This window comes from Cupressus sempervirens, chromosome 11 (assembly GCF_028749045.1).
Source record: "Cupressus sempervirens isolate cs-2001-9-10 chromosome 11, ASM2874904v1, whole genome shotgun sequence".
NCBI lineage: Eukaryota > Viridiplantae > Streptophyta > Pinopsida > Cupressales > Cupressaceae > Cupressus > Cupressus sempervirens.
Genome location: NC_143128.1, coordinates 473741630 through 473813718, shown reverse-complemented (window position 1 = coordinate 473813718; position 72089 = coordinate 473741630).

The following is a 72089-nucleotide window of genomic DNA, read 5'->3' as shown; positions in this document are numbered from 1 at the left end:
ATTGCCTACACTTGTAATCAACCTCAAATTCAATATTATATTCACCAACAATAATAATAATAAGAATTCTACTAGGTTTGTAACTATTTAAACAATCCACCTTGTGCAAGTATTCTATGATTACAAAATAGAACCACGATCTACCACCTTACAACCAAGAGATCTAGGGCTTGATGAGTCATTAACTTAAGATATAATCCTAGTGAATTCCCCAAGGAGATGAACAATCCTCAAGCTAAGAGTCACATGATAGAAAAAAAAAAAACTAGAGATACAATTGAAAATAATTCCTTTATTAAAAGAAGATCCTATTGGAGTTTTAAAATGGACTAAAACTACTAAGCAACAAAGTGCTTAATACCAAGATGATAATACTCACACAATCTAAAGGTCAGCCAATTCTTGTTAACAATTGCATGCATAAAATATTTGTATCCAACTTCTACAAAAACAAAGGTGGTTTTCTACTCTTTTGGCTCTGCAAAACCAGGGTGGGTATACCTAGGGATGATTCAAAACTGGAACAACTGTATGAGGATTATTCTTAGTTTCATTCTGATTCTCATTTCAAAATCCTCAAACATATACAAAATTCTTACTAACTTGATAAACACATCCCATAAAACAGATATGGCCAAGAATTCTTCTATAGATCTCCAGATGTTCTTAACAATAGTGGCTAATTGAAGCTAAAACATTCCATGCAGACAAGTGCTGGCCAGCTTTGAAGATCTACAGGAAATAAAAGTAAAATTTGATTTGATGCTGCATTTTGATAATCATTTATGATATATTTATCCTTCAGCTGAATCAATTTGATCAATGCCTAATCCATTGGGGTTCAGAGTCTATAGCAAATTCTCAGATCTAGTTTGTTGCCTTACAACAAATTCTATCAGCAATTCTTATCAGAATTCATCATTCAAAACCCTTTCCACTACTGAGGAAACCTTACCACATTTACCAAAGCTTTTATTTAATCCATTGAATTAACAACAATGATAAACAGATATACAACCTAACTGGATTGCATTCAATTGCACAAGCTTTTAATTATACAATATCAAGATAACTCAGTAATAAAAAGGAGACAAGATTCAGAAAAGAATGATATGGGGACAGTTCACAATTTGTATTTATTATCTTTGAAAATTGTATACCATTTACAATAGACTCAGAATGACCTTCAGAAAGAAATAAAGCTCACTCTATATTCATGTATCCTCAAATAATTGACAGAGAAAATACATCATGAATTTGCTTTCAAAAATTTGGACCAAAGACAGACTAAGCATATTACTTAGAAAAATAGAATTCAAACCATTCTTTAGCCTTGGAATCTCACTTAAATAGTGTGAGATGCAACAAGCTTCAAGCTAAAAGAAAGTGACAGCTATCTTTTAAAAGATACTGACATACATCTATCATAAAAGACAAAAGCAAATAACAAAAAGGCTATTACATCAAACATTCCTTGGTGGGTCCCTTTCTGTTATGCTTCTCAATTTTTGAGACAAGAAAATATGATCTGATTCTTCATTTATTCTTCATCCTTGGAGTAAGTGGCCATAAGGTTAAAAAGTGATGTATCATCTTCAACTACCTGCAAACTTACTTTGATCTGGGGATTTTCCATGTCTTTATTACTAACTATGAGGGTAACTTTTACCTTTGCATCTTCCTCCTCATCATCTTCTGACATTTGTACTAAGAACTGATTTTTCTATTCATTATAAGCAGCATCATCTGGCCAATCAAAATTTAGAGCCTCTCTTTGTATAATCACTAAAGAATTTGTCAATTCCTCTAAATCATCAAGCTCTTTTCTGATGGCATTATAAAATAACTATATCTTTACCAACTCTTCGTTTGTCCTTGCCCAAAACCAGTGACCAATTTAACTCATGATGTTCTTGATCCTTTCATAAAATATTTCATCTAACTCTTTTTTCCACTTTTCTTTTTCCTTTATTGTGTCAACAGATTCTAAAGCACAAGGAAATAAAATGAATTTTTCAGCAATATACTTGGAAAAACAACATGCTAATATTTTTTGCAAAGAATCCATTTTATCATCAAAATCTACTAGCTTATTTAATAAATCAAAAAAATTCTCTACTTGATGACAGGGCATTTGGATGGTAGATATACACACGAATGTGATATCATTGTTTCTCTCCCTCCACTTTTGTGCCAGAGGAGTTAATTTAACCTCATCTTTGTTCAACTCATCCATGAGAGTTGTAATTCTTGTCAATTGATCAAAGAAGGTTGACCATTATATTTTATCCCTTAAATCCTTCATATTGATTCTTTAATTCTACCTGCAACTCATGTAATTTGGTTTTTTCTTCTTCAAAATCCTCTACAATATAGAATTGGGGCCTTTTAGGGGTGTCTGGTATTTCAACAATAGGGGTTGCTCCAACAAATGACTGTGAAGGGTAGGCAATTCTAGGTGCACTAGATTCTCCCACTTTTCTCTTCCCAAGTATCTTCTCCATTTGAGACACTTTTTTTTCCAGTGATTGTATCTGTATACCCCTTTCCTCATATGCTTTTAAAACTTCTTCAAATCTAGCATTGAGTTGGGTAAATCTATCTTCTTCCTTGCCAGATACAATACCACCAAATTTTAGCACTTCTGAGGCCATTCCCATTATTTTCTTGCTACTTACTTCACTAGCCCTATATATTGTCAATGTACCAGTATGTTCTGTAGTACATATTTCTTGCATCCTAGTTTTACCCTTTTCTCAATTGACCAAATTGCAAGGGCTTGGTGATCATCACTAAATTTGACTCCTCTATGAGCCTGTAATATCTCTTCTTCAGTTTGTAACTGAACATCCTTTTGTTTTCTTACTGAATCAAAAACCATAGCATTCACTATATCCCATTCAGGTAAGATAAGGACTCCTGATTGTTTAACTAATTGCCTCCCGACCTCAAGTGTAAACTAGGCAAAATCATTCAAAAATTTAGATTTTACCTCTTCTTTAATAACAAAGTCTGGTTTATTTGGATGCTCTGCTTTTATTTTTTTACAAGTATTTTCAAAATTGCCTGTATTCAGCCTCCACAAAAATTGTGCAAATGCTCTAGATTTCACAAAATTTTCATCATTTACAAACCTCTCAAAGGCTTGGGAAACTATAGGATCAATTTCCTTACCTTTATAGTCAGCAACAGTAAGCTCCAAGGAAGGTGCAGGGGGTTCTTGTGGTTCCCCAATCTCCAGATCTATGGAAGTAACAATTCTATCCCCTTCTCCTCCAATTTGTCTTAATTGTTCCCCTAAAGATGCTTCATCATCTATCCTGATTGGGGATTGGCTCGGGGAGTATTGTTCTGGTAGAGAAGAAGAAGATCCTTGTTCTAACTTTTTCCTTTTTGGAGCACTGGTTGTAGATGGACTTCCTGGTCTTTTTCCTTGATGAAGAGGACCTTGTTGCACACTCTGAATCATTACATAACCTGACCTTTTGTGCGAGGTATATTGGCCAGGAGCTACTATGTTTTTACTATTAATTCTTTTCTGCACTTTTGTAGCCTTTTCTGGGTATGCCTTAACATATGTAGCCCTTTTTTCATTCATAGCCTGTGTAATCTCAGCAAAATTATTCATCAAGGCCTGCATCTTGGCTCCCTAGTATTTCTTTTCTTTCAATGGGTCATAGTGGGGATCAAAAGCATTAATGAATTCAAGAGTTTTGCTAAACACCATCCACTTTTCTTTTCTCAATTCTTGTTCTTGTAAGGTGAAAATGTTTCTAATCCCATCTTCATGATAATAGACTTGTTGGATCATGCAAGAAGCTTTTATTCTCTCCTTGAAGATATCATAGAAACCTTCAGGATCAATAAATTTGGCATGAGATTCTGCCATGTTATATTTGTCTAAAAACAAGTTTTGATGTTTCCAACCTTTTATTACAAAAACAAAATCATGGGCCACAGTGACTATTGGAAAAAATGTGCCCTTCCTAGTCAACTCCCTCTCATCTATGGTACCTATCTACCATAATAGCTCAGCAACTCCTATCTTCAAAGGCACATGAAATGATAGCACATGAGGTTTTCCCAAAAAACCACACACTCTTATTATTGTTGAAACATTGTAGGGAATTATATCCCCCTAGTTATGACTGACAAGTAGCCCTTTAGCATGGTCCTTGGGTCTGACCAATTCTAAAAATGCTTGTGGGATTCTAGGGCTATCTCCTCTTAAAAGCAGTCTAAGCTTTGATGAAAAATACCTATCAAATATCACATAACTGGCACCTGTGGCTTCTAAGGTCATATCTACACTTCAAAACTATACTAGATTCTTCTCCCCCTCCCTGGTTGTTTCCAATTCCATACCTGTGGAGAAAAAAGTAAATCCCTTGTACAAGCACATATGCATAAGCAATGAATACCAATAGAATGGTTTATTTACTTTTCCTTTTGCTATCCCAACCAAACCATTATGAATTTCTCTTGCAAGAAATGTTGTAAAATCCAGGATAGAGCTCATTCCAAATTGGAAAGTTTGTGCCATGATGAGGACAATTGAGCCTGGAATTTTTTCTACCTCATCTATTCCAAAAATCTTAGAAAGGGAAACATATAATGCCTTAGCCCTAATGTTAAAATGTCTTTTTAATAATGGCTCTGGGGTGCTGATAGTAATAATAGATGAATTACCAACCTTGGCAACATGCTCTTGTAGTGGCCCTCTTTTCAAGTAGGTTTTTTGTGCATCATACCTTGCTTGTAGGTTATCCATGTTGATGGTTTCATGCACAACATGGTTAGGGTTAAGATTGAAAACTTCTCTAATTAGTTCAAGGCAGACCCTAAAGAGGTTTACTCCAGCATGATTCTTTATCGACCCTATAATTGGGTCATACTTCTTGGCCAAATCCATTAATAAATCACCGTCGAAGAAAATTGTAGGGATTGTCAACTTTCCAATATCAAACTCCCAGACATTGCTCAGAGGAGTATCCAGTTTTTGCTCTGAAAACCACTTTTTGAATAATTCCAAACCTCCCATGGATACCTGAGCATCTCGTACCCAATTGGCCTTGTCATAAAAACCCTCTGCTATAGCTACTCTAGGGTTTTTAGGAATTAACTCCCTCCCCTTAGTTATCTCATGTACTGACAAAGGAAATTGTTCCAGAAAATCATCATGCACACCCCTTTTTGAATATTCAGTTTGCCTAGAAAAATCCTTTCATGGAGGCATCTTTAAGAGTTCAGAAACTTTATAACAACAAATTCTTATTTCTACTATTATAGATCACTTACCTGCTAGATTTTCCCTCCTTTCTCTATAGTTTCTTCTATGAATTATGTTGAAAATCTTGAAAATTTTTGTGCCCTGGCTCTAGAAACCCTCTCGTATTGCAAAAATCTGTAACTATGCTTCAATAATGGCAAATTCGCGTGCTATATCAAAGTATTTAGGTCGCACGAAGGAAACTCTGTATCATATTTATTTTTTCAATTGCTATTTTCATGTTGTATCTTGAATTTGAATTCTACCCATTGATCTCCCATGCATCAGACGACTTTATTTCAAAAGAAAAAAGCCTTTTAAAACTTTAGGATCCCTAGACATGCGTTAGAACCTTGCTTGCCCACATTATTTAAAACCCTCGCATCTTGATAATGTGGGAATACGGGCACTGTCAATTTTACCCTGATCAATGGTGAACAAAGATTTCTTTATTTGGCGGCCCACTAAATCAATTTGACCAATGAAAACTTACCCTTTTGTCCATGTGCTTCTGACAGGAATTAAATTTTTCATGCCCTTGATATTGCCACTTCCAACTTGACATACCTGTCACCCACCACCAATGAGCGTGTTCCATTCCGTTTAGTCTTTTCCAGCATGGCATAACTCGACATACTTCTTAAAGCTTTGTCTAGGTCCCCCCATGCTCGCTTGCCCACATTATTTAAAGACTGCGCACTTTGATAATGCGAGAATGCAGAATTCATTGATCTTGCTTTAATCAACGGTGATCAAAAATTCTTGATGACTGTACACTCATTCAATCTGAATAGACCAATGAAATGATTTCTCTTCATTCCATGTCATCTAACAACTGCCATGGAGGACATAACGTAATTACCTTTCTGCAAAAGGTGGGCCCATGATGTCACCATTGCCACATGTCATGAGCTCGCTTCCTCACATTATTTAAAGATTGCGCACTTTGAAAATGTGGGAATGTGGGAACCATAGATCTAAACAAGATCCACGGTTGGTGAATATTGCTCATAAGGTGAAGTTTCATTGATTTAGATAACCAATGGCAACGTAGGAAAATAAAATGTGTCCTAACAAATTTGACAAATCTGCAAAAGTGTCCTGACAAATGTTGACATACCAGACCTTTTGTGGCACACTAAATCTCAGAAACCATTAAGGGCTACATGTCACAAATCCATTTCCCCACATTACTTAAAGACCTTGCAATTTGAAAATGCGAGAATGCGAGAATTCGTTGATCTTGAGAAAATCAACAGTGTTGAAAAACATTTCAGCTTGGTGTCCTTTTTGAAATAAAATATCCAATTAGAGCACATAAAAGGTTTATCAATAAGGATGAAAGGTATTCTGATGCAAACAAATCTTTAAGATTAAATGTCGTGCCAAAATATTTTGAAACAATACCCTTTGAAAATTTTTTAAACTAGGGCAACACAAAACAAAGGTATAAGGGTTTTTCACGTACTTAGGGCCTTTTTATGGATAATTTGAGAGCCAAACCCTAAGAAATTAAAAGGAAGATACAACCTACAGAATAGGGCATAATTAGGGTAATCTAACAATTTTCAGGATTCACAAAATAAAACCCTAGTCTACAAGAAACAAAGACTTAACTGATTTTTCATCCAAATATCAAAAATTTTCTATACTGTGAAAAATCACACCAACAGATCCAATTACATCAAATGGACATTAAACATGTTGGGGTATAAGGCTTTCCTAGTTATGACTAATACAAAGAATCTAATACAGACCAATTCTATTAACATGCCTCTTCCTAATGATGTTATGCTCCCTTTCTTTCCTCTCTCTTCTCAAGATACATCATAAATCACATAAATATCCATCAAGGCACACAATTTGGCTCAAAGATCATAATTTTATAAATTAGGAAGTATATTACAAAAAATAGGTTTGATTTAGATTAAATAATAAAACACATAATTAGTCATAAGAGAACTATAAACCTCAGATATAGGTCCAAACATAATCCAAGAACATACATGAAAAGCCACGAATCCTTGCAATCAAAGATGATGATCACATATGTAAATTACCATACATCACTTGATGAGCCAATAAAGAAAATACCTTATGAAAAAATGAATTAGATCTACATATACATGAAACATAAAGATAGGCGACCTTAGGAAGATGATCCATTATAGCCCTTTCACAAGAAATCAAGCTAACATAAATTGGAATGTGTGATCAAATGATTACACCCACAAATACTTAGATTGGAACTGGAGAACACAAAATAAAGCAAACTATTTTAGGTTGATGCAAGATTGTGACCGTCCCAAGGATCTCCTACAACAAAATTAGAATGGATTCATACTCCATTTTTTTATACGTTTTTAAAAAAAATTTACTTAAAACTTGTCAATAAAAAATGTAATAAATAGTAAAAAATAGATTATATAATTTTTTTTGCCAAACTATAACACGTATTATAAAATAATAAAAATCTCCCATAGGTTCCTTCTTAGAAAATTATTATGCTCTGATTAATAGTGATCAAAACATAGTCCAAGAAGATGTTGAGGATGTTTTCATAAGAAAAAATGGGAAAAATCCAAAATATAATTTTTTGGCATTTTCTATGTTCTAGTATTTTGCATTTTCAAAGGCCTCCAAGGCATTTCTAGGCTTTGGTAGGGCCAGAAATTGCAACCTATGTTTACAAGTTTGGACACTAAATGTAAAATCTAGAAGATCTTTTCAGAAATTTTGATGGTTCATGATTTTGAGCTATGAGCAGAAAGTTATGACTTCTACAAGTAGACACAAATTTTAATATTTATTTTTGTAGTTTTATAGTTAGAGTTTATTTTGTAATTAATTAGCTTATGGACTTCTTTTTTTCATTTCCAATGGATAATGGTGACCATTGGGATCCATCAAACTTGTATAAACTCTATTTTTTGAAATGAATAGATCACTTTCTAGCTTGTAGAAACATCTACTATTGCATTTTAATTGCTTTCAATTTAGTCACAATACCGCATGTTCTACGCCAGGTATTGTAATATGAATTCCTAATTTAGATCAAATAGATTCTTTTTATTTACTAGATAATATCTCTATCCCTTCATGTGATAAGTTGTAGCTAAATTTAATTATTATATCCATCTCCCCCAATTTCAGTAGATAATTTACTCAGTACTTCTCTAAAATAACCCCTAATTTGGAAACATTAAAGTTGATATGAGTAGACACTATATAGATGAATCTTGACAAATAAAATTCAATAAAAATATTCACCATTATTTAAGTATACAAACCCTACTATCTATTTTGGACTGACAATGTGACACAAAACTGTCAATTTCTTCCTATGTTCTATTTTGGGCAACAAAATTAGAGAGAAACAATTTTGTGCAACTACAACATCAATTATTCTACCACATTTAACCAAATTTAAAGAAATTATAATTCTCCTACCACTATTGTGGTTAGTTTTTTTATTGATAGTAATTTATTTTGTGTAATTGTAAATTAAGAAATAAGGAATTGATGCTCGATAAAAAAATGACTAAGCTATTTGTTTTGCATTAATTGTAGGAAAACTTAAATTAAATTTACAACAAGAATTATAAATAGATGAAGATTTTTGATAGGGTTTCCAAATTCTTCAAATTCATGATCATACACATTAATGTATTCTAAGGAGTCATAAATGGTCCTAAAGGGTCTTAAGATATATACTGTATCCTAGGACCCCTTACCATACATTAGTGTATCATAGGACTCCTAGAATATATTAATGGATAATGGAGGTTTTAAGGGGTCATAAGTGGTCCTAAGGGGTCCTAGGATAAATCAATGTATATTACAACCCCTTAGAAACATGTATGACCCCTTGTGATCCATAAAGATATATTAATATATCCTAAGACTCATAGGATGTACTGATGGGTAATGTGGGTTGTAAAGGTTCCTAGAATATATTATTATATCATAGGACCCATTAGGACCCCTTACAACCTCTATTATATTTTAATGTATTGTAAGGTTTTTACAAAACTTTAATGTATGGAAAAGGATCATAAAGGGTCCCAGGATATATCAATGTATCTTAGGACATCTTAGCACCACTTTTGACCCGTATGACACCAATTACCCATTAATGTATCCTAGGAGTCCTAGAATCCATTAAGGGTGCTAAGGGGCATTAAGGGGTCCTTGAATACACAATTAATGCTAAATGGTCATAAGAGGTCCTAAGATATATTAATGCATCCTAGGGCCCCTTAGGACCCCCACTAACCATTAATGCATCCTAGGAGTCTTATAATATACTAATATATGTTGAGGGGTTCTAGAATACATTAATATATCCTACAACCCCCTTAAGAGTACTTATGATCCTTTATGACCCCCATTATGCATTATTGTATCGTAAGATTCCAAGGATATATTAATGTATGATAAGAGATTATAAGGGGTCATAATAAGTCCTAATGGATCCTAGGATATACTAATGCATGGTAGGATCCCTTAAGATGTTATATAACTACTTACCATATATTAATATATCCTAGGACTTGTAGGATAGACTTAATAGATAATGAGGGTTATAAGGGTACTAAGTGGTCCTAGAATACATTAATGTATCCTAGGACCCATTCTAATCACTTATGCCAACTTAGGATCCCTCACAAAGCATTAATGTATTCAAGGACTCATATGATACATTAATGGGGCTTTAGGTCCCCTTAAAGACCCCATTAATTAGTAACGTATCCAAAGAGTTCTAAATAGATTAACTTATGATAATGGGTCATAAGGAATCATAAGGCATCCTAAGGGGTCATAGGATACATCAATGTATCCTAAGACCCCTTACTACCAATATGATACCTTATGACACCCATTACCCATTAATGTATCCCAAGATACTCTAAGAGGTCTTAAGATATATTAAGGGTTATAAAGGATCTTAAGGGGTCATAAGAGATCTTAGGATACATTAATGTATCATAATACCCCTTAATATCCCTTATGAAACCCATTACATAAATGTATCTTAGACCCCTTAGGAACCTTAATATATCCTAGAACTCATAATAACCCTTAGCACCCTTAATATATACTAGGATCCCTTATGATCTCTTATGACCCCTTGCTATACATTAATATATCCTAAGACTTCTAGGATACACTAATGTATGTTGAAGGGTTATAAGGGGTCATAACAAGTTGTAAGGCATAATAAGATACATTAATATGTCACCATATATATATATATATATATATATATATATATATATATATATATATATATATATATATATATATATATATATATATATATAAATGTATTCTAGGACTCTTGGGATGCATTCGTGTACTCTAAGGGGACCTAATATTAATAAGGGGTCCTAATATTTGTTAATGTTTCCAAGAACTACTTAATACCTCTTATGGCATGTTAGGACTCCTCAATATACATTATTATATCCTTGGAGTTCTTATATATATTAATGTATGGTAAGGGTTTTTTATGATACATTAATGTTGCTAAGAGGTTATAAGAGGTCTTAGGATACATAATGGGTTCTAAGTGGTCATAAGGAGTCCTATGACAGATTAATGTATCTTACAACCACATATGACTCCTAATAACTTCCCATCTTAGGACCCCTTCTTACCACTTAATATCCCTTGTGACCCCCATTATCCATTACTCAATAATAAGAGTCCTAGGATACATTAATGTATGGTAAGGGGATTTAGGTATATGATTACTCCTTATTCTCTCTTTTTTTTTTCTCCTGATTGTTTTGATGTGGAGCCTAATTCGACTTAAAAGTTATTATTTTCCACTTGATTTGACATAGTTTCCCCCAAACTATTCTACACATATTTGGAGGAAACACCCTCAAGATGGGGTCAAGGGGAAGCACCCCTTGTAGGTTCTTGGGTAGAGCCCTAGGTGTGGGTGGTGTCGAGGGGAAAAATCCTTGCAAGGGTTTTTGGGGGTAGCACCACCGAAATCTTGACCAACTTTAATATTGTAGAAGGCATTGACTACTATTTTTTATTGGATGACTTATTCTAGCCCTAATCTTTTAAGTGGAAAAATCTTGTATAAAATGGCTTAAGGTTATGGATTTCATATTGTATGATGAGATTATAGCTTCTTGCAATGCTATTGAGTTGTGAGGGTTACATATTATAATAAGGTTGTAATCACTAGCTAATAAGAATATTTGATTCATTGTTTAGTGGATGTAGCCCAGGGATGAGGTGAACCATGTTAGATATTTGTGTCTTGTGTTCTCTTCTATGCACTTTATTATTTTCTGATATTGGTTATTTGCATGTAATTTTTACTTCTATCTAATCAATCCTAATAAGTGGTATCAGAGCAAGGTTGTTTTTTAGTTATCCTTTGTAAGAAGGTTTCACATTTGACTGGGAGTCTTATGGTTGAGTGGGGGTGATAGATGTAGACACTTAAAATTGTCCTAAATACTATATTAATTTATTATATATTTCCCTTGACATTATAATTAATTATATTTTTCATATTCTTCTACTTGTTTAATTAAATTTATTTAATTAAATAGATCCACTTTCTTAAGGTATTTAAATTAAATTTAAATACTTCCATCCCTAATGTATTAAACTTATTTAATGCATGACCTCCATAAATCCCCTTTTAAATAAATCTTATTTATTTAATTCCCTCTATCCCATTAAATTCTCTAAACCTATGATTAAATTAAATCTTATTTCATTTAGTTATAAACCTATCCTAAAACCTAGTCTACACCCATCACTTTCATCCTTCTAAGCCTACCCACTACTTAATCCCACTTATTTATCCTAAATACCTTGCTAAACCCCTTTTAGTCCTAAGTGTGTGCTCACACATGTGTGAGGAACCCCTCACACTTCTCACACGTCTCACACCTTCCACACTTCTTACACCTTTGTCCCCCACTCCTTCCTCCAAGTTTTCTCACAAATGTGTGAGCAAACTTTGAATGTTGACCATTTGCATGACTTGTTTATATGTCTCCCTTGTGATACCTATGTGGATGCCACATAGATGCCACCTCCCCAAGGCCTCTCTCAAGCCTATAAATAGAGCCCTTGTCTCAAGCATTATACATCTCTCTCATTTGCATTGTTATCATGCTAGTTGCTTGTTGGAGCTCTTTAGTGATTTTTAGAGTTGCATTGTTACTAACCTTTGATAGTTGCTAGATTTCTATTTCATGTGGATTGTTAGCTTAGTTTCTTTCTTGCATCCACATTCATATTCTTAGAATGCTTTCAAGCATGGTTGCTTCCATAGCTATTGTTTGAAGCATTCTCCACTCATTTAGCATAGTATCATTCTCATATTCCATTTCTTATCAAGGGATTCAAATAGTTGTATTTTGGGAGGGCACACCACATTCCTCCAATCTAAAGTACACCAACATGGCCTCTTATGGTGTCTTTGTTGAGCTACTTTTAGGTTGCATGAGGACTTTTCTTTTTGGTTGCATTGAGTTGCAAAACTCAAGCATAGTGTTAGTTATATTTCATTTTGTTTTGAATATTTGATATATGCATGTAACTAACATTTTCTTTTTTACCCATGCTCCCAACAAGTTAGGTTTTCTTTCATACATTTTGGCACACCTGGTGGGACCCACATCCCTATTTTCCCTTCAAAAGAATTGTCAAAAAATCATAACTCACTGTCAAAATATGTTCATTATCATCTACGCTAAACACAGTGTCATCTGCATACCATCATCTTTGCAAATTAACATCTGCATAGACTAACGTTTGTGCACATTGATGTCTTTGCCATTCATATTTTAAAATCTATTTTTTTAGCATTAAATTTGAGTTTTAGCATCTATATTGTAGGTCTTGTTGTCTACGTTGTGGGAAGATTTAAAACTTGTTGTAAAACCAAATTGTCATCTACGATTAAGAATCGTCATCTGTGATGCATAGTATGTCATCTGCGTTGTGTGTTGAGTACCTTTGTTGTCTCCAACTTTTAGCATCTATGAATTTGTTTTGTCATCTAGTTTGAAAAAGTTTCTACTGGTCTGTAAATTGTACAACATTATCTTTTGTTGTTTGCGATATTTAGCATCTGTGCTTTCTATCGTTTGCAAGTTTCAGCATCCTCACAGTTCTATCATTTGTGCCTGATTTTTGTTGTCTCTAATTTTTGGCAGTTTGATTAAATTTTAAACACGTTATTCACTAACTAGTTGCTTGACAAGGATTTCTAACAAGTGTGTATTGCAAGAAACACACCTTGGAGGATTTAAAAACTTGTAGTGATTTTAATCACTTGGGAAATTTATAGTGATTTTTATCACTTATAGGACTAAATGGTTAATGAACTTGTATGAAATAACTATTTGTCTTTGGAATGTATGTTTCAAATTAATATCTAAAATCCAAACACACTCTTGAATGCTTTAAGGTGAAATATTACATCCAACCTTGAATGCCTTAAGGGGAATTTACACACATTTCATTGTAATGAATGATGCTCAAAACACACTCTTCAATGTCATTAAAGAATAAACAAGTTTTTTATTAGAATGCATGTTTAGGATAGTCAAAAATAATCTTGAATGCCTTAAGAAAATTGAAATTCTTTCATTGGAATGAATGTTTAGATAGCGAACACACTCTTGAATGCCTAAGGTTAATGAAGCTTGCTATGAAATATTTGAATTTGGTGCTTAAAATGAACTCACTCAATCTTGAATGATTTAAAGGAATTGGTTTCATTTTCAACAATTTACTTATTTTCACAATTGGTTTACTTTTTTTGATGAATCCTCACTTGTTATTATGTTGACGACATTGTCAAGTTGGAAAGAACAATGTATGCTTAAACATGAGTGTCTTCAAGAATAGATTACAAAATTTAAAGCTTCATTAGGAAAGAACAAGTGTCCTTTGACCCCGAGGCCACTTATGTATTCTCTCCTCTCATGCCTTCAGGTGATCTTGAGTGCACAAGAAATAAGTGGTCTTGTTTATTTTTTTAGGAGGCCTGCTTGGGGATTTCATCACCCCTCGGGAGGACCTCAACTCTAGTGTTCTAGTGGAGTATAAGAATAGGGAGGTGAATCGAAAGACACCTCTCTTGGAAGAAAAATCTTGTCACACTTGGTTAAGCCCCAAAGAAATTTATACCTTTGGAAAGTGAAGGCAAATATTAGGTTACCATCTCCCCTCGACTGTGTGGCATTATTTTCTTTCATCTATAGATTTGGGCCTCATGTACCTTGTGTATATTGAGGATGCCCTCTAGATAATCCTTGTACATCCTAGTGGTAGCCTTATTAGGATTGTTGATGTGTTCTACATGCTTGATTGGTCAAACATCCAAAACCAAAACCAATCATCAAATAAGTTACAAAAATGAGTGAAATTGTGAGCTAAACTTTCAGTGAGTGAAATAGTGGTAAGTGGGTCCTCTTGACTCATGGTTATTTTTATGAATTTCTATATTTGGTCTAGCGTTTGAAATTGGTTGAGTCTTCTAGTTACAATTTTTTGCAAATTTCTCATGCTTGAAACTAGGTTTTGTTTGTTCCTGCCATGACTGAAAAAGTCAAACCTAAGAAGGTGAAATTATCCAAACCATTTTCCTACAAGGAAAGGAAAAACCTAGCACACGATGATAAATAATTCTGATAGACTATCAAAGACATCCAAAAAGAAGAATTTAAACAAGACCGTTATGATAGAATTGAGTACAATGCTAAACATTGAAATTGGTCTACCTTCCCTAGAGTGAACCCAAGATTTTTGTTTCCAATAAGTGAGGATTGAGTTAACCATAAAAGTGACCCCAACACCTTCATTTTCCACATTAACCCCACTTCCCAAATTTCTAGTCTTCCATTTGCAAATTTTCCTCTAGAGAACTTGATCATTTGAACCTAAAAACTTTGGCATAAGAAAATCTTTTGAGATTACAATACTAGACCTTTATCCATAAGCAAACATTTTCATAGTTACACTCACTCATTCGGGATCACAAGTCCATCTCCAAATAGCAGGTAATCGATTTGGTGTCCTATCTTGCCTAAAAGGTCTTTGGTGTCCTATTCGGGATCACTTGACCACATTAACCCCACTTCCCAAATTTCTAGTCTTCCATTTGCAAATTTTCCTCTAGAGAACTTGATCATTTGAACCTAAAAACTTTGGCATAAGAACATCTTTTGAGATTACAATACTAGACCTTTATCCATAAGCAAACATTTTCATAGTTACACTCACTCATTCGGGATCACAAGTCCATCTCCAAATAGCAGGTAATCGATTTGGTGTCCTATTCGGGATCACTTGACCATCTTTGGTAGGAGAAAGATACTTTTATCCTATAATCACACTTCGTTTGCTAAATCAAGGTCTTTTGTTTACATTTAGTTTGTTGACCCCTTTTATCACATAAGGTTCAGTGGCTCTCCCACATATTCTTCTCTTTCTTCCATAATCTTAAACCCATTGGTTTGGTCACTATTGTATGGTACATACACGATATGACAAATTTACATTTAATCCCATGTCTCATTTGTTAGAATCATTAAGGCAAAAAGAGATGGAGAATCCTTTTCCTCCACTAAAAACCTCATTGGGGGGTACATTTCCCTTTAGTTCAAACTTTGGCATGCCTATCTTAATATCCACATAAGAAGCAAAAGATCCTTTCTGCAATACCACTTTGGGAAGTAATCCACAAGATGACAAAGCAGTATACAAAGATGAAGACCCTATTGATAACAAAAATATCCCTAGTGATGTCTAAACATTCCTTGTGGATCCATACAATTTGGAAATGATGGAAAATCTATTAGGGAAAACAAGACTGAGATCTTCCTAAACTTTGTTAAAGATGGTGTTAATGTTCCTATGAGTTTTGATGAGAGCACCTTGTTTAGACAAATTATGAAGGGTGGTGCTCCCGTATTGCCAAACACAACCCAAGCATCTGGCAAAGGAAATGAACCCATAGTGACAACTAGCATCATACCTACATCAAGTGTCTCTACACAACTAACATTCCAATTAAGTGTGGAACATATCCAACAAATCATTAGTGCTATGCCCAACACTACTATGCATGCTAGTATTCCTTAGTACACCTTGATAGATCGAACTATAGGATGCTTAAACATTGGGAAAGTGTCTACCCAATAAATGGAAATTCTAATGTAACCAATGCATTCCTCTTATTGGAAAATGCCAACAAGTATGATGAAAACATCTATGCCAATCCCAATGACTGCATATCAATACGTTGGCCAAAGTGGAGTACTTCCACCACCTCACAATATGTTTGGGACTCCCTACAACTTGGGATGTGGATTTATAAATTCCCAATAGTCACAAATGCAACCAAACCAAGATCTAGCCCATTAGTTTCATGAACTTCAAAATTTGGTCCATACCATGAGCAACAAAGGGGTGAAGGATTTCTCTTTTGAGGAAATTTGTCCCTTTATGTTTGACAAATCTATTAACATGGTCCCATTTCCACCAAACTTTGAGATTCCTAAATTTGACAAATACATGGGAGAAACATTTCATATCACACATCTCAAGGAATTCTACATTTTGTGTCAAGAAGTAGCCTATAGTGAAGATTATCTTAAAAGGCTCTTCATAGAGAGTCTTGGAGGCCCCACACTAGAGTGGCTAATGAACCTACCCAAGGGTTCCATTACTTCCTTCAATGATTTAATGGGGAATTTTTTAGCACAATAACTCTTACAATATTGAAAATCATGCCTCATTAAGTGATTTGTGCAACACAAAATAATGAAATAGTGAAACATTTGCCAACTTTCTACAACAGTGGAAGCACCTTGCTAATCGCATGCCATATAAAATTGAGGATTCCCACCTTGTGGGTATATTTATCAAAAATTTGATACCATAAATGTCTTTCCACATGAAGATGGCTAGTCCCAAAGATTTTTCTACATTAGTCAAGAGAGGCAAGAACATTGAAAATGGATTTTTAGACAAAGGTGCCATTAAACATTATAGCTCATCATCTTCAAACAATGACACAAACAATAATAAAAAACCCAAATTCTAGTCCAAAAACAAAGGTGTCACACATGATGATGTAACTAACATTAAAAGTGTAAAAAACCTTCAAGGAGGGAACAACAACAACTATCATAACCGAAACAACAACAATTCAAACCATGACAATCAGAATCAAAACAATCAGCAATCTCACAATCAAACACAATTTTTTCCTTGCAACAAAAACAATACCAATAACAATTAAAACCATGAATATGATCACAATATAAAGTTCACTAACTTTCATGAACCCTTGGATGCCATATTCCAAAAACTAATGGATCAGAATTTGATGGTGTTTCCCAACACACAACCCATTGATGAGAATCAATGCAAATCAAAATGGTATAGGGAAAAAGAATATTGCAAATACCACTGCATCAAAGGACATGCCACAAAAAAGTGTAACAAGCTCAAGGTATTCATTCAAAATCTTGTCAATGATGGAGAAATTGAGGTAGAAGGAGGATCATCCTCTAAAAATGCTAAACTGAAGATATTTCAAAAACCATTTCCTGACCACAACAATGACAATAGTGACAATGCAAACAATGTAAATCAAGCTTCCACATCAAATGCATTACACTATGACTATTTTACTAACCACATATTAGGATTTGACACCTTGTGTGGAAAAATAGAAACCAACAATATATGTGGTTTTGACTCCATGTGTGGCCGCATTGAAGAGGTAGACACTCATGTGAATACCCTTGTCCTACAAGTAGCTAATTATGATGCAACCACTCAATGAGGAAGAATTACTTTGCAAGCCACCACTCCCAACCCCCCAATCCATCAGTTTCATATGTGCCTACTGTGTCATCCACCTCACAAAGGCCTGCTGCTTGCTATGATTTGTTCTCTCAGTTAGATAAGACTCATACACAAATATACATTCTAGAGCTTCTCACCACATCACTCATTCATAAAGAGATTTTGGAGACTACCCTTTTAGAGTCTCATGTTCCTAAAAACATTAATGCCTCCCAATTCACCACCATGATTGGAAACCTTGATGGACACCAACACCTTGTCTTCACAAACAAAGATTTCCAAGGTCCTAATCCACGCCACAATTTGTCACTCCACATTGAAGTCCTTATACAATGACATAAGATAAAAATAGTCCTTATAGATAATGGATCCGATTTGAACCTTTGTACATTGAAGATGATTTGTTTCTTGGGACTTCTAGATGTCAATAAAAGGATAACAATCAAAGCATATGATGAAAGAGAAAAAGAATCAAAAGGAGTTATGATGTTACCACTAAAGGTTGGGCCATCCATCATAAATATTGAATGCCATGTCCTAGACTTGGACCTGCCATATAATATTTTTCTTGGTCGACCATGGATACACACACTCAAAGTGGTACCATCCACATATCATCAATGTTTGAAATTTCCTCACCAAGGAAGAGAGGTCACTATTCCAGGTGATCCTACACCTTTTGCCTCTGTAAAAGATTGGAAGGGGCACCAACAAAGTTTTGTCCAATCAATGAGTTTTTTAAGTTTATACCCAAACCTCTCACCATAATGGAATCACCTTCCACAATAGTGCTAGAGTTATCCAATAATGATTCCAATTCTTGTAAAGGAAAAGAGAAGGTTGACGATGCCAAGGTCAACACTACAAGAAAGTAGGTTACTTTTGCTGACATAGGAATGGGAGAGTATAAGTTTAAAAATGCCTTGTGTGTTGTAAAACTACCACTCTCCCCCCATTCCTTTGGACAACCTTCACAACTACCACCTTCTACAAATAAGGATACTATGCAGGTTAACAAAATAACATTTGAACATTGGGGTTCACTTAGTGATGAACACATGGAATCTAATATCCTAGATTGGTTATATTTTGATGGCAAAGATGAACTTGTGAAATTCCCCAAAGATAGTTATGTTAAGGCCCCTCCCATCATCAAGAACATGGGATATGGTGCTAGCCTTGGCCCTAAAGAAGATGGAATTAGATAACCCCTTGAGGCTAATATTTATCTTAAAGGACATGGTTTGGGCTCCATTAAACCCAAGGTGTCCTTTGCTGACAACTATTGTATGGTTGACCTTGATTCTGAGACTGAAGATGAGGAATTCTTTGAAGTACCCTTCCAATACATTGAGGATGACCTAGATAACCATGTCTATGCCATTACCATAGCCGACCTTTCATCCACTAACCTACCTCTCACCAACTCTGACATGATAGACTGGGACCTTCAAGACACACCACTAGCTCTCGATATTTGTAACTCTAACGAAGCAGTGATGACACTCTTTGGCCTTAAGAATCTCCAAGATTACAAACATGAGATCCAATATAATGAGGAAGCCTACTTTGGTAGCCAAGTCAACTCTCTTAGTCACAAAAGTGAAAAAGAAAATAGAAGAAACATCCTCTAGTGAAAACTCTTTTAGGGTACTTTTGGATGAAGAAAAAGATAAAATAAAGGATGCATCTTCTAGTGAAAACCTCCTAAAGGCACCAAAAGAGGGAGAGGTTGACTTACCACTTAGAAATTTACCACTACAAAACTCATCTATCTTGAATGAGGACACAATTCCAGTCAATTTGGGTACAAAGGATAATCCAAAAATCACCTACATCACAGCTATCTTAAGTCTTGAAGAACAAAAGGCAATGACTGAGTTCTTAAAATAGGGTAAAATCAATTTTGCATGGACATACAAAGACATGCCTTGTTTAGACACATATTTGGTTGTGCATCACTTAATAGTAGATCCAAAGATCAAATTGGTAAAGCAAAAGTTGCGCAAAATGCATCCTAAGGTAGCACTTTTAGTCAAAGTAGAATTGCAAAAAATGCTAGAGGCAAAGTTTATCCACCATATTGATTATCCTAAGTGGGTTTCCAAGATTTTTCCTATAGGAAAGGCATATGGGGGCATCCACGTCTGTTTAGATTTTTTAGATTTAAATCTCACATGTCCTAAGGATGATTTTCCACTTCATAACATAGATATCATAGTGGATTTGACTACCGAACATGAGATGTTGTCTTTAATGGATGGTTTCTCTAGTTACAACCAAATCAAAATTGTAGAAGAAGATCCATATAAAATGGCATTTACCACCCCATGGGGAACCTTTTGTTACCAAGTCATGCCTTTTGGCTTGAAGAATATCAGTACCACTTATCAACGCACAATGACTACAATATTCCATGACCTTCTACATGTCATAATGGAGGACTATGTTGATGACATCCTAGGAAAGTCAAAGACACATGATTCCATGATTCCCACATTGATGTGCTCACCACCATTTTTGAAAGGCTGGAGAAATATAAAGTGTGCCTAAATCCAAAGAAATGTGTTTTTGGGGTCAAATCAGGCAAGTTGTTAGGCTACATTATGTCAAGAAGAGGTATTGAGGTAGATCCCACCAAGGTGAAAGACATCATGGAAATGCCTCCACCTACCACATTGAAACAACTCAAAATTTTTCAAGGAAAATTACAATCTATCAGATGGTTTGTGTCCTAGTTGGTAGATAAGGTCCATCTACTTCAACATTTTCTTCACAAAGGCAATAAGTTTCAATGGGATTGTCTATGTCAGAAAGCATTTGAACAAATTAAGGTATACTTGGCTAATCCTCTAGTTCTAGTCCCTCCAATTGTAGGAAAATCATTGATTCTATTTATTTCAGCCACTTCGATTGCCTTAGGTGTCCTTTTGGCACAACTAGATGACAATGGTAATGAACAAGCTATATACTATCTCAGTCAAACATTAGTTGGCTATGAGTTGAATTACACTACTATTGAGAAAGTTTATTTGGAAATAGTCTTTTGCACATGGAAACTATGCCATTATATGCTTAATCACACTACACATCTCATTGCCAAGATAGATCCACTCAAATATTTTCTATCAAAAGCCTCCCCCACTGGTTGAGCTGTAAAATGGGTCTTGATTTTAAGTGAATTTGAAATTGTCTATAAAGATCACAAGGCCATTAAGGGACAAGTAATTGCAGACCAGCTTGCTAAATCTCCTCTTCAAGGAGACCATCCCATTATAGTAGACTTTCCAGATGACACAATTATGAATGTTACCCCTAGTACACAATGGAAGCTATTTTTTGATGGTTCCTTCACACAAAAGGGATTAGGGGTAGGAATTTTGTTTGTTACACCACAAGGAGACCTCATTCCTAAGTCTTATAAAATTTCATTCCCTTGCACAACCAAAATAGTTGAGTATGAAGGATTAGTCACAGGGCTATGTCAAGCTATAAGATGGAATATCAAAATCCTTCTTGTAGACTCACAATTGGTCATTAAACAAGTTACAGATGAATACCACACAAAGGATGAGAAGTTTTTGCCATATCACAGGATAGTTGAGGATCTTAAACAACACTTCATAGAAATAGTCTTTCAGTAGATACCAAGGGCTAATAACAAAGCAGTAGATGCTATGGCTACCATTGCCTCCATGATTGTCATGCATGAATATAGTCCTAAATGTGAGTTTCTTGTTGAGAATATTTTTACTCCTGCTTATGAGAAAATTGATTCAAGAGTTGATGTGTGAGATTGTTGGTCCTGAGTCTCCATGACATGTTGACATTTGTGCCTATCTATGTCACAAAACCATTCCCATAGCCCTGACCTTCAATCAAAGTAAAACCTTCATTCATTGCACAAATTGATATATTATCATACGGGATACACTTTTTTGAAAATACTTCAATGAAACCCTCCTCTAATGTCTCAATTCAGATGAAGCCAGAATGACATTAGAAGAGGTTCACCAAGGAATTTGTGGTTCCCATTCCAGTGGCCTTATGTTAGCAAAAAAGCTCCTTAGAACGGGCTACTATTGGCCTACTATAGAAGAAGATGCCTATCATTTTGTGAAGAGATGTGCTCCTTGTTAGCACCATGGTGATTTGATACATGCCCCCACGAGATCTTCAACCCACCATCACCCCATGGCCCTTTTCCCACTGGGGATTCGATTTTGTTGGTCAAGTCTACCCAAATTCCATAAATGACCACAAGTATATTATTGCCACCACCAAGAACTTCATAAAGTGGGTCAAGCCTATCCCATTAACCTACACCATTGGAAAATAGATTTCAAAGTTCATTTTGAACTACATTATCTTTCATTTTGGTATACCTTAAGATATCAGAACTGATAATGGAATGCCTTTCAAAAATTAGGAAGTTGCCACATTATGTAGGAAATTAAGAATCACCAAACATTTTTCCACCAAATACTACCCCCAAGGCAATGGCCAAGCTAAAGCTACCAATAAAATCATTTTGAAAATCCTCAAGAAAACCATTGACGCAGCTGGCCATGACTAGCAGCTCCAAATTGCTCCTACCCTTTGGGCCTATTGCACCTCCATCCATACCCCCATAGGAGCCACTCCATTTTCCCTTTTTTATGGTTTTGAAGTTGTCTTACCCATTGAAATTGAGCTCCCTTCCCTTAGAATCTCTCTCAAGAATCTGATGTCTGAAGAAAAATAGCAAGTTGCTCACTTGCAAGAGCTGCAACTCCTCAATGAGAGACACCTCAATGCCCTAAACCACCTCTATGTGTATCAAAATCACCTTCAAGTTTAGTTTTGCAAAAATTTCAAGCCATGATAATTTGAGGTGGGTGACTTAGTTTTGTAGCATAACATGAGGAATCTCTAGAACCATGAAAAGAAAGGAAAATTTGAAGCTAATTGGCTTGGTCTATTTATCATTATAGTCAAATATGGTTCTAGGGCATATCAGATTGCCACTCCTAAGGGAGATCCACTCCCTAAGCCTATAAATATCCAACATCTCAAGTGGTTCTATGCTTGAGTCTTGCAATTCATGTACAGTGTTGTTATAGTCCTACAAAAATCCAAAAAAATCATAAAAATTATAAAATTATAAAAAAAATCATAAAATGTTCCTAAAGAAAAGACTAAAAAGAAGAAAATGTTCCCGAAAAAAGTATTTTGGTTCATTATCTATAAGGCTCGTCTCACTTCACCCCATTCCACCATTTCATTTCCCTCTTGTGCAGAAGTCCTACCTAACTTGCACTTTTTCATGCATCCAATAAAAACACCTCTTGTCCACAATGCTTCACTTCACTCCCATTTTTTAAAAAGAACTCTAGTCCACGAGGCATTTTTCTATTGAGTGCTTGTTCTAATCCCATTACACTGAGCTTTTCCCACAACAGTGACCACAATAGAACTTAAATCACCTTTGAGACTTAATGATTCAAGAAACTTGTTCTTTTCACAACCCTTGCCAACAAACAATTTGTGATAACTGATGTCAAACAAAACACACTTTCATAGGATGAATCCTTCCTATACATGGTAGTACAACATTCACCTCTAGACCTTAAGGTTCTTGGTAGGAACTATGGACTGAATGACTACTTGGTCATGAGGTCTCTTTTTGGTTGATTTCATTTTGTGTGTTAGTGGAAGCCTTTTATGGTGTGCCTTGATCTTCCATATTTTGGTGGTACCTAAATTGCTCTCATTAACTACATATGTTGTTTGTGGTATGATCTATTTTTGATGATTTAGTACATATGTGTCAGTTTTAGGTTATGTTTATGCATTGAGCAATGGGGGCAATGGGTTAGTACTCTTCCCACCAAAGATCCCTAAAAAGACTTTAGGTGTGCCTAGACCTCTCTAGGGCGTATACGACATTTGTTCCATCATGACTATGCAAACTACACCTATTGTCCTAAAGTCTCTATAGTCTTGTGCATCTAGTCCATGCAAAGGAGCCTTGACATTTATGCTTGTTTATCATATAATGCATAAACTCTTTTGAAAAATAAAACTAAGGTGTACTCTTCCATATAAACACAACTGAATCCCTTAGTATCATGTAGTTAGGATTCATGTAGTATTGGGTTTCATTGCACCCTGCTTGAGACAAGAGTCATGTTCCTATGCTACACTACTTAGTTCCTATGAGTGAGGAGTTTTGACACATGTCCATTCATTAGGTTCATTCATATTACATTTTCATATTAGATTCAATCATTTCACTTTGCATTCATTAATGTCTTTTTCTATTACTAAAATTTTTAGGATACATTCATTGTCATATTCATTAGGAATTTTATTCATTATTAGATTGCATCATTAGTTCATTACATTAATTCATTAAATTCTTGCATTCTAATCATCATATCTAGTGGCATATACATCATAAAACATCTCAAAAAACATATAGTACATCCATACATGTAAAATAACACAATGTATGCATCTCATATTCGCCATCAAACCTGCATCATTCACATGATAGGCATCATATATAAATCATAGGCAACATCACATCACACACATCCTGCATCAAAAATGTTAGTATCCACATCATAGATATCACATGCATAACATAATCATCCATATACACATAAGCTCACCAACTCATGTCATATATATATCAAAAGAATAAATGTCTATGTATAGTCTGTATATAACAAAAAAAATCACATAGTGTCATTATGTACAAATGCATCATCCAAAAACTCATTGCATCTGAACCTCTCTATCAAAATTGCTCACTATAAAAAATTAGGTAGCTGGCTATGAGGGCCTTGCCCCCCTTATGTCCCCCCTCCTGGTGGCCAGCGATGTCTGACAGACTGCTCTAACCTGTCTCAGCCTCCTGTAGTCCATGAGCTAGAGGCCGCCTAAAAATCTGGCTGTCATTGATCGACATGAATGACATCATGATATAAGGACCTATAATAGAACACCTCCCATACTACCTGTGTCTCTACTTGACAAGCTACCATCACCTCCTGCATCACTACCATGGCTGCCTTAGGTTGTACTACGTATCTCACTAGATCACGTTGCTGGTAGTACTCATCTAGCTAGGCCTGGTGAGTGTCTCGCTCTACCCATAATGTAGCCACCTCTCATCAGAGGGTCTCTATCTCTACAAGCTCATCAACATCCACCTCCATCCTAAAATTGCTAAACTCACCAGCATCTATCCTCACCTGTAAGGCTGTCAACACCTCCCGGATATTATCTTTTCTAGCTCTCTACATCTAAACCTCTACCTATAGGGCCACCAAGGCATGTTGAGCACTATCTTCTCATTCTCACTCCACTTGTACCTCACCCTAGAGTTGGGAAACCTCTATACAAAAACCATCCCACTCTGCCTTAACCATGTCTACATCTTGTGGCCCTAGTGGGCCCTGTACCTATGCACTTGGTGGCACCTATATCTATGGCCCCTATGGTGGCCCTACTGGCACTGGTGCTCTCCTCATGTGGGCTCTGCACCCCTATGGACCTTGTTGTGCCCCCTATACTAGTAATGGCACCACCACTACTTGTCCTCCATCCCCATCTCCATCCCCCTCTCCCCGTGCCTACTCTATAGGAGGTGGTGCTCCAAGCACTATCAATCCCACTAGCTAATGTGTTGCCTAACACTGTGCATATGTTGGTGTCATTCCTACATCCCCCTAGTCCTAGCCATGTACCCATGGCACTGGCTACATTGATCACTAGGAGATCCACACCAACCATGGGTTGGTCTCATGACCTCATAACTTGTTACACTCATGGGATACCACAGGGTATAAAAACCTATCCAGGATTGCATCTTGTATTTGCCCAAACTACCTCTAGACCCTTAAAGGCATGTACCTCATAATCACATGCATAAATTACCCGATGAGCCAATAGTCTATCTGAGTATATGGGAGATACCTTTGATCCTCCATATCATCCTCTCCTCCAACTACCAAGATGCTACCCCATCACTCCACACCATCATAAGGTGTCCAGTTAAACATCATAATCTCATCGATGCACCTGTGTCAGAAATGCACAAACTCCATAGAGGTGTACTAGATTAGTGGCATGTATCTACATGCAAATGGCTCCCCTGATTTTTGAGTCTCCCATCTAGTAATAGGCCATGTAACACCTATGTTCTCCCACAAACACACCATGAGCAGTGTCAATCCTGGACCCATGGTCTGTTGCGCCCTGTAGACACTTATATGGAGGTTGTGATACAACTCTAATAGGATGGTGTGACCCTAGCAAAAGACAACACCGTCATCCTATAGCATAGTACTAAGCACCCATGTCCATCTAATAGGGAAACCATGCCTTGCATGGTCTAGCACCATCCTCTAGATCAGTGATGAAAGATACACAACAAGTTGTATCAACCTTTGCTCTAGTGCCTCCCTCCATGTAAGCCATGACCTCTAAATCGACAACCATTATCATCGCCACCCAAAGCACTCTCATAGAAAAGGATCCACACCCTCGAGCACATACTCTAGGTACATCGCACAAATGGTTACTCGTAGAATCTACCACATGTTGAGTAGAGTGACAGTTGCCTCTCTAGTAGGTAGATGAAAGCTCGATGTCGAAGTGTGCCACCGCTCAATCAACATTAAAATTTTTGCTAAGTGTGCTTGTAGATCTAGCCACTTGTACACGTGCTTTAGCCCACACAATTTGACATGTCCCCACTCAACCTCTATAAGTCTCTCCTCTAAAACCATGGTCGTCAGATGATCAATTTCTTTTCTCTTATGTTGCCCCTAGTATGGGGTATCCTCTCTTATTCTCTACCAATTCATCCCAAGTGGTGAAGACACAAACTCGTGTAGAAATTGATTTATGTAGACATTGATCAGCATAGATGGTTATAGATGCTAGTCTATGAAAATGTTGTTTAGGCATCCCTAGCGGATGTGTAGATGCCAATTTCCTACTGGTGACTACTATTTTGTCATCTGCAAAGAAAACAACATGGAGATTGTCTTCTCTGCCCCATCTCTGATCCCTAATTCCCCCCTTTATCATCTGCATAGCTGATAGGATGTATCCTATTGTCTCTACAGGCATCCTCGTCACTATTTTTTTGTCTGTCTAGATGATAGAGTGAAGATTGTTGTCTCTGCCCTGATTGAGTTTTTGGCCTATTTAAGGTGCCATAAATGCTACCTAGCCTATGAAATTGAAAAATTGACAAGGTGGGTTAGTCGACTCACTGGTGGGCCCATCTCTATCAGTCTTTGGTGCTCTTGAATGTGCTCTCCAAGCTACAATCTATCGATGGGGTCCATCCTTCACTTTGGTTCTCTACTCTCTAGGTGTGCAAATGACCCTTCCTTGAGCCCCTTGAAGGCTTATATAGGCCCTCCAAGACCCCTTTTTGTGCCCATGTTCTTTCCAAGCCATGTCAATTCTCTATTCACCCACAAGTCATGCAAAATCTTCATTTATCCCCTTTTCTTCCCATTTCCTTTTTTCCAAAGACCTTTTCGCAAAAATTGCCCAAATTATTTTTTGTGTCATTTTCGTGAGGGGGCACCCTCCTCCTTTGTCATCGCTTTGACACCACTCCTAGGACTCCTACCCTCTCTGCGGCAACCTATATTTTTTTTTCTTTGATATAATGTCATCCCAACATCACATCAAAGAGGGGGAAAATGTAGACACTTAAAATTGTCCTAAATACTATATTAATTTATTTCATATTTCCATTGACATTATAATTAATTATTTACTAATTAATTATATTTTTCATATTCTTCTACTTGTTTAATTAAATAGGTTCACTTTCCTAAGGTATTTAAATTAAATTTAAATACTTCCATCCCTAATGTATTAAATTTATTTAATGCATGACCTCTATAAATCACCTTTTAAATAAATATTATTTAATTAATTCCCTCCATCTCATTAAATTTTGTAAACCTATGATTAAATTAAATCTGATTTAATTTAGTCTTAAACCTAGTCTACACCCATCACTTTCATCCTTCTAAGCCTATCCACTACTTAATCCCACTTATTTATCCTAAATACCTTGCTAAACCCCTTTCAGTCCTAAGTGTGTGCTCACAAATGTGTGAGGAACCTCTCACACTTCTCACACCTCTCACACCTTCCATACTTCTCACACCTTTGTCCCCCACTCCTTCCTCCAAGTTTTCTCACACATGTGTGAGCAAACTTTGAATGTTGACCATTTGCATGACTTGTCTACATGTCTCCCTTGTGGCACCTATGTGGATGCCACATAGATGCCACCTCCCCAAGGCCTCTCTCAAGCCTATAAATAGAGCCCTTGTCTCAAGCATTATACATCTCCCTCATTTGTATTGATATCATGCTAGTTTGTTGTTAGAGCTCTTTAGTGATTTTTAGAGTCGCATTGTTACTAACCTTTGGTAGTTGCTAGATTGCTAGTTTATGTGCATTGTTAGCTTAGTTTGTTTCTTGCATCCACACTCATATCCTTAGAATTCTCTCAAGCATGGTTTCTTCCATAGCTATTGTTTGAAGCATTCTCAACTCATTTAGCATAGTATCATTCTCATATTGCATTTCTTAACAATGGATTCAAATAGTTGTATTTTGGGAGAGCACACCACATTCCTCCAATCTAAAGTACACCAACATGGCCTCCTATGGGTGCCTTTGTTGAGCTTGTCTGAGGTTGCATGAGGAATTGTCTTTTCAATTGCATTGAGTTGCAAAACTCAAGTATAGTGTTAATTATATTTCATTTTGTTTTGAATATTTGATAAATGCATGTAACTAATGTTTGCTTGTTTACCCGTACTCCCGACAGGTTAGGTTTTCTTGCATATAATAGCAAATGAAGGTAAGTTGAAGGCAGAGAAGTTTAATGGATATAAATTTTAGATATGGAAAGTACAAATGGATGACATCTTTATCAGAATGATTATTGGTAACCATTGGAAAGAAAATGAAAGAAATTGACATCTATGACAAATGAGGACTAGGATATTTTTGAAAAAAAAATCATTTGGAATTATTCATTTATGCCTAACACAATTGGTGGCATTTAATATTACAAAACTGAAGAAGACTGAAGAGTTGATGCAAACCCTAAAAAGATTGTATAAAAAGGTCTCTGCTTCAAATAGGGTATTCATTTTATTTAATATGAAGATGACAAAAGGTAGATCTATTGTAGATCATTTAGATGAGTTTAATACGATTACCAGACAATTTTCTTATGTAAATGTTAATTTTGATGAATAAATTAGGGCTCTCTTGATATCGTGTTTTTTTCCTAAAAGTTGGAATGGCTTGGTAATGTATGTGAGTAATTCTATTTCTAGATCTAATACCCTAAAATTTTAGATGTGATTGGTGTTATTTTGAATGAGAAAACTCATAAGAAAAGCTCAGGTGGCTCTAGATCATACAGTGTTTTGAATGCACAAATCAAAGGCAGAATGAATAAGAGAGGAAGTAATTTTGGAAATCATGGGAAATCAAGAGGAAATTCAAAGGGAAAGAGGTCTTGGTCTAGGGGACCAAGAGATTTAAGCTAATGCTATGGGAAACTAGAGCACATGAAGAAATATTTTTGGACTCGAAAGAAAAATGAAGGAGAAAAACAAGATGGAACCAAGGAGACAAATGTGGTAAGTGTTAGCCCTCATTTTCAATAAGCCTATTATCCAAATTATGTTGTTCAAATTGTTCTAAACCATTGAGTAGTTTGGATTAATTACAATATATTTTTATCCCCTAGAAAAAACCTTATTTTGAATTTTTTACCTATGCTAGGCACCTAGGGTTTCTCTATGATTTTCATGAAAATGCTTTACCCTAGAAAAATATCGTTCCCTTCAAATTTTAAATTTTCAAATGCCTCAAAAAAATGGTGCTTTATGTTAAATCTTTTTTTTTCTAATGAGGGCTCATGGGTTTTAAATTTGCAACCATGCGAGTACGATGAGTTGCACGGTCGAGGCTCCTAATCAAACTGCAACAACAAATGGCATGACCCAACAAAGTCAAGTTTTCAATTTGATCAGTGAGTAATAGCAAGTTAGGAGTTAAGTCTCCTTGACCGCAACTGAGAAAAGTAGTTAAGAATGGCCTTGATCTCACAGTCACCTCAAAAAGGTGTTTTTTTAAACTATGGCAGGGATTGGGAGATTCCTTTGATTATATGACCGATCACTTAGTTAATAAAAGTTTATATTTAATCGTGACTGTGTGATAAGGCTTAGGGACTTGTGAATAACCTTGGATTGTAGGGTCATTGGAGTTAGATAAAAACCATGGTTAAAATTTTTGAAGGTGTGATGTGCCACTATGTAAATTGAACTTGGTGTTGTGGTAGTAGGTTGTCAGAATGATATGGCATAAAGATGGTTTTTGATTGGCCAAAGGCTACTGGTATGGACAATAAGCTAGTGTTTTATACACCGTTAGATTACTGATAATCAAGGGTTGTTGCTTTGTCATTATAAAAATCTAGAGATGATTTAATCTTGGCAAGATAATGATAGGATGACATGTGGTGATGACCCACTTTCAAATTCCTTTGATCGCTTTGTCATGCGATTAATAGACATAAGAAGTTTTCTAACCATGGCCATGTGATGCAATTAATTTCAAAGCTGAATGTGATGATCGCTCAATTGCAAGAGCAAAGGTTTAAAATATATAACCATGTGTGATACCATAACTTCATGAATTTAAGATGACCTTAGGGTCACTAATGTTAAAATAAGATGCTAACATGAGGTGGCGATGACGTGATTGAAGCAAAGTAAAAGATTAGAACCTGTGATCGTTGGGTTACATGGTTAATTGTCAACAACAAAGGATAGATCATGAAATGATGGAAATAAGTAAAGTGTTGTGGTAGTTGGGTCATGGATAAGAAATGTTAAGTGATAAATGACTGTTAGAAGCCTCATTATGACTTTAAAGGATATCTCCTATCAAAAGTGCATGAAAGAATTAAAAAGATGGTTGTACATGTCATTTCTTAGCACTTTTGTATATTTTGAGATTTCTTACACATGATGATAGTAAGAGACATAAATGCCCCTTTGTTGGATTCCCTTCATTAATAATCCGGTATAACAGATTCTTGAGTTACAATATTTTGTATAAGTTTTGAGACAAGAGTTTGAGCACCAGGAATTTGTAGAAATTTTTAGAGCCAATAATTGACAGATTATTTTTAGAATCTTTAGTTATAGTGAACATGGAACAGGAAGAGGGAAAGATGATAGCTCAAGTTGATGTGGAAGAATCTTCATAGGCTACAAAGTAGGAAAATCCAAAATTAGAAACTTTGTATGCTAATAAGTGGGTGTATTTTCTCCCAGGGTCCTCTCATGCTCAAACATTGAATGCCCATGTCTTCAGAGATGTATACTCTTTCTAAAGGGATGTCATTGTACCTGAAACTAATGGAAATGAGTTATCCTAGTATTTTTATTAGAATAGGTATGCCAAATCACCAATCTGCAAACTATGGCTTAGAAATATGGAAAAATATAAAGTGCCATAGGTGATAATTGATGTTAATTTGGTGAAGGCACTAATAAAGTATTACAATCCAACAACCAAGGCCTTCTATAGAAAGGATATGAGTGTCTTGTGCAAACTAGATAGGGAGACCTTTGGTAAAGTCTTTGACCTAGGAGGACTTGTAATGAAGAAAATTGAGAAAGAGAAAATGAATGATTCCTTCAAGAGTTCCAAGAGTTTCTATAGTGGAACTATCACGAGGAGGCACATTCCCAAATCAAAGAAGGAAAGAGGGGAATTTCCTAAAAATGTAGGGGAGCTAATGCCATTAAAATTCTTCTACAAATATTTTAGATATATCATATTTGGGATTGAAAAGGTATTGGGAGTTTATGGTACCATGAATGCCCTAGGTTATGAATATATCATGGCATTGGATATGTAGGATCCAAATCATAATATTTGTTATGATTTTGTGGAATACATCATTGATAGAATGCATGAAGAAATTGAGGCAGCTCAGAAGGGAGACATAAGAAACTTCAGGTTTTTCCATTATTCACTATTGATGCACATTATTCTTTTTAGGAATATAGTGCACATCAGTCCATTTTATTGAGACCACTAAGGAGAATGGAGAAACCCTACCTTTGCAATTATGGACTCACTTCTAGGAAAGGTTTTATCTCTATGCTAATACTATTATTTTTTATAATGACTTTTTATTTCCAATAATAAGCATGTTAATGGATATAGATGAGAGAGTACCTAAGGGGGTAAGAATGTTAATTAGACCATCTGCTTGTCCAAATGGGGATAAAGTACTTAGCCATGACTGGGCTAGTTTGTTTTTATTTGAAAACTTTTCAATTATAAGAGTATTTGAATGTCCCTAGCCTCCTCAGGTATTACCTAAACATGTTCATCAAGGATTAGGCCATTTAGAATTCTTCTGGCAATTACTGATAATGAATAGAGAGTATCTAGGCCATGCTATAAGGAAAGGCTCTTTTGTAGCCAGAAACACAAAGATAGGTGATTTTTTGATAGGCAAGGATTCCATAGAATAGATAGAGCAATATTTAGCTGATTTTGAACTTCCCTCTACCCTAGCTAGAACCTATGCTCCAAATGATTTGGTGAGGAATGGTCTCAAACAAATGAGGAAATAGACTCTTCCTAGCAGAAAGCCAATTTGGGAAGAAGATTGCACCATGAATTTCCTAAAAACAGAGGTATGTAGGGAGAGGACTCAAAATTGGATAAAGATAATGCATATAGAAGAGGCAATGAGGGTAGAAGACCCATCTTTTAAGGGTTTTCACCATGATGTACCATATCTTGATAGGTACAACAAGTGTCTAGATAACTTTGATGAATTAATGACAAGGGTGCCTAAAAAGTTTAGAGATAGAGCAAAAACCCCATCTCCTTAGTAGGAGGATGTTATAATAGTGGAGTTTGAGGATGATCAACTAGAGAGCTCATCATGGGCTAAAGGAAAAAAGAAGCAAAAGATGATTCATATCCTTGACAAGGTCAGAAGAAAGGCATTGCAGGTTATGCCTCAAGGATGAAAATTCTTTGATACAATTAGACACAATTTCCTAATCAAACAAGAAGATGAGAATGAAAAGATCCCCAACAAGACTGAATTACAAATTCAAATGTTGGATGAAAGAATAATTCAGGTGGAGTAGCTCACAAAGGATGACCAATTTCTAAATTCTAATGAATTTAAGTCATTACTTTATAAAGTAGAATAGAATGAACTTTCCCTATAGTTACAACCTAAAGATTCACCTGAGATAATTGTAGAATTAGTTCAGATGTTGCAAGATTATGATCCAAATAGTGAGAATCTCATAGATGAGGAAGTAAGAGCATTAGTAATGAGAAGTGGAATGCTACTTTTTCTTGGTTGGGAACTTAGTTCCTCTTTTATGCTAGACTAGATTAGAAAACAAGAAAGGTTAGTCTCTTTGAAAGAGACTAATATCATTGGTGAATTGCAGGGGGTAGGTTTTAACATAGATAGTAAAACAATAGCAATATGGAGCATGACTATAGTTGATAATAAACCAACTCTCATGGAGATAAAGGATCCCCCTAGGGAAATGTAAGTTTTTGGATTGTTTCCAGTATATCTAGTGATCAAATCCATAATTTGGTGAATATAACATCATTAATGGGGAAGAGCAAGATGAATACATTGCAAGAACAACTATACACAACTTATAGCATATCCATTGATGCTAGACAAAAATATGAAGAAGAGTTGAAGAGGGATTATGTCCCAAAGAAGATAATTATAGACATGGAGGAAGAAATAAGGATATTAAGGGTTGTGGCTAGACCTGTTACAGTGGTAAAGGACCATGAAGATAAAACTAAAGCTAACATTGCAATTGTGGGAGAAGCCCAAAAAATAGATATTAATAAGTGGGATGGTGCTAAGGATGTGGAAATAAAGACAATTCAAAATTTCCTTATGCACAAAATTGGTGGCATATAGATTCTTTCACAAATTGTGCACAACAGTTACATTAGCCTGCAAGGAGTTGAATACAAGTGCTCAGAGGCATTAGACCTTTTTATCCTTTCAATTTGCAACTCAAGGGCCCTATGCTCAATTTTTTGATAATTTGGTCCATCTCTTACCTCAGCAAAAGGATTTACCCAAAATAGTAATCATTAATACTAGAAAAATGATAAATAAGGTAAGGGAGTTGCATGGGTTTTTTCACAAGAAATTTGCAATTGATCCAAGGTAAAATGAAAGCAATTACTATAGGGATACCTAAGTTCATTCTTGGTATTATAGATAGTGATGGAAATTTTAAAGAATGGCACCCTAGTATTAGGTTCAAAGCAACCTATTATGTTCCTTACCAGTAAGAACTCCAACAAAATGGTGACTTTTCTAGGGAGTTGTGTGATGGATATTGTCATATCTACTACTACCTTATCTACAGAGTAAGGTTTATATTACCTAGTGTGTAATCTTGAAGGCTTATCAGTTTGACTTGTTGTGTTAGCTCTATTTCTAAGGTTTTTCTCATGTTATCTTAGGCCATTTTAAAACTTTTTCCCTTTAAAAGGATGGCAAATCAAGTCTAAGGTTTTGTATCTAGTGCTATAACTATATGAAGTAATCCTAACCAATGGAAGATAAGAAGAAAAACACACATGCTTTTATAATGGGCCACCCAAAAATACCACTATACATAGAATTACCTCTTTGGGGTAGAAAGAATCAAAATAAGAAAAAAGTGAACCCTAGGGGTAGCATGTTAGCCCATTCATAGTACTAACTTATGGCTAAAAAGGAGTCACCTTCTAAAAGTTTTGAGTTTGAGCATACTATGCTTTTGGGCGAAGCATTCACCACTTTGTTTAGAGAAGAAAGGGTATATCATGATAAAAATATGTCTCCTGTAGGGGATATCCCTCATAGACCAAATCTAGTAAATGAAATGAGCCACAATTGGGTCTTGAGAGAAAATATGGATACTAGTTTTAGTCCCACACAAAGACCATATGTGGCTAATCTTATAAATTTGGATGACCCAGTAGATTAGAGGCCACTACTGTAGACCCTAAATATTTATTCCTAGAACTAATCCTTCTTAGGAAAAGGGTTGTAGAAGAAGAGGCCAAACACATTCATTTGGACAAAGACAAAGAAAAAATTACCTAAAATACCCTTATTGAAAGAGATAATTTTCTTAGGAGAATGGTTTCCTTACAAGAGAAAAAAAAAAGGCTATAGAAGAAGTCTTCTAAACTACATTCAAATTGTTGACATTACAGTCATGTTTGTTATTAGTGAAATACACTTATTTAGATTTTAAGTATCTATCGAGCACATTGTACAATTAACAATGTTAACCAAGCATTTTAGTATCTACCGAGTTCTATAGTTGCTATCAAGTTTAAGGGACCGTATTTAGTTTGTGTTGAGTAGTTACTACCAAGGTGTTGATCAATAGTATAAATTGAGCATCTTAGTGTATGCCAAGTTTATCAGTGCAAACTGAGTTGAGTAGTGCTTACTAAGTTTATAGTTGATGTGATGTCAATCTAGTATTAACCAAGCCACTCAATGTTAACCAAGTGAATCAGTTTATACCGAGCTTGTAGTGATAGCATTGACTGAGCTATGTAGTGTGAATCGAATGATTTAGTTTATATCTTAAGTTTCACAATATTCACTGAGTCACCAGTGTAGACCAAGTTTAAGAATACTTGGAAGTGATTATTATGGAATGATCTTCTATGTCTATCAAGTGCATGATGATGTTGAGCATTGACAATGGATACTGAGCATCAAAACCTCACCGAGCCAGTGTTTAGACCCCAAGTTCCTGTAGTTGGGCTAACTTTGTGCTTTTTGTGTAAACTTGTATTGTAGCTTCCTTTGTAATTTGTAAATTGGATTGGTATATATATAATGTATTATATCACATCCAATGTATGATATGGAAGTAATGTAATAAGTAGAAAAGAGTAGTAGAGCAAATTGCAAAGGCTACAATAGTATAAGGAGCAACAAATATTTATCTATCATAGCAAGGTGATTACTATACTTGAAGAAATCTCATTTAGCAAACCAAATTATAGATTAGAGATCAACTACTATTTCACCCTAACAGGTGAATTAGTAAAATCCTTTCACAAGGTAGACTTAACAATCTTATGTAAATCTCTTTACTGAGTGCATACTTCAGTGTATGTTTGTAAATCCTTTTGCAAGGTGGACCTAGCAGTCCTTATTGCTCCTAATAGGGTAGATCATCAGAAGTGATCATTGTAAGCATTGATAGGCCAACTTTATACTACAGTACTAAGGTTTGTGGGTATCATCCCCACCCTAGTTTTACTTTATATTTGGAAGGTTTTTGGGTCACCAAATTGTGTGTCAAAGTGTTATGAATGCTTTAATGCATTTAGTTTCTCATGCATGCAATTAGATCAGAATACTCATAAAGGATTAATTACTAATTAAGGATTAAGTTTTATTGGTTACTAATTCACCCTTCCCCTCTCAGTAACTTAGCCTATCATAATATTTCCAAAAATTGGTATCAGAGCTTTTTGGTTCTCAAGAAAGAAGTTTAACAGCTTGAACAAAGATCAAAGGCTATGGAGGTATTTAGACTTGACAAGGCTATTAACAATGAGAAGCTAGATTTGGAATTGGCTATTGGACAACTTAAGAAAGAAAAAGAGCATCTCTCTCAATCCTTGAAAAGAAGAAAAGCTCTTGCAATCTAGATGAATGACCAACTCTACATTGAAGAAAGAATTAAAGACATCCATTCAAGTAATTCAAATGAAGTTGATGAAGCAATCAAAAAACTATTTGAAAATAATAGTACTCTTCAAGAAGAAGTAAGAAAATTAAGAAGAGAAAGAAATTTAGTTAGTAAGATTGTGTGAAGTCATGGAAGAGAAAGATAAGATAAAAGAAGAGATAGAAGGAAATAACAATGAAATTTAGCACCTATCCCTTCTACAGATAGACTTCATTGATCAGCTCACCAATGCAAATGAAGAAATCATGAATCTAAGATCAGAGAATGAAAGGTTATAGAATGATTTAAATAGTGAAAGGAAAACCAATGAGAGGATGATGAAATATCAAGCAGACATGAATCAATTGAATGAGCAAAGCCATTACAGAAAAAAGGGAAAAGCAAGAATTGGATATATAGAAGAAGATTAATTATCCAAGAAAGGAGCTCAAAAGAATCAAAAACCTACTTGCAGTCACTGTGGCAAGATAGGCCATAAATGAAACAAATGTTGGAGCAATGGGAAAGGTAAATTCAATGGAAAGTGCTACAATTGCAATTAGCATGGTCATAGGAAAAATGAATGCAAAGAGAAACCTAAATTTGAAGGCAAATGTCATAAATGTAAGAAGCAAGGGCACAAATCCTCAAAATACAAAACTAAGATATTGAACCTAGTAGAAAAAATTGTGAAAGTTATATTTGATTGGGATTACAACACTCGGTGTAGATGTCATTACTATTGGAGAATTTGGACACATTGGAATGAATTGTGTAAAACATCACATGAAGACAAGAGACACTACTAGAAGATGTTTCATTTATACCGAACTTGATCATCTTGCCAAGAATTGTATGAATATTGGAAGAATTGACGATGAAAATAAGGAAAAAGATGATAACATCAAAAATAAAATGAGATAGCAGTATATTCCAAAATCTTCTAAGAATACAAGTTTGAGTAATGATGATAATGTCACTCAAGAATTGGGTGACTCCACCATTTCCACTTGATCACTCATAGGAGAACTGGAACTAGGATTTTGAAGATATCTCACATTAGTTCCAGGTAGTAGAATGAAAGATCCAAATCAACATTCAAGATGCAAAGGGACCACTGAGTAAAATATACAAATAATTACTATTTTGGTTATGTTATAGACCTTATCAAGTGAGGTTGGGTTGTAAGACCCTACTGAGCAAGGTCGAGAGAATTCAATGCAAGTAATGCAGATGATAGTCTATTGTTTGAGTGAACAATCATACCAAGTAGTTATGGAAAAAATTGATGAAAAAGGGAGAAATCAAAGTCATTTCTCATTGTAAACTTTTGAGAGCTATTAATGCAAGGCAATCTTTAGATCATTCAAGAAATTTGAGTGAATTTTTATTAAAGATTTTTGTAGACCCTACCAAATGAAGATGGCATCCACAAGAAGTAAATCTAAGAAAGGTTCAGACATGTTAGTTTGAGGCATGGAGAAAAAGGTACCTAATTTTAAGCTAAGTCATGTCATTGCAAAAACCATAGATCTAAGTGGAGCGCATTCACAAATTCCACCAAAGGTACTATTGATCAATGGTATCTATTCACATTTTAAATGTGTAATTCAAGATATTGGAATATTGGATATGGATGAATCATTAAAGGAATTATGTGTTAATGGTGTGTTGAAACCAGAACATCAACATCTTGAAACTATAGGTTTAACTCACATTCCGCATATGCCATGGGATTTTCAAATAAAATGGATAAGATATATTCTTAGTCATGTGCAAAATGATTAGTTGTGGTTGGAACAACCTATTTTAATAACCAAGAAGATGATCCATGGGATCACTAATCTTCCTATGTTGACAAAAGTAAAAGTGACCAAAACCCTAAGTTGGGTTAAACTAGAAAAGAAAACCCTTGCCGACTAGGATGGAAGGGGAATGAAGATCAGTTGTGTCACAAACATGGAACTCAAGTTTAGGATACATGTAATCACTCACAAGATTTATAGCTCAAGAAGACTAAACATCATGTCATGCGAAGTAGTGGATTTAGAATACAAAGTGGTCAAGAATAACCTGTCACTTGACCTTGCCTAGTTGATGTTGAACTAGTTCAACAAGAAAATGTAGAGTATAAGAACTTCCAAGAACAATCCTTGTAAGTTCGGTTCACTTTTAACTTGTCTATTTTTCAATGTAAAAAAGTGTTGGAAATATAGGAGTAACTAAGAGGGGGGGTGAATCTATTACCACTAAAATAAATCCTAGATCCCTTAGATGTCAACAATAAAATTTAGACTAAGAAAATTGATTACTGTTGTTACTTGGTAAACACATTGAAAATGTTTTAACTCGGTAAATGCAGAGTGTGAATTACTTTTAGCAGATCTAAAAATATTAACAATAATTATCTTTCAAGCATAAGAGAAATAACATGAACACATGAGACACCAAGATTTAATGTGGAAACCCAATTTGAGAAAAACTACCAATGTAACTAGTTACTATTTTTCACTCTTCTCAAGTGAGCCCTATTGGGAGCCAAACTTGTTAAAGGTTACAAAACACACTATTAGGTGTGACCCTATTAGAGGATTTAATCACCCTAAGAGGTCTTAAAATAATTCAATGAAATTGCCACCTTGTTAGAGGATTGACAACTGGCTATTAAACCAACTTTGTTTAAGAGATTTTAGATCACTACCATAATGGTTAGAGAGTAACAATAAAATGACCTAATTGTGATGCAACTGAATTGCTAAATTCAGATCTATTTTCTACTTAAACTTGATCCTTCCTAATCTAATATTACTTTTTTGTTCCACAAGGATACATGCTTATCCTTCAAGTTTGCTCCCTCTTTTCTTTTCAATTCAATCAATACACTTGCACACACACTAGAAATCTCAACTTGACCTTTTATTTATACCTTTCAGATTGTCAAGTCAGCCCAAATTCAAATTACAATAACCAAAATTCATCACCATAGTCAGCTAGAATCAATACATAAAGTAATTAAGCTTCATATGCCAAAACAAGAAAAATCCTTCGAGAGCTGACCCTGCTTGGTAGAAACTAACTTTAGAATGATCTCTATGTTAACCAACAAAGGCTTGGTTAACACTACAAACTTGTAGAAATCCTTTGGCAATTGAGTGAACTTGGTGAACACTAACTCTATTCAACTTTCCCTTTGTTAATCGAGTGAGCTTGGTTAACACTCTTCTCTACCTCAATTTTGAGCTTGGTTAACACTCTTCTCTACCTCAATTCCTTTGACACCTGAGTGAGTTTGGTAGACACCATCATCTATTCAAAGGAAACCTATGAATTCTTGGTAAACAAAGAAAACTATCTTCACTAACCAAGTGAGCTCGATAAGCACTATCTATCAACTGATATGATATTTGTGCAACATCAAAGACAACACAAAATTAATCAATTGTATCCAAAAATCTCCCTCTTTAGCATTGATGGAAACACAACATGTCATAGCACAATGAAATTTTTAAGAACAAGACTCCCTCTAATAGATAGTTTCTCCCTCTTTGATTTTACACAAGAACTTCTTCTTTATGCTAAATTATTTCTTTGGATAACTTATTTTCGCACTTCTCCCTCTACAAAATTTTAGAAAGATAAAGATATGATAGTAAACTTCTCCCTCTTTGAAAATACATGCCAAATTTGTATCAATGTACCTTGAGTACTCATTCATATGCAATATTTTCTTGATTATACTACATCAACTAATTGATCTTTGACTTGGTTTTTGTTGATGCATCACTAAACTTCATTTAGTGAGCTTTAGATAGGGGAATGACCCCTAGCTTACCTCTTAGATACAAGAATGAATCTTTAGGTAATGGCTTGGTGAATATGTCTACAATTTGTTCTTTTGTATAGACATATTCCAATCTGATTTCTTTGTCCTACACTAGTTCTCTAACAAAGTGATATTTTATAGCAATGTGCTTCATTTTAGAATGCATCACTGGATTCTTTGATATGTTAATTGCACTGGTGTTATCACAATATATTACTATTGGCTCTCTAAACTCAACCTTCATTCCTTCTAGCAATTTTTTGAACCAAACAAAGTTAGAACAATTCACTACTACTGCTAGTACTTTTCTTTTGTTGTAGTTTGGGATGTGCAGTTTTGCTTCTTGCTTGTCCAAGATACCAACCTTTTACCAAGAAAGAAAGCTCCACCACTTGTGCTTTTTTTTTTCATCAAGATTTCTTGCCCAATTAGCATCAGTAAATACATTTAGGTCTAGGTTTCCTCCAAGTTTGTACCATAAACCATAGTCTTCACTACCTTTCAGATATCTCAAGATTCTCTTGATTGCCATCATGTAATTTTCTCTAGGTTTGGATGAGAATCTTGCCACTATCCCAACTATTTGGGCAATATCAGGCCTTGTGTGAACTACATACTATAATTTTCCAATCATTGATTTGTATAAAGTCTGGTCTACTTCTTTGGAATCATCATCTTTGGTAAGCTTGAGTCCAGTACACATAGGGGTACCAACTAGTTTAGAATCTTCCATACCAAACTTCTTGAGTATCTCTTTTACATACTTGGATTGGGTGATATAGATACCATTCTTGTTTTGTTGTATCTACAATCCAACAAAGAATTTTATTTCACCAAACATGGACATTTCAAACTCTTTGTTCATTTGTTCTGAAAATGATTTGCATAGGTCATCATTTCTTATAAATAGAGTATCATCCACAAATATCTCTGCCAACACAATTTTTTTATCTGGTCCTTCCTTGATGTATAGACTATTGTTATCATTTGTTCTCTAAAAATCAATTTGTATCAAGTAGTTATGTAGGCTTTCATACTAGGCTCTAGGAGCTTGTTTGAGACCATATAGTGCTTTGTGTAATTTATAGACCATATCCCTTTTGTCAGGATCAAAAAAACCTTTTGGTTGTTCAATGTAGACTTCATCAATATTTCCACTCAAGAATGTAGATATAAGATCCATTTGATATACTTTGAATCTTTTGTGAGCAACATATGCAAGTAGGGTCCTAACACCTTCTAATCTTGCAATAGGAGCAAAAGTCTCACCATAATCAATTCTTTCTTCTTGAGAATAGCCTTTACACACTAATCTAGCTTTGTTTCTTGATACTTGTCCATCTTCATTCAACTTATTTCTAAATACCCATTTTGTTCCAATCACATTTTTATCTTTAGGCCTAGGAACAAGAGTCCAAGTTTTGTTCTTTTCTATTTTTTCTATTTCTTCATTCATTGCCTCAGTCCAACTTTCATTTTATATAGCATCCTTAACACTTCTAAGTTCAAAATCAGCAAGTAAACATATACCTTTTAATTTTCTTCTTGTCATAGTACCTTCTGATTTATCTCTTATAATCTAATCAGGTGCATGATGCCTTCTGACATACTTGGCCAATACAAGTTCTTTTCCTTTTTAATCAATTGCACTATCTTCATTTTGAACTTCAACTTTAGGCTTGGGTCATTCAAACTCGGTAGGAATTGGCTCAGTAGCTTCAGAATGTGACTTGGGTCCCTATGACTTGGTTTGTACTTCTTGCAACTTAGTAGTTGTGGAAGACTTAGGAGGTGAAGTCTCCTTATTGTTAGATGTGCCTGGCAATGTATCAGGTTTGAAGAAAACAAATCTTTTGTAATCTTCTGGTTCCCTTTTGCTTTCTTCTTCTATCTTTTCTACAAACTCATCAATTCTCACATGTGCAATTTCTATGATTTTATGAGTAGACAAATTCAAACATTTATATGCCTTACTTCTGCAAGAATATACCTTCATCACCTTTCACATCAAACTTTCCTTTTCTAGATTCTTTTAAGATATAAAATTTATTGCAAAATATTTTTAGGTAACTTACATTGGGTTTGTAGCCATTTCATAATTCATAGGGAGTTTTATGTGAGTCCTTCTTCAACTGTACTCGGTTCAGAGTATGAATTGCAGTGTTAATGGCTTTCTTCTAGTATTTGATAGCAACATTATTTTCAATCATTAGAGTCCTTGCACAATCCATGATGGATATGTTTCTTCTTTCAACTATTCCATTCTGCTCAGGAGTGCCAGGGGTTGATACTTGCCTTTTGATTCCTCTTTCAATGAAAAAATTATTGTATTCATTGGAGATGAATTCACCACCTCTATCTGATCTTAAGCATTTCAATCTTTTTCTAGTTTCTTTTTCTACTCTTCCTAGATACCATTTGAATTTCTCAAATGCTTCTAACTTTTCTCTACAATACATAACAGTCATCATTCTAGAATAGTCATCAACAAAAAGAATAAAGAATTTTTCTCCACTATAACTTTCTATTCCAATAGGTCCATAGAGGTTAGTATGCACAATTTCCAAGACATGTTCAAATTGATAGTTTTTTCTCTTAAAACTAGTCTTTCCCATTTTGCCAATCTAACAATTTTTGCATAATCCAACATCTAGTTTCTTCAAACTAGGGATACCTCTTACTTTTTTTAATTTTCTTATCTTGACCATATTATCAAATTTTACATGACATAGTCTTCTATACCATATCAAATTCCCTTTGTCATCCAATAGTCTTTCCTTGCCATGCATGAATTCTACCTTGAATCTAATGTTGATTAGTTGTACCACATTTAGTAGGTTATGTTTTAGTCCTTCAACCCAATAGGCATTATCACATACAAGTTCATTAGTTGATGAGATTTGACCTTTCCCTTTTATGCAACAAGTTTCATTATTTCCAAACATTACACTACCTCCATCATAGTGTTCAAAGCGTTCAAATTTTGTTTTGTCTCCAGTCATATGATGTGAACATCCACTATCTATGATCCACGTATCATTTTTACTAACATGAGAGATAAGTTCCATCTTATCTTCTTCTTTATCAAATTCATCTTTTACAACAATGCATACTATCTCATCTTCACTGCTATCAGAATCTTTAGCCATAAAACAAGTCTTCTTACCTTTATCTTTGAAGGATTTGTGACTTTTGGATTCCTTCTTATCTTTGTACTTGTGGCTCTTCTTTTCATCCTTTCTTTCTTTGTTTGGGCATCTAGCAACAATATGACCAATTTCTTCACATGACGAGCATATTAAAGGAAATTTACCTTTGTACTTTCCTCTACCTCTAGAATATTTCTTTGCAAGTAAAGCTTCAACAACTTCAAGATCACTATCAAAATTTTCCTCTATTTCCTCTTCACTTTCTGATTGAATTTCCTTTATTTTCTTGCCTTTCTCTTTGAGTGAAATTTTAGCTTCATATGTAGACTCAACATTTTTGGAAGCTAGAACATAATTGTCAAAGTTGTCTAGCTCAAAAGCTATCAATCTTCCTACTAAAATATCCAAACTTAATTTGTGATTTGGATCACACCTCTTTTCTTGACTAATAGATAATATAATTACATAGATAGGAAGCAATGTTTTGAGAACTTTACTTACAATAGTTTCTTCCTTCATTTCTCCTCCAAAAGGTCTAATTGCACTAACACTAGCTTTGATTCTTTCCACATATTTGACAACATTTTCATCTTCTCTGATTTTCATCTGATCAAACTGTCCTCTAAGGATTTCTTCTTTGGCTCTCCTTACATTGTCATCACCCACCATATATGTCCTTTAGTTTGTTCCACATATCAAAAGTAGTTTTACAATCTTTGATCTCATCAAATTCATCACAACTGAGAGCAGATGCAATATCAATCATCATGATGGTATGGTTCTTTTTCTCAGCAAGATCTCCACTAGATAATGTACCAGTAGGATTTTTGTATTCTTAATCAAGGTATTTGTAGCCTAAATCACTAATGGTAGCCAGATGAAGTCTCATGAGTCCCTGCCATGCTGAAAAGTTGTCTCTATTTAGCTTTGCAATCTCTCTCTTGTAAGACATCCTGATCTTTAGCTTAGGTCCTTAAAACCTTTCCTGCAAGCATGAAATGCTCTTATACCAATTTTTGGAAATATAGAAGGAGTAACTAAGAGGCGGGGTGAATCAATTACCACTAAAATAAATCTCAGATCCCTTAGATGTCAACAATAAAATTTAGACTAAGAAAATTGATTGATGTTGTTACTCGGTAAACACATAGAAAATATTGTAACTCAGTAACTATAGAGTTTGAATTACTTTTAGCAAATCTTAAAACATTAATAGTAATTATCTTGCAAGCATAAAGAAATAACATGAATAGATGAGACATTAGGATTTAATGTGGAAACCCAATTTGGGAAAAACCACCAATGTAACTAGTTAGTATTTTTCACTCTTCTGAAGTGAGCCCTATTAGGAGCCAGCCCTATTAAAGGTTAAAAAATACACTATTAGGTGTGACCCTGTTAGAGGATTTAATCATCCTATTAGGAGTGGCCTTGCAAGAGGTCTTAAAACAATTCAATGGAATTGCCACCTTTTTAGAGGATTTACAACTGGTTGTTAAACCAACTTTGTTTAAGAGATTTAGATCACTGTTACAATGGTTAGGGAGTAACAATGAAATGACCTGATTGTGATGCAACTGAATTGCTAAATCTAGATCTCTTTTCTACTTAAACTTGATCCTTTCTGATCTAATATTACTTTTCTACTCCACAAGGATACCTGCTTATCCTTTAAGTTCACTCCCTCTCTTTTCTTTTCAATTCAATAAATACACTTGCACACACATTGGAAATCTCAACTTGACCTTTTATTTATACCTTCTAGATTGTCAAGTTGGCCCAAATTTGAATTACAATAACCAAAATTATCACCATAATTGGCTAGAATCAATACATAAAGTAATTAAGCTTCAAATGTCAAAACAAAAAAAATCCTTCGAGAGTCGAACCTTCTTAGTAGAAACTAACTTTAGAATGATTCTCTGTATTAACCAATAGAGGCTCAGTTGACACTACAAACTTGTAGAAATCCTTTAGCAACTGAGTGAACTCAGTGAACACTAACTCTGTGCAACTATCCCTTTGTTAATCGAGTGAGCTTGGTTAACACTCTTCTCTAACTCAATTCCTTTGACACCCAAGTGAGCTTGGTAGACATTATCATCTATTTAGAGAAAACCTATGAACACTCGGTAGACAAAGAAAACTATCTTCACTAACCAAGTGAGCTCGGTAAGCACTATCTATCAACTGATATGACATCCATGCAACATCAAAGAAAATGCACAATTAATCAATTGTATCCAACAAAAATTTCTTCCCATCTAAAGGTACAATAGTATAGAGGAAGGATGTACCTATTCTTTATCAAATCCATAAGTACATAGCTAAAATGGGAGAGAACTATGTAATTATTATGGACAACTACTTTGGTGCATTCAAAGAGAAGATGAATAATAGATTTAGGATTCCCAAGAAAATTGTTGATGATTACAAAGATGATGTTTGTTTTATGGTTGATAGTGAAAAAGTATATATTCAAGTAGTTAGACCAAGGATAGTATGGGTAAAAACTCTTGGTTATGAAGTAAACATAGATGAAACCAAGAATATTATTGAGGCATTGATTAATGACCCTATTGACCATAAAGTTGCATACTTTGGAACTTATGATGAGGCACCAAACTAAAAACTAGTTCCACTCTTCTATTGACTGAAGGCAAAGGGGATGATATTGAGGATGAAGAAGTAGAAGATGAAGCAAAATTAGAGGATGAAGAGTCACTAAAGAAGAAAGGTAAAGTAATTATTACCAAAGCCTACCAAGACATCTATTGTTGTGTTTATAAGAAGATCATCTAGGAAGAAAGCGAATAAAGAAGGAGGAGATATAATCTTCAAGAGGCCTCCACCTACTTTTGAGGAAAGGATGAGAGATTTAGAATCAATATTTGGCATAACAAATTTCAAGGCACTGAAGTATGAGACTAGGATTGTAGAGGAGTAGAAGAAAATAGAGGACTTGATAATATCTAAAATGGGTAAATGGAAGTATTCTCCAGACCAACTTGCTTGACAAATTCCTAATATTCTAATGGAGAAAATCAAGCCAAGATGGGAGAATGCCATGAAAACTACAATAGACATATATGAGTAGACCTTGAGGCAACTGATGCCAAATTTGGATGAAAAGGAGGTAAAGAAATCTCTAAAGAAAAATGAAGAAAAGCTTACTTTGAGATTCAACACTTGTCTAGTATTGTTGAAAGATATTGAACTTGTAGTGAAGAATGCTACAAACACATGGAAGAACATTTATCTTCTTCACAAGCCAAGTGATTTTGTGGTTAATGTTAGTGAAAAAGATGAAGATGATGATAAAAAAGAAAAAGATGAGGAAATTGATAATGAAGAAGTTACACATTTTGACAATATAGATGATGAGGAAGAAGAACAGGGACATGAAGCTACCAAGGAAGATTTACTAGATGTTCAAGATACTAAGGAGACTGACCCAAAGAAAATTGTTGCAGCAATCATAGTCTCAATTTCTCATTCTCCAAGGAAAACATTGAAAACATCAAGCCTAAAGAAAGCTTCAACAAGATTGATTGTGACTAACACTGAAAGCACAAGCACTCAATCAATCTTTGCACCTGTCCAGCTCAGCACCACATTGATTGAAGTGAAAAGCACTTCATCTACCGAGCAACCAACACTTCCTTCTATATTAGTTTTGGTAAATCCAGGTATTTCTACTATAGGTATTTCAGTAATAATTGTAGTATCTATAGCTAGTCCTACTATTTCTATAATTGTTTCCATTCCTGGCATGCAATTAATAAGTACAAAGATAGTTGAGACCAAGTATCAAACAAGTACAAAATTTTTGGGTAAAGGAAAAGAGAAGGAAGAAGACATAGATATTGATGAGGAGATTGTAATTCCAAATTGGGACATCTCAAATTAGTAGGATGCATGTTTTTGGAGAAATTTCTGAGAAGAACACCAAGAAGCAAAGGCTTAGAGAAGAAAGGAACAAGGAATTCCAAATAAAAGAAGATGCAAAGAATATCCTTGCAGGGGCATTAAATATAGAGGTTGATACTTCTCAACCAATTTTGAACTAGTTAGTAGAGGTAAACCAAAAATTCAATGATGATTTGAATGGACAAGAGAAATTGTTATATAGAGCTGAGAAGAAGTTTGAGAATAAAGTTGTGGAACTTATTGCTCAACAAATTTCTATCCATCAAGTAGAATTATCTACTATTCTAGGCTCACTGGAGACCTCTTGAAACAATGTGTCTTCACTATTCAGTAAACTCTATGATATCTAAAATTTCACTAAGGAAATAAAAGATAAACTATCAAATATTGATGAACATCTAAACGCAAGTGCATAGCAGTTGCAACTGGACTCAAGCTATAGCTTTGTCCATTACAACAAGATTAGATTCCTAACTAATATGTAGGAAAAGTTGCTGAGAGAAGAGGTAAGAATAAGAGCTACATTAATATATATAGGGCATGATTCTCCCAAACATGGATGCATTGTAGAAACACATTACACATGCTAAAATGCTCATCCATGACAACAACTTCTCCATTGTAGACCACATGATAGAACTATCAACAAAAGTGAAAATTGTATTGCACACATGCAAGGTGTTGCAAGAGAACTAGGACAAGACATTGGTGTTAATTTTGAAGGTACATTTAGATTATTGTCACATTTTTGAATTACTATGTAATATATATAGCATACATATTTGGCATTAATGTCAAAAAGGGGGAGAAGATGTATATTGTAAAGAAAATGCATATTGTGTAAAGGGGAGAAGATGTATAGAAAAGAGGAGAATATATATATATATCAGATGTGAAAAGATTTACAGTATACTATATATTATGTATGGGAGAGCATTATAATATTATTCATGTACAGATACTCAGAGGTACATCTCTTACAAAACTAGTTTTGAAAAATCACAAAAATAGTATACTCCACCAAGTCAAAGACATAAGGTGATGGATAAAAGATGTTCCTAAACATTTTTAATTCAATTTTGACTCATAATTATTTTTATCACTAATGCCAAAGGGGGAGGTTGTTGACATTACAGTCATGTTTGTTATTAGTGAGATAAACTTATTCAAATTATAATTATCTACCCAGCACATTATATAGTTAACAATGTTAACCAAGCACGAGTTGTATAGTTGCTACTGAGTCCAAGGGATAGTATTCAATTTGTGTCAAGAAGTTACTACCAAGGTGTTGATTAGTAGTATAAACCAAGCATCTAAGTGTATGCCAAGTTTATCAATGCAAACCCAGTTGAGTAGTACTTACCAAGTTCATAGTTGATGTGTTGTGAGTCTAGTGTTAATCGAGCCACTCATTGTTAACCAAGTGACTTAGTTTATACCAAGCTTGTATTGATAGCATTGACCAAGCTATGTAGTGTGAAGTGAGTGATTTAGTTTATATGCTAAGTTTCAAAGTATTCATCGAGTCACTAGTACAAATCGAGTTCAAGACTATTTGGAAGTGATCAATATGGACCAAGATCCTATGTCTATCGATTGCATGATGATCTCGAGCATTGATAGTGGATGTCAATTATCAAAACCTCACCAAGCTAGTCTTTAGAACTCGAGTTCCTATAGTTGTGCCGACTTTGTGGTTTTTGTGTAAACTTATATTGTGGCTGACTTTGTAATTTGTAAATTGGATTGGTATATATGTAACATATTGTATCACATCCAATGTATGATATGGAAGTAATGTAATAAGAAGAAAAGAGAAGAATAGTGAATTACAAAGGCTATAGTAGTATAAGGAGAAAAAAAATTTATATATCAAAGCAAGGTGATTATTATACTCAAAGTAATCCCATTCAACAAAACAAGTTGCATATTAGAGATCAGCTACTATTTCATCAATTTCATTTAGCAAACTAAGTTGCAGATTAGAGATCAGCTACTATTTCATCCTAATAGGTGCATCAGTCAAATCCTTTCACAAGGTAGACTTAACAGTCTTATGTAAATCTCTTTACTAAGTGCATACTTCATTGTATGTTTGTAAATCCTTTTACAAGGTGGACCTAGCAATCCTTTGCTCCTAAAAGGGAAGACCATCAAAAGTGATAATTGTAAGCCTTAATAGGCCAACTTTATACTACCATACTAAAGCTTGTGGATATCATCCCCACCCCAGTTTTACTTTCTGTTTGGAAGGTTTTTGGGTCACCAAATTGTGTGTCAAAGTGTTATGAATGTTTTAATGTTTTTAGTTTTTCATGCATGCAATTAGATCAGAATACTTATAAATGATTAATTGGTAATTAAGGATTAAGTTTTATTGGTTAATGATTCACCCCTCCCCTCTCAGTAACTTAGCCTATCATATTATTTCCAACATAGATATTTTTGGAGATGTAGAAGTTCTAAGGCCCAAGGTCCAAGAGTAGGAATGCCTTCTTAAAGAGAAAGAGGGGCATGTTATTGCACAAGTTCAACCTTATAGACCTATTGAACTAGTCTTGTAGATCTTACTATGAAAGACCATGATAAGGGAAAGCAAAAGGTTGTGGGAGTACAAATTAATGAGCCCCAAGTTCTTCCTAATAAGTCTACAAGCCTTACCATGTCTAAGCTTGACATAGATCTAGAAAAAGTTAAGAAGGAAAGGGAAGATCTAGCAAAGGAATTGGAGAAATTAGAAAATGAAGCTCATGTGGCTAAAACTAAGAGAAAGATACAATTTATTAAAACTAACTCTGCTTTAGCATCTTTCCCTAGCCCATCCTCACAAGCCATCCCATCTTTTCCCATTTTTGGAGTTACAATAACTAACCAAAATTTATCTCAGTTAGCCCCTACCATTTCAACTACTAGTAGCTAAAGCCCAATTATTTAGCAAAGCCAACAGCCATAGATCCCTATCTAAAGTTAGGTTGTTGGATTAAGCACATCTAGTGCTATCGTTTCTTAGAGAAGACCCAACTATCTAGAACAATATAAGAAAATGTCCTTTTTGGGTATTCCCAATTTTCTCCACCCTATCTCTAATGACCCAAGAGATAAAGTTGTCAAGTTTTCAAGCAACAATGCCACAACTAGTGAAGAAAATTTGAGGAAATTCATTGATATTCTCAATGAATATGAGGTGGAGCATGAAGATGTAGTGATGAAGTTTTTTTTTCATTCACTAATAGAGGATGCAAGAGATTGGTTCAGAAGGCTACCTGATAATAGTATCAGTTCATGGAATACCTTGGAGAAGTTTTTTAAGGATCAATATGGTGATAACACCAATGCAAATCTTGTATTGAATGAATTCAACAACATAAAGAAGGGTGCAAATGAGTCCACTTTTGATTTTAATGTTGGATTCCATAAGGGAATGTATAAACTTTTCCAAGTTATGAGGCTGAATGAGGATGTGTAACTCACAACCTATTTCATTTCTGTTGATTGTAAAATGGCTTATAATCTCAAGGAAAAGGATCCTAAAACATTAAGGGAGGCTTATATAGTAACAATAAACATAGTAAATAATAGGAAGGCCTCTGGTAAGGTGGGAAGAAGGGATGACCCTAAATTGTTCAATCCAAAAGGAAATAAGAAAGAAGGTGAAAGGCCTATAGTAGATAAGAAACCTAAAGAGGATACAATGGGGCAAGTGCTAAGCTTACTAAAGAAAATGAATCCACTGACCTACCAAGAAAATAATCCAAATACTACTTAGAAGGCCCCTTTCAACAATAATTTTAATAGGGCACCTAGGATGCAGAACTACCCTTATACTACACAATGGAAGGATGAGAAGCCTATACCAAATCCTACTCAAGGTAGCAAAGATAAAGGTACACTAGACCCATTATAGAGAGACATTGTGAACATGTTTGATGATATGCCATGGTGTATTATATCAATCCCCTCACTCCTCTAACTATTGCATAGTTGCTCAATCATTTATAGCAAATCAGAAGACAAAAATGTGTTTAACCTTTGTGACAACATGGAGGAATCATACATTGAGGAATCTAAGATTGATGTTGTGGACTAGAGAAATGTGTATCAAATGCATCATCAATAGGTGTTTTTGGATGATGAAGATTAGGATGAGAACACTATCTATAGTGTATTGCCAGGGGTAGACCACATAAATTTGAGAAAACTATCTAAGGAGATTGATATAATTACTGCAAAGAGGGTGGCTCAAATCCATAGTACTTACAATCTAAGAAATTAAACTATTAACAATGCTCCGGCTAAGCTGACTGGTATTTTCATTAAGAACATTACTATTAAGATAGTAAATACAAATAATAAGGACACTCCTAAGACATCCAAGCTCAAGGGCAACAAAAGAAAGAAATGGGAACCAGAGAAAAAGGTGTAGTTTCAAGGAGTTGAAATTGCCAAGGCAAGTGTACAAGAAAAGAAATCAGATTCTGATACCATCAAGCATAAGGAGGTTCTTTTTGTTCAAAGGCCTATGGCCATAGGTATTTCTATAAAGCCTACAAATTATGATCCTATGAACATGATTTAAATTTTATCACAAATTACTATTAAGATTCCCTTATTAGAAATGTTTAGGATAGAGGAACACAAAAATAAGGATTTATCTTGGCTGGAAGGGATAAGAAAAAATAGTGTTGTCACATAAGAACCAAAAGTTATATCATCTGACACATCAGTTATAGTAAAGGATAAGGAGGATAAAGAGGTCATGTCCTAAATATCACAAATGTATTTGGATAACTCCTTTGTAGCATATTTGCAAGACATTGATCATTTTTTTCTCAATTTGGTTATAAATGGTAGAACTCTCAAGAACTGTATGATTGACTCTGGTGCATCTAACAATAAGGTCGTGGAGGCTCCTGGTTTAGAGGTTGATACCATATAGTGTAGATGTAGAGCAATGGATGCTAGAGAAGTATCAGTCATGGGTACTATCAATGCCTTACCTTTTAAGCTTTCTACTTACCCTAATGTAGAACTTTTTATGACAGTCCTTGTGGTTGATATTCCCCTCCACTATGGGATGTTTCTTACTAGGAAGTGGAGTGCTATGATGGGAGGTAGCCTACAATGTGACTTATCATATGTACCTTCCATGTAGGGGAAAAGGCTATCAAAGTCAAAAGGGAACCAAGGGTGACACATATATTTGAGGAAAATATATATAAGGATGTTTTAATACTTTTAGAGAAGAATTTTTTATTCATGAAATTGAGAAAATTTCCCCACTCATACCACAGGAAGTTACCAATTGTGCAAAATCTCAAGGCCTCTGGACCATGTTTTTTGATGGTGCCAATTCTAAAGAAGGCTCAAGTGTTGGAGTTGTGTTTATATCTCTAGAAAGGAATACATTCAGGTATTCATTTACTTTAAACTTCTCATGCACTAATAACATTGCAGAATATGAGGCACTACTACTAGGACTAAAAGTGGCAGCTAGTCATAAAATCAAAAAGCTACATGTTATTGGTGACTTTGAACTAATTATCTCTCAGGTCAAGAAAATGTATGCCTCCAAGAACAAAAGGCTAAAATAGTATAGGAATGTTGTTTGCTATCAGAAAAAATCATTTGATGCCTTTAGAATTTCTTGAAAGGATAAAAATAATAATAAGATGGTTGATCTATTGGCCAATATAACCATCAAGCCAGATGACATGTTATTTGTAGGTGTGTTTGAAATTGAAGTACAGAATAGGCCATGTATTGCTAACAATGTAGAGAGTTGGAATTTTTTTAAGATGATAAGGACATCTTGAATTTCCTCCTAAATGAGAATAAACATCATGGCCAAGAAATGGACTCTAGTGCTTGGATAGAAATGCTAGATGGAAAGTAGATTTTTTTTGGTCAAAAGATCTTACATTTAAAAACCAATAAGGTACCTAAGGGACTGGTTGTCTTGGAGAATGTCTTTGATAATCAAGATAGAGTATTGTTAGAGATCAAAAATCAAAGACCACAGGACCACGAAGAAGTTAATCTATGCACTACTAAAACTCCAAAAAAGGTATACATTCGAAGAACCCTATCCCCTTAAATTAGGAAACCTTTGATAAATTTGTTAAGGAGATTTAGAAATGTTTTTGCATGGTCATATGATGACCTTAAAGCTTATAGGAAATATTTTTTCTAGCATGTAATGCCTCTCAAGGAAGATGTAAAACCTTGCAGACAAAAGAAGAGACCTACAAATCCAACTTTAGCCCCTAAGATGCAAGAAGAGCTTATGAAACTTAGGGATGGGGGGATAATAAAGCCAATTAGGCATTCTTCATGAGTTTCTAACTTGGTACTAGTTAGAAATTTAAATGGTGACATTAGGCTTTGTGTGGATTTTAGAAACTTGAACATTGCCTCATTAAAAGATAATAATGGGTTGCCCAACATGGAAGCCATATTGTAGTAGGTCACTGGTTCAGAATTGATGTCAATGATGGATGGTTTTTTAAGATACAACCAGGTCCTTGTTGATGAGAAGGAATAGTTCAAGAAAGCCTTCACTACTCCTTGGGAGACCTATGTATATGTAAGAATGCCCTTTGGTTTAATCAATGCAGGGGCAACATTTCAGAGGGCCGTGGATGTAGATTTTAATGACTATATTGAAAAATTTATGGTTGTATATCAAGATGATCTGACTCCATAATCAAAGAAAGTTGAAGACCATTAAAAACATCTAGAAAAGATTTTTATCAAGGTATTAGAATATGGTGTTTCCTCAAACTTGAATAAATGTACCTTTGGGGTAACTAAGGGAAAGTTTCTCAGTTATATAGTGTCTAAAAATGGGGTAAAGATTGACCCTAAGAGAGTAGTAGCAATTGAAAAGGTACCAAAACTCAAGAATTTCAAGGGTATAAAATCTCTCTTTGGACAAGCTAATTTGCTAAGGAGATTTGTGACAAAGTTTGTTGAGATAAATAGACCAATTTCCAAAATGCTCAAAAAGGGAGCAACTATTAGTTGGGAAGATGAGCCTACTATTGCTTTCCAAGAAATTAAGATTGCTATAAAAAATACACCAATCCTTAGAACCCCATACTATGGAAATCCCATGCGTGTTTTTTCCTTTGCATCTTTCCATACCATTGCTTCTATCCTATTACAAAAGAATGAAGATGGACATGAACAACCTATAGCATTATTTAGAAAGTCTTTTTAACTAGAAAAACATAAGTATGAAATAAATGAGAAACAAGCATATGCACTTGTTAAAGTTGTCAAGGCTTTTAGGTGTTACTTAATGGGTGTTGTTGATATTGCCTTTGTACCTAGTACAATAGTAAAGGATATTTTTTCTTAGCAAGAGGTGTCTGGTAGAAGGTACAAATGGATTAACAAAATCTAAGAATTTAATATAGATATCCAAATTACCAAATTGGTAAGAGGTCAAGGATTAGCTAAATTAATGGCCCAATCAAATCTAGATGGTAATCAAATAAATACTATAGAGGACTTCAGTTTTGATACATGTAATATGGATCAATGTGACTGGTATAAATATGTAATATACTACTTACAACATATGTAGGCTTCACCCCACTTAACAAATAATCAAAAGAGGACTATAAAGTTACATTCAATCAGATACATGATTATTTTCAATGGTAGTCTGTGGTGGAGAAACTTTGAAGGAATACTCTTGAAATGCATTATGGAGTATGTGGGGGCCATTATATGGAAAAGACTACTACCCACAAGACTATGAGAGTAGGATTTTGGTGGCCTAGATTGTTTAGAGATGCCCAAGTCCTAGTTAGAAAATGTGAACCTTGCCAGAGATTTGCAAGAAAGTTAGATTTTTTGGGGAACACTCCACTAAAATCTATTGAAGTCTAGGCACCCTTTCAGCAATGGGAAATAGATTTTATAGGTGAAAACTCAACCAAGTCCAATACAAGCTACTCTTGGATTTTGGTGGAAACTAATTATTTTACAAAATGGGTAGAGGTAATTCCTATAAAAAATTCCACCAATAAAGTAGTAAATAATTTTATACTGAATAATATCATTACAAGGTTTAAGTGCCTTGAAAGGATTGTAACTGACAATGCCATGTGCTTCAGATCTGAAGAATTCATTAAATTATGTGGCAAGTATGGTATTAATAAGTCAACCTCATCACCCTATCACCCACAAGGAAATAGAAAAGCTAAGTCCACAAACAAAAGCTTGTTGAAAGTCATAAAGAGAACTTTGGCAGTCTGGGCTGACAAAGTGACAGTGAAGAAGGAAATAGGTGTTTCACCTTTTGACCTTGTATATGGAATCCAAACTAGAATGCCTCAAAAAAACCTCATAGGTCTATATAATAGCATCCAAATGTATGGTGAAGATATTATTGATGATATGAAAGAAAGGATGGATGAATTGGTTGGACTGACTAAAATAAGAAAGGAAGCCTCTACAAGAAACATAAAGTTGTAATTATAGATAAAACATTTGTACAAAAGAAAGGCAATGGAAAGAAAATTTGAACCAGATATATGATCATGTCCTGATGTGGAATGCACAGATGGAGGACAAAGGAAAACATGGAAAATTTGATCCTATATGGCTTGGGTCATGTCAAGTTGATTCTACTAAATGTGATGACTCATACTTCAACAAGGAATTATTAGGGGGCTTTCTTGAATTACTAGTTCATGGACAATTCTTGAAGAAATACTTCTATTGAAAGTATTTTATTTTCCATGAATAGTTAGGGTTTGTATATTCTTGTACATTTGTGAAATCTCCTATGCATATGTCTATATCCTCTATGTATATGTGTATATTTCTGTATAGCCTCAAAAGTTTTGACTTCGGCTATTGTGTGTGTATGTACTCTACTTCTACTAGAAATTATGCATTCCTGTATGGATATAGGTTATCCATCATCCCCAAATAGAACCACTATTAGCCCTCATTTTCAATAAGCCTATTATCCAAATTGTGTTGTTCAAATTTTCCTAAACCATTGAGTATTTTGGATTAATTATAATATATTTTCATTCCTTGGTTAAGCCCTTATTTTGAAAATTTTCACCTATGCCAAGTATCTATGGTTTCTCTAAGATTTTCATGAAAGTTACTTACCCTAGGAAAACCCTTGATTTTAGGCCCACACTGTTCAAATTTTAAATTTTCAAAGACCTCAAAAAAGTGGCACTTTATGTTAAATCTTTTTTTCCTCATGAGGGCTCATGGGTTTTAAATTTGCAACCATGCGACTACAGTTAGTCGTATGGTCAAGGCTCCTATCAAACTATAGCAACAAATGGCATGACCTGATGAAGTCAAGTTTTCCAATTGATTATTGAGTCATAGTGACTTAGCCATTAAGTTTCTCCCTAACTACAATTGATTGAAGTAGTTAAAATGGCCTTGATCTCATGGTCACCACATAAAGGTGTTTTATCAAACTATGGAAATGACTAGGAGATTCCTTTGATCGCATGGTTGGGCACTTTGTTAATAAAAGTTTATGGTTAACCAAAAAAGTGCAATAAGGCTTAAGGACTTGTGAATAGTCTCGAATTGTAGGGTCATCAGAATTAGATAAAAACCATGGTTAAAAGTTGTGAAGGTGCGACATGTCACCATGTGGATTGAGCCTGGCGATATGGTAGTAGGGTGTTAGAATGATATGGCATAAAGATGGTTTCTAATTAGCCAAAGGCTACTGACATGGATAGAAAGATGGAGTTTTCTAGGACCATCAAATTAAAGATAATCAAGGGTTGTTGCTTTTTCGTTATAAAAATCTTGAGATGATTTAATCTTGGTGAGATAGTGACAAGATGACACATGGTGATGACCCACTTCAAATTCCATTGATCACTTGGTCAGATAACTAATAGACATAAGAGGTTTTCTAAACATGACCATGTGATGCAATTGATTTCAAAGCTAAATGTGATGATCGCTTGGTCACAAGAGCAAAGGTTTGAAGCATTTAATTGTATGTGATGTCATGACTTCATGAATTGAAGGTGATCTGAGGATCATTGATGTTAATTTTAGATGCTAACATGAGGCAACCACTATGTGATTAAAGAAAAGTAAACGATTAGAAACTATGATCGTTGGGTCACATGATTAATTACCAAAAATAGAGGATAGATGATGAAATGATGGAAATAAGTAAAGTGCTATGTTCATCGAGTCATGGGAAAGAAATTTTAAGTGAAAAATGATTGTTAGAAGCCTCATTACGACTTTAAAGGATATGTCCTTTCAAAAGTGCATAAAAGAATTAAAAAGATGGTTGCACATGTCTTTTCTTGGTACTTTTTTAGATTTTGAGATTTCTCACACAAGATGACATTAAGAGACATAAATTCCCCTCTGTTGCATTCCCTTCCTTAATAAGCTGGTATAATAGATTCTTTAGTAACAATATTTTGTATAAGTTCATAAACGAGTTTGAGTGCCAAAAATTTGTAGAAATTTTCAGAGCTGGTATTGACAAATTTCTTTCAAAATCTTTAGTTACAGTGAAATGGCATAGGAAGATGGAAAGATGATAGCTCAGGTTGATGTCAAAGAATCTTCACAAGCCTTAGAGCAGGAAAATCCAAAATTTTCAACTTTGTATGCTAAGGAGTGGGTGTATTTTCTCCTAGGGTCCTCTCATGCTCAAACATTGAATGCCCATATCTTTAGAAATGTATACTCTTTTTGTAGGGATGCCATTGTATCTAAAACTAATGGAAATGAGTTGTACTATTTTTATTAGAATAAGTATGCCAAATCAGCAATCTGCAACACATGGATCAAAAATATGGCAAAATTGATAGTTCTAGAGGTGATAATTGATGTTGATTTGGTGAAGGCACTAATCAAGTCTTATAATCCAAAAACCAAGGCTTTTCAGAGAAAGGATACGAGTGTCCTATGTAGACTAGATAGGGAGACCTTTGGTGAAGTCAACCTCTCACAAAGAAAATTGAGAAAGAGAAAATGAATGAGTCCTTCAAGAGTTCCAATAATTTCTACACTAGAACTGTCATGAGGAGGCACATTCCCAAATCAAAGAAGGAAAGAGGGGAATTATTTAAGAAGGCAGGGGAGCTAATGCCATTAGAGTCCTTCTAAGAATCTTTTAGATATACCATTTTTAGGATTGAAAATGTATTTGGAGTTGATGAAACCATGAATTCCCTAGGTTATGAATATATCATGGCATTGGATATCTAGGATCCAAATCATAATGTCTGTTATGATTTTGTGGAGTACATCATTGATAGAATGCATGAAGAAATTAAGGCATCTCATAAGGGAGACATAAGAAACTTCAGGCTTTTCCATTATTCACTATTGATACACATTATCCTTTTCAAGAATATAGGGAACATCAATCCAAATTTTATCAAGGCCAATGAGGAGAATGGAGAAACCCTACCTGTGCAATTATAGACTCGCTTCTGGAAAAGGTTTTATCCCTATGCTAGTACTATTTTTTTCTATAATGATTTTGTATTTCATTTCATGAATATGTTAATGGATATAAATGAGAGAGTACCTAAGGGTGTAAGAATGTTAATTAGACCATCGACTTATCCAAATGGGGATAAAGTACTTAGCCATGATTGGGCTAGTTTGTTTTTATTTGAAAACTTTTCAATTATAAGAGTATTTGGATGTCATAAGCCTCCCCATGCATTACCTAAACATGTCCTTGAAAGATTAGGCTAATTAGAATTCTTCTATAAATTACTAATGATGATTATAGAGTATCTAGGCCCTACTATCAAGAAAGGCTCTTTTGTACCTAGAAACACAAAGATAGGTGATTTTCTAATAGGGAAGGATGCCATAGAAGTGATAGATTAGTGCTTAGGTGATTTTTAAATTCCCTCTACCCTAGCTCGAACCTATAATCCAAATTATTTGTTGAGGAATGCTCTCAAAAAAAAAAGGAAATTCACTCTTCCTAGCAGCAAGCCAATTTGGGAAGAAGATTGCATCATGAATTGTCTACAAGAAGAGGTATGTAGGGAGAGGACACAAAATTGGAGAAAGATAATGCATATAGAAGAATCCATGACAGTAGCAAACCCATCTTTCAAGGGTTTTCACCATGACTTACAATATATTGATAAGTATGACAACTGTCTCGATAATTTTGATGAATTAATGACACAAGTGTCTGCAGAGTTTAGAGATAGAGTAGAAAACCCATCTCCTCAGTAGGAGGATGTTATAACAGTGGAGGTTGAGGATGATCAACCATAGAGATCTTTGTGGGATAAAAGAAAAAACAAGAAAAAGATGATTCATATCTCTAACAAGATCAGAGGAAAGCCATTGCAAATTAGCCTCAAGGATCAAAATTCTTTGATACAATTAGAAACAATTTCCTAATCAAACAAGCATGTGAGAATGAAGATATCCCCAACATGACTAAATTGAAAATTAAAATGTTGGATGAAAGAATAATTCAGGTAGAGGAGTTCACAAAGGATGACCAATTTGTAAATTCTGATGAATTTAACTAATTCCTATATAAAGTAAAATAGAATGAACTTGCCCTATAGTTGCAATGTGGAGATTCACCTGAGAAAATTTAGAATTAGTTTAGATGTTGTAGGATTATGATCCAAATAGTGAGAATCTCAGATTTCAGGAAGCAAGAGCATTAGTAATGAGAAATGGAATGTTTCTTTTTCCTCGTTGGGAAATTAGTTCCTCTTTTATATTAGACTAGATTAGAAAACAAGAAAGATCAGTCTCTTTTGAAGAAACTAATATCACTAGTGAATTGCAAGGGGGCTGATTTTAACATAGATAGTAAAATAATGGTAATATGGAGCAGTGGCTCCAGAAAATAATAACCAAATCTCATAGAGATAAAGTAGTCCCCCTAGGGAAATGTAATTTTTTGGAATGTGTCCATTGTATCTAGTGATCAGATCCACAATTTGGAGAATACAACATCATTAATGGGGAAGATCAAGATGGATACATTGCAAGAAAAAGTGTACACAACTTATAACATATCCATTAACACTAGACAAAAATATGAAGAAGAGTTGAAGAGGACTTATGTCTTAGAGAAGAAAATTCCAGACAATGAGGAAGAAATAAGGAGCCTAAGGGTTGTGGCTAGACCTGTTACAGAGCTAAAGGACCATGAAGCTCAAACTAAACTTAACATTGCATTTGTGGGAGAGTCCCAACAAATGCATATTGATGAGTGGGATGGTGTTAAGGAGGTGGAAATAAAGAAAATTCAAAAATTCCTTATGCACAAATTTGGTGCCGTATAGATTCTTTCACAAATTGTGCACATCAATGGCATCAGCCTGCAAGGAGTTGAATACAAGTGCTCAGAGGCATTAGACCTTTTATCCCCTTAATTCACAAATTGGGGGCCCTATTCTTAATTTTTTGATAATTTGGTCACTCTCTTACCCTAGAAAAAGGATTTACCCAAACTGGTAATCATTAATACCAAAAAATGATAAATAAGGTGAGGGAGATGCATGGTTTTTTCACAAGAAAGTTGCAATTGATCCAAGGTAAAATGAGAACAATTTTTATAGGGATACCCAATTTCATTCCTATAATTATAGATAGTGATTGAAATTTTAAAGAATTGTATGAATAGTCTTCTTTATTCGAAGATATTTTGAGACATCTGAGGTTCTTGGCCTATTATAATAATGAGATAGATATATATGTTGTCTATGATCTAATTGATTTCATCTTTAGGATAGAATGAGATATGAGTAAAGTCTTGGGAGATGTAAAGGTTATTACTAATTCTAAGTGGAATAAATGTATAGAGGATTTGAATGCAGTTAGGGAAGCTACTTGGCCCAAGATAGAATTAGATGTGGTCATATGGGAATTGATAGTAGAAATTAAAGCTTTACCATCCCAGGAGGATGATTAGATAGATACAAATAAGGAGGATGCTATGAGAAGACATAAAGAGAAGGAAGAGGAAAAAATAGTTAAAGAAATGACTCTTGCCATAAATGTCATCTACTTTTTGCTCGTACTTTCCTATCTATTTTCCAACTACAAAGAATGCATTAATGAAATCTCTCAAAGGTTTTTGCCTTTTATTTTTGATCAGATAGTTTTTGACACTTGCCCTCCCATCTAAAGCTTGTTGCAATCCTCTATATAAGGATTCCCAAGATGTGGAGTGGTGGTTTGTAGTCTATAGAATTTTCATGTTTTATGCATTTTTGCAGTCTGTCCAAGTTTTGGTAAATATATGAATATAATCAATTTTTTATACTTAAGAATATAGTGAATATCAAGTATTAGTTATCAAGTTCTAATTTTTACTTTGAGTTTTATCAGTATTGTATTCATTTTTCAAAGGGAAATCAATACAAAAAAAATCATGTATATCTGTGTCTTTGAGCTTTATCTCCTTCCTTATATATCTGTGATCTTGAGATTGAAATGAACAAGTTTCTTTTAGTTTAATTCAATTTTAATTAATTGTGTATCTCTTACTAATTGTTGTTAATTCAAAGAATTAAGTAATTGCTTTATGTGAGTGATAGGGTACAGGGTTTATGAGAAGGATATAGTAAGAATAGAATTCAGAGTTTACAACTGACAAATTTAATTACAAATTGATTAAATAGGCCTGAGTTTCTGATTTTGACTCTATATAAAAATGGATAAGACTTTGGTTGCTTAATCTTAGTTGCAAGTTGTTGATTCATATAGTTGTTGAACACACAAAAATCAAACAATAAATTTACCATTTTATCTAATGAAGAACTAAATTTTACTAGTCGTTACTTATTTGCAATATCTTATTAGTTATAGTTAGCTACTATGATAAGGAAGCTATTGGTGATCATAGAAGAACATTGACCACTTTCTTCTATCGGGGATAGTTATGAAGAGAACACTACCATAGAAATAGTTAGAAATATCCCTAAGGTTTTCCCACCTTGGCCCTACAGAGCCTAAAGTGAAGGGAGTCCTACAGATTCTATTGAAGTTGGTCCAGGGCTAAGATAAACCCAACTAAACATAGGTTTTAGCTATTCCTTAGGCTTGATCTATGTCTTGTGCACCCTAGTATTATGTTCAAAGTAACCTATTATGTTCCTTACCAGTAAGAACTCCAATAGTAAGTAACAAATCTAAAGAGGATGTCCTGATTCTTTCCTTAGAAATTGATAATGATTCATGGGTTTTAGATTCAAGGGCTTTAATTAATCTTACACACCATAGAGGTTATTTTATTGATTATGTCTAGGGGTATTTTAGGCTTTTTTATTTGCAAAATAATGAGCCCTATTTGATTGTTGGAAAGGGAAAAGCTAAGATTAAGTTACAGAATGGGAATCATTAGCTATTACAAGAGGTAAGACATGTTCCGAGGTTGAGTAGGAATTTAATTTCAGCGGGGCAACTAGGTGATGAGGGTTGCATAATTACTTTTAATGATAAAAATTGGAAGGTTCCTTAGCAATAGAAAAAGGTGTAATAATAGGTACCTTATATCTTTGTACAAGCTGTATTGTTCCTTCTAGTTAATTATTTCAAAGAAAAATAAATGTTCAAGAATAGTTGTTGCAGTTGGGTAGGGAGAATAAATAATTATTGTATATTGTAAAAAAATAGTATGGCACAATAGACTTGGAAACATGAGTGTGAATGATATGAAATTACTTCGTTCAAAGAAAGTTTTACCAGGTCTAAAATGTGTCACTATAGATTTCTATGAAAGTTGTGTGTATGGAAAACAAAATAGAGTTAGTTTTGTGAACACTGGGAAAGAAAAGACAAATGAGAAACTAGAGCTTGTGCATACAGATGTATGGGGACCAACTCAGTTATCTTCCCTTGAGGGCTCTCATTATTATGTTACACTCATTGATGATACAAGTAGAAAAGTATAGGTTTATTTCCTTAGACAAAAATTTGATGTATTTGTAATTTTAAAGAAATAGAAAATGTTTGGTTGAAAATGAGACTTGTAAGACATTAAAATGCCTTAGATCTGATAATGGTGGTGAGTATTGCAATAGTAAATTTTAATATAATTGTTCCACTAATGGTATTCATAGATAGAAATTTTTTGCAAGGATTTCACAAGAAAATTGAGTGGTTGGACGAACAAATATGACAATAATGGAGCTTGCAAGGATTATGAGGTTGCATGCTAGGTTACCCTTAAACATGTGGGTAGAGGTCAGAAATATTGATGTATATTTGATTAATAGAGGTCCCTCTACTCCTTTGGTTTGTGGTATTCTAAAGGAAGCATGAATTGGTAAGAAGGTAAGTTATTATTTTCTTAAAACCTTCTATTTTGAAACATTTGCATATATAGATTATGAAAATAGAACCAACCTGAAAACTAAATCTAAGAAGTGTATATTTGTTGGATATGACATTGATGAATTTGATTATAGGCTTTAGGATTACTTAAAATATTAAAATTTTAAGTTGGGTGTTAGCCCCTCTTAGGAGTTGCTTCTTATTCAAGTTTCAAATTTGAAAAATTTATTTGCAACATTCTCATTTTCAAAAAATCTTAGAGCTAGAATTTGTTAATTAAAACCCTAAGTAACAAATAAAAATTAACCCTTTTATTCTATGGTTTTATTTTGATAAAGATAAATGTTTATTAGAAACATTATGCCCTAAGATTTTTCGTGATTTTATTTTACTTATATCATTTGGTCGCAAGATTTTGATTATGTTAGATCCTTGCAATCTTTGAATTATCAATAATCTTTTTTCCTTTGGTGGACCCATGTTACTGGTTGCTTCTTAACTGTCAAATTGTGGGTAGATCAATGATTTTCAATTTTTTGCTATAGGGATATGCGAGGATTTTAAGCACCATGATAATAAGACCTTTTGATGCATGTCCATGGTGGGCTAGAGCATGTAGTAGAACTATTGTTTTGACACTGTTGATCTTGATGAAGATCTATGGTCATCACATTATCGATATAGCAAAAAGCAAGATGTTTAAATAATGTGACTGGATGTCACGTGTCCTTATGGACCATAAAAGGAAAGATATACATGATTTCCTCCAGTTGTCAGATCAAAAGAAAATTGAGTTTCATCACATCATCATTATGAGAAGAAGCATGATGTTTATTCAATGAAACAATGAGAAAATATGATGTGTGTCCCCTGTGGGCCTGGCTATATGAAACTATTGACACAACAGTTTGTCCCCTTGCTTGAGGTAGGACCCTCTAGTGACCTTGTGTAACATGGAAAAGACCTCCAAGTGTGGGACTTGCACTTTGAGGTCAAATCTATAGGGAAGGTCAGTTTCCTTGCTATGAGGGTGCACCAAAACTACTACTTGAGAGGAAAAGGGAGAAGGAGAATAAAAATAAAAAATGGAAAAATGGAAAGCGGGGTGATTCACCAGGATAGAAATGCGGTAACAACTCTTCCCACAACTACATAAAACATCAATGAAAAACTCCAATACATAGATCTAAACTTTAATCTTCCTTCAAAGAACTCACATGTAGGTTGGGAACCGATTGGGTACTGAAAAGAAGGAGAAACTTCACAATGCAACACTTCACTAGTAAATTGAACACAACATGCAAACCCTAGAAACTATAAAATAAACATTCACTACAAGGAAAATAACATGCACAAGATAATAGAATGGAAAGAACAAGTAAATCTAAGAAGTTCCATTAATGGAGATGCAAAAGTTGCAGAGCATAATGCTGTTGTAAAATACAAGCATACAAGAACCCCAGAAAATAATTTACAATTGCCTTTTAAAGAGGTCAAGCATAACTTTGATTTAGCTTGGAGTTCAAACCTCAACCAAGTTGAGTTGAGTTGTAGAGGAGAGTAATAATTGAATATTAAAAGAAAATCTAATCATCAAGTACAATTATTGTTGAAAGTGACAGGATGAGCAAAAAATGAGTGCACCTAGCTGTAAGAGATCAAATCACCAAAAATATGATCATTTTATGCATTAAAGAGGCATGAAGGGCATTGGTGTCATGCAAAAAAGGACCAATCAGTCACTCAGCATTGAAGAATAGGCCCCATGCATCGAATTCCCATAAGAAAATGATTCACACTGCTAAAGAAAAAATGCAAGGAGAGATAACACGACATGTTATCTGCCCACAAAATGTAGGGTTGACTACATGGGGAATCTGACTTTCCCAAAAACAAATGTTGGTCATTGATGTAGATCATCTCTTCGAAATGGATGGCCCAAATGTCACCATCATCAATCAAGATTCTCCCTTTGAAACAGACATCTGAGATGTCACGGGAAATCTCCAAGATGTGTCAGATCTAGTGATTATCACATCTTTGCAAATTGAAACAATAGAGATGCAAAAATGCAAGAGCCATTAGATCAAGGAAATCCAACAAAAGGGAAAAAGATAATGTGGGAAGTGGGACCCTCCACCACATGGCATAATTCTAGGTTCCAAAGTATTAAAGAAACATTTTAGCATGAAGAAATGTCAAAATGAAGACACGTAGAAGCATGACATTAGATGATGGGTTGAGTCAACCACCTGAAGACATGTGGAAGTATCTCGTGTTCTTGTGAGGATGAGCTATATCACATGAAAACATGATAGTTGTTAGATCTTTGCAACATGAGCCAACCCAAGATTGGATACATGCCAACATCTTGCACTTTCAAGAGGATGTTGAGATGGTATGCAAAAATATGATAAATGTGGGACCCTCTGCCACATGGCACAATTATGGGCTATGGAGGATCAAAGAAACACCAGAACATAAAAAAATGCTAGAATAAAGACACATGGCACCATGATAGAAGATAAAATCATGTCAACCAGCCATGCAAAAGCATAGACTGACCACCCAAATACATGTGGTAGTATCTCTCACTTTCACAAGGATGGGCAGATAGCATGTGAAAATACAAGAATCGTCAAATCTACAAGCTAGTTAGCTAGGGAGAAGTAGTGGAGAAAAAAAATATTATCCACCAATAAAAACAACATTAACCCTCTGCCACATGGTTTAATCTCTCATTTTTGTGAGATGAGAAGACCATCTCACAAAAATGTGTTGGTCATTGATGTGTGTAAGTCTAAACCAACTGGGGCAAGGAAGATTGGATTAACACATGATGTTAACACTCTCCAAATGTGATCTTATCCCTTTGTAAGGAATCCATCCCACTAAAGATCTCTCAAATTTGATATCACAATTGTGCTAAATGGGGGTGAAAATAGGTCAACAAAAACATCGATAGATATTCCAACCATTGGATCAGAAGGAGATCAACGAATGTCACTATGTTGCTAAGGAAAGATGCTAAGATATTAACCAATATGATTATGCGACATGATGCCACATATCATGGGTGGGAAATCTATGAAGTAAAACACTAAAAGGAATAAATTAAATTAAATATGTGTCATCTAATGTAAAAAAATTGATGGATATCACTTTGTCGCTATTGAAACATGCAAGATTTTAACCATAGTGAAAAAGCAACATTGTGCCACATATCCCTGGGTTTCCAACAAGTACAATGAGGAATTAAAAAGGAAAAAGTATATTCCAGTTGATGATATATGATTGACTTGACTACTATATCAACATGTATAAGTATGGTTCAGTGACAGATTTCATTTGTGGCCATCAGATATCATGAATCAATGGTCTATTTTCAAAATTGCTCGCAAAGTATTCATACCCATTCTTTGCAACACATTAATGGTAAATTAAGTATTGTTGTGTGAGTATAATCCAAAAATATAATGTTCATGCATCACATCTCATTCTACAAAAAAGTGATTGAATACTAGTGCTGAGTGAAAGGAGTTAGGAATTTAGTGCTAGAAGATTGTGAATTGCTACAAGGAAAAACAAGAATATTTTGGTAAGTTCATGTTCTTTTCTGAATAAAGAAATTTAATTGTGCAAAATTTTCCATATTTCATAAAGATGCCTCCCAAATGAGATATTTATGAAAAGACATATTACCAACACAAGAATGTTCATGACAACTTCCTCAAACAATTGAATGCATAGACAAATGATTTAGCTAAGAGTAAGGAATTGATTCCCAATGCCCCTAGATTAAAAATTAATGAGGTTTTATATGATAAGGGAAACTTTCTTAGGGATTCATAGACATCCATGGGTGGTTTAGAATTATTCGAGAAATGTTTTCCTTAGAGGAAACAAGACACTCCTCACAATAATGTATGGGAATTTGATGTTGGTAGACTTATCATACTAGAAGTTTTCATGGATCTAGATTTATTGACAATGTTTTCCAAGAGATATGATGATGTGTTACCATTGGTGAGAAACCATTCTAGAGATAGTCTTTTCAAAGTTTGTAGATATAATTAGAGAAGTTTTCATGTTGAACCTTAACACTGCCCTACATGAGGAGATTGATTTTGGGAAATTGCAAGGAAATTATGATGCTCAAAGAGTCTACCTCGAGAGTGGGCCTCTTTAAAAAAGTGGGAAATTTGACATTGGCTACATTATACACCCCAAAACCTTTGTTGAAGAAGTATTTCAAACCTAGGGCCCATGCATTATATGTAAGAATTTTGGTATAGATGAGAAAGAATATTTCCCTGTGTCTCTAATGTATATGATATTATAGATCCTACAATATGGAATGAACTCAATTATTTATTTTGCTTCTTATTTGGTAGAGGAGATCCATAACAAACTGATTGGAATAAGTAAAGGTAAATTTGATAAACCCTTTTGATGATATTCCATTCTCATGTACATGTTTCTTTACAAAGGAGCATCTATTTTTGAGAAGGAAATAAAATTAGAAAAAGAATGTGAAGGTGAGAAAATATCAGTACAGTTGTGGAGTGTTGATATGTCTTGGGAGGTAACATGTGTCATTTTTGCTAGGTTTGATAGATAATTTGCATCAAAGATGAGGGCACTATTAGTAGAGGAAACCCCTCAAATCCCCAAGGCCTTCTTAGAATTAATTAGACCAAAGGAATATGCTACTGGGTTGGAGCTAATCTATAACTAGGGAGACATTATGCCTTACCTTGTATCTATTATTTTTCAGAGTCTATGATTTTCAAGGAAAGCCTCATGTATTACCCTACCAAGTTCCTCTCTATTAGAGTGGGGTTGTTGTTGCTCTAAAAGACCGATCTATCAGTGCCTAATAGAACCACTCAACTTATAGTATGCAGGAGGTGGTTAAACCCATGTCACAAATCCTAAGGGGAGTGCTAAACAAATTTCTCACAATATCCCCCTCATCATTACCCGAGGGTATAAGGATTGAAACCTGTGACCAATATCTGATACCACTTGTTATTGTGAGGTCTTCATTGCACCAAAAGATTGATCTATCAATGCCTAATACAACCACTCAACTTATAGTACATAGGAGATAGTTAAACCCTTGTCACAAATACCAAGGGGAGTGGTGAACAAATTTCTAACACTCTCAAGGTAGGTGTTTCCAAATTTTTATGGAAATTTGGATGACTAGAGGATAGAGAATTGGTTGGGAGGTCAAGAGGAACAATCTTTCCTATTTTCACTGTGGCCCACCAATTCATTATAACAAAGAGTGGATGGAAGCACCTAGGAATTTTTTGGGATAAATATCAACGACCTAGTACAACCCCAGGTTTGCAAATCTTGAGGGTTTTTATGAAATGTTCAAAGAAAGTACTAAGGCCAAGAGTTATATTCATAATTTCTATTAACCTAAGGATGTCATGAGGAATGAATTCTCTCTGCAAGAGCAAAAGGTGAAGAAAGAAAAATGGCTAGTTTTTGGTAAGGTTATAGATTTTATAAGTGCTCTAGATAAAGATTATGACCCATTAAAGGATGCAAAGTTTTGGGGTGACAAAATTAGTTAATTAATGTCACATTTTATTGAGATCATGCAAGTTTTGAATGAAAATAAAGAAGCCCTAACAAATACATATACAAAAAAGGGAAAAGAGGTAATGAAGAAGCTTGTAGGAAAATTTGTTGTTAATCCAGGGCAATACACCCTCCAAAGAGAAGCTAGATATATTATGTCTAGGAACATAGATGCACATCTAGTTCCAAAAAACCAAAGATAATACTCTGAAAGCCCTCCCTTAGAGCCATCTGCAAAGAGACAAAAATTAGAAGTGGGGACTTCATCAAGGGTTGAGGAATATTCACCTTCCAAAACTCCCATGTGTTTTGATAATGAATATACAATGAGGGAAAAATTGAAGCAAATGGGAGGTCACAATGATGTTTTGATAACAACATTAGAATTAGAAGAAGGAATGCTACAAGATCTCCCAATGCCAGTTCTGGACCTCACAGTTAAGGATTAAGGGGAGAGAAATAGATCATATTATGGAACAAACTTCTAAGAAAATTATTTTAGATGATGATTTTGTCAAGTCATGGGCATTCATTCAATTTTTGTGATTTGGATGAAGAACTATATATGGCATATCCATAGGGATTTAAGGTCAAAGGTAAGGAGAGTTTAATGTGTAGATTGAAGAAAAATTTATATGGCTTGAATTAAGCACCTTGGCAATGGTATCTTAAATTTGATAGTTTTATGAATGAGCATTATTATACTGATGTCATTCTAACTATTGTATTTATTTTAAGAGGTTATATGATGACAAGTACATTATTTTATGTTTACATGTTGATGATATGTTTGTAGATGGGTATAACATGGATCACATTAAGGAGATAAAATAATAGTTAGTACATTAATTTTCTATGATGGATTTGGGGACAAAAAAACACATCCTTGTTATAAAAATCTATAGAGATAGGAAGAATAGAAAATTGACATTATCTCAAGCTAATTATATTGAGAAGGTGTTGCAATATTTCTCTATGGAGAATGTTATAGTTGTCAGTACACCTTTACTTGGTCATTTAAAATTGACTACTGAGATGTGTCTAAAGACACCAGAAGAGAAGGCTAAGATGTCCAAGGTAACTTATGCTTCATCTATAGGGAGCTTAATGTATGCCATGGTATGTACTAGGCTATATATTTTGCATGAAGTAGGAGTTTTTAGAAGGTATATGATTCATCCTAGAATTGAGCATTGGAATGCATTTAAATGGATTCTTAGATATTTAAGAGGAACATATAGTAAGAGTTTACATTTTGGGGGTGGTACTACTAATTTATAGGGCTATAAATTGACTCAAATTTGGTAAGCGGATATTGATATCGAGTAGAGTACTGTAGGTTATGTATTTACTATTGGTGGGACATCAATAAGTTAAATTTCTTGATTGTAGAAGGTTAATATTTTATCCACTATAGAGGCAGATTATGTTGTAGCTACAAAGACAACCAAGGAGATGATATGGATTAAATTCTTCATGGAAGAGTTAGGGCACCCTCAGATGGACACAACCAAATTGTCATTCATCTTGCAAATAATTCTTCTCGACATTCAAAGAAAAAATGCATATAGTTGTGGCACCATTTTATTGAGTTAGGTTTTTATGATGGATAGTTAAAGATAGAAAAGATACATGCAAATGATAATCCAATATAATATTACAAAGGTAGTGACAATAGAGAAGATAAACTCCTCTTTATCTTTGGTTTGTCTTCTAGACTTAATAGAATAAAAGAATAATAGAGTCTAGGTGGTTTTACATTCTAGTGGGAGCTACAATTTTAGCAGTGCTTTGATCAGTCTCCAAGAGGGAGTTTATTATTATGGAGCCTGATCAGTCTCCAAGTGGGATATTTTTGTGATGTGGAGCCTAATAAAAATTAGAGGTTAAATTTTCCCACTTTATTTACCACAGTTTCCCCCTAGATTATTTTATGGGGTTTGGGGGTAGTGCCCCCAAGATGGGGTCAAGGGGCAGTGCTCCTATGGGGTCTTGGGGTAGAGCCCCAGGTGTGCTCTTCTAAAAGCTCAACTAACTTTATTATTGTAAAAGGAATCAACTATTATTTTTCTAATGGACAAATTATTCTAGCCCTGATTTTGTAAGTGGCAAAATCTTGTTTAAAATGGCTTCGAGTTAGGGATTTCATAATGTATGATGAGATTGTAGCTTCTTGTGGTGGTATTGAGTTGTAAGGGATTATGGATTGTAATCATGTTTTAATCACTACATAATGAGAATATTGGATGTGTTGTTTTCTGGATGTAGTCGAGGGATTAGGTGAACAACATTAAGTCTTTGTGTGT